This window comes from Hoplias malabaricus, chromosome 18, assembly GCF_029633855.1.
Source record: "Hoplias malabaricus isolate fHopMal1 chromosome 18, fHopMal1.hap1, whole genome shotgun sequence".
Taxonomy (NCBI): Eukaryota; Metazoa; Chordata; class Actinopteri; order Characiformes; family Erythrinidae; genus Hoplias; species Hoplias malabaricus.
Window position 1 is genome coordinate 30,891,303 of NC_089817.1, and position 72,089 is coordinate 30,963,391.

At 41.1% G+C, this 72,089-nt stretch overlaps 2 pseudogenes; one reads left to right on the forward strand and one right to left on the reverse strand.

Annotated features, from left to right (window-relative positions):
* The first annotated feature begins 24,958 nt into the window (after positions 1 to 24,958).
* LOC136674419 (general transcription factor II-I repeat domain-containing protein 2-like) lies at positions 24,959 to 25,851 on the forward strand (annotated as a pseudogene).
* Positions 25,852 to 26,234: 383 nt separating this feature from the next.
* LOC136674420 (uncharacterized) lies at positions 26,235 to 28,503 on the reverse strand (annotated as a pseudogene).
* Positions 28,504 to 72,089: the final 43,586 nt, after the last annotated feature.

A 72,089-nucleotide genomic window follows, 5' to 3' on the forward strand; every position in this document is an offset into this window, starting at 1 on the left:
ACGTTAAGAAGTTGGCTGGTAATTATTTTACATGTACTGATGCATATAGGGGTACATTTCAGTATCTTTAATTAGGCAATGCAATTGTACCTTATTCTATTATAATTGTAGATTTTAAAACTGTGATAATTTCAAACAACATATTTAATCTCTAGGACTTATTATTTTATACATTTCTGTAAAAGAAATACTACACATTTTCCCCCCTCCTTTTGGAGAAGAGAATGTAATAGGGAACACAATGTTCATTGAAGGTACATTATAATATTTTTACATCCACCCTAACTTTTTTCCTGAGAGTGTACTATGTGGCAAAAGCTCAGTAAGAGATACTTGGCAAATATATTATAATCCACAACATTACAAATCAATAAGCCAGATATCAAGTGACCTGTGTCTGAACACAGAGCCTGTTCCTAAGCAACAAATTTTCATTATTTGTGATGAAGAATTAACCACCTCATGACTTAGACACCCCAGACACTTCTGGCCCTACCCCCTGCACAGGAGGCATGTCTCCTAGATTTAGGAATTCCTCAAAGTGCTCCTTCCAACACTTGACAATACGATTAATTGAGTTGAGTGTTTCACCATGCTTACTGAACACAGCTTGGATAGTGCACCCCTCCCCCTCCTAAGCTGTAGTATTTTTCAGAACCTTTTTGAGAACCTCTTTGCCCAGAAGTCATTCCCATGGCTTTTCTAAACTCCTAACACATAACATGCCAGACAAAATGTCTAGACTTGATGGCAGACCAAGAGGCTCAGTGTCTTTCCAGATTTTGCAGTTTACTATTAGTCTCATTGTTCCTAATCCCCAGATACGTGCCACTCATCCAGACCATCACAGGCTTCAGACCATCTTCACCAACTCTTCCATCTGGCAATGCATCTCTCCCGGATGAGCATAATTAGTTTTATGCTCGTTTTAACCACAGCACTGAACAATACACCGCATGGGGTGGGCCTTCCCTCACAATAGTAACCCCTGGCACTCTCCATGGAGGATGTGGGTTCAGTGCTGTGTGGGGTAGATGCATGGAAAGCCATTGGCCCAGATGTCAGAGCAATGCCTGCAGCAGTCCAATGTGTTTACAAAGCCCGTCTCTGTAAATCAGTCAGTAAATAAATAAATAAATATATAACTGTTTTGGTCCTGTACACTAGACTCTCTCTCTCTCTCTCTCTCTCTCTCTCTCTCTCTCACACACACACACACACACACACACACACACTCACACACTCACTCTCCTCATGGCATGGCAAAGCATCTGGTGTTTTTATGAATTTATGACAAAAGAAATTATTCCAAACATTGAAAAACATGAACTGAGATATATTGTGCTTTTCCTGCTCCATAGGTGGGCAATATTGACTTGTTTTTGCTTTTTCCAATCATTTAAAGTGTAAAGGACTTTTTTCGGAAGACTACTATCTGCATTACCAAAAGTACTACAAAACTAAAAATCTGAGTTACAAATGAACTCTTTCACTTGGGGTTGATTGTCATCCCTTAACTGAAGGGAGTATGCCATCTGTTTCTGGGAGATAATGTTGGCCTAATTTGGAGATGCTGATCCACAACGCTGAATGCTGGAGGATTCCATGTGATGTGAAGCCTGACAAACAACATCTACAAATAACAGAGATGAAACCTCCTGATCCCCTTTATGGAAGCCCACCTGTCCCAGGCTATGACTCCCCAATCTGTCCATGAAAATCAAGAATGGGAATGGAGACAAGGCACAGCCCTGATGGAGTCGGATTCTGAAACTGAACAAGCTTGACTTACTGCCAAGTATGTTGAATTCCCCAAATTTCAGAAGCACCTCCCACAGAATATTTAGGACAATGTGATCATTTTTAATATATTTCATGTTAGAATCACTCTATCCCGTTAATTACTTTGAATACGTTGAACTGTAATGCAGTTTACAGTTTGGGTGGGCCATCAAGTGTCACAGTCTGAGTCTCGGAGTGAAACATGTCTTTTGTTGCTTATCGTTCTATAACAACAAGCTTCCCTGCTGAAGTACTATGTCATGTCACCCCAGAAAATATACTCTGACTTTGACTGTACCCTGAACATTTACTAGTGCTGGAGTAGAAGAAGGTCTGGGAAAGGTCTGGGAAAAATGTTGTGGGTGGTTGCATTCATGTATACAGCTCCTTCAGGTAAACATCGGAACATTGCCTATGTGTGAAAGGGGCATTTGTGAGTGAATGTGTGAGTGTGTGTTTTGCCCTGTAAAGGACTGGTGTCCCCCCAGGGTGTGTTCCCGCCTTGTGCCCAGTGATTCTTGGTGGGCTCTGGACCCACCGCGACCATGGATTGGATGAACAGTTGCAGACAATGAAGGAATGAATGATTCATATAAAGAAGTTAATCCATAAAAATGTGAAGGTACACTGTAAGTGTCAGGTAAATTCCCCTTTAAAATGGCACAATGTACACCATAAAACGAGAGAAGAAGAACTGTAAGTGCCGGGAAAGTACACATTAAAAGGCGGCTGATAAATATTTTAGATGTACTGATGCATATTAGGTATATGCTTGCGTAAATGAGTGTTAGGTATTTACGCTGGGTAAATATATTTCTGCAGGGAAGTTCACCATAAAACCCATTAAGATACACTGTAAGTGCCAGGTAAATACATGACAAGAGGCGGGCTGTATTATAGTGTTTTTTATACTGATTATACTGATATTATTATATTATTTATATTGATTATACTGATATTATAATGATTTGTGTAGCATTACAAATATGTAGCAATTTCTGACCCAACCAACATTTTTCTAGCATAGACCACACCCAGAAAGGGTGGGGGGAGGGGGTCGAACTCAGAAGGTTTGGGCTGGAGTTCGATGTGGCTCGGAGGCGTGCACATAAAGCCATGCCCCCCAGGGCTTAAAGTGGTCAGAATGAAAAAGGTGGGAGATGGGGTGGTGGTCGGTGTGATGTTGTTCGACATGGGGATGGAGTGAGAGTGAAGGGGTATAAATAGAGCTGTGGAGAGGTAGCTGGGGCATGGTCTAGCCCCCAAAACTACGTCACGAGGTGACTTCACTTTATTAGGGTAGACCACATGCAGAGAAGCGGTTTGGGCTGGAGTTCGAGGTGGCTCAGAGGCATGTGCGTAAAGCCGTGCCCCCAAAATTAAATGGTTGCCAATTGTTCGTGGGCTGCAATGTATCTGTGGTAGGCTTGCGAGGACCAGCAATTCCTTGATGGGAGATTGAGGAAGCCGCACCAATCCTAAAGGAGTGAGCAGAGAAGTAAGCGGGAAACCACTGAGATAAAGGATGTGACAGAAGTTCGGTTGTGAAAAATGGTTTGTGTCGAGATGAGGCTTGCACGTGACGGTTCTGAAGATGGCGAAGGAGTGGTTCAAATGGACTGAGTAGGGAAGACGGTTTGAACAGATATACAGGGGTGGTTCTGCCAAACTGGTCGGTTTTGCTGTGTTTTATAGTGAAGATCAATGTAGTGGTGTCGAAGATATGAAGATCTATGAGACTGGGTTGGCATGAAGGATTGTAGGATGAAGAAGATGCCATGAATTCGGAGTAGCGGAGGAAGCCAAAGAAGGCTAGGAGAAACGTGGCTTAGAGTGTTGAAGAGATAATGGGGAAATATTGTCCTGAGCGTAGCGTGGATAGGCAACATGCTAAGATATATGAAGTAAGAGGCTGGCGTCGAGGGTGAAATCTGGGTTTGTTCCTTTTAATGCCTCGGAGGAGCAGGGTGACCTGATGGTGGTGGGAATAAGGATGTGGAGAACCGTGGATGAGTTTGTGGAAAAAATTGATGGGCAGACTTTGATGGTTGATGACCGGATAGGGAAGAGTATGTTGGCAAAAGTGATGAACGAGGTTGTGGATTGGAAGTCAATGCAAATGGAACGTTATGAAGTTGGTGGAAACATCTGAATGTTAGCCTGGCAGTCCAGTACGTAGAGAGGGTGTTGGGTGCTACAGCCTGGAGGATGAGGTCTTGTGAGATGATTGAAAGTTGGTGGAGCCGGGATGAAGTGGGAAGATGATTTCTGAAAATGGAGGCATCTGCGTGGGATGAAGGTCCGATTGAGGTGCCAATGCTCTGAATCTCTGAAATTGAAAACGAGAGAGTGAGTCAGCTATTGATGGGGTACAACTCACGCAACGCAATTAAGAAGGAGGAGAGTTCTGAGGGGCACTGAGATGTGAACCAGTGACCATCGTAGTAGCCGCCAAAACCTAAAGAAGGAGCAGCATCCGTAAATATGGAGGGGTCTTCGGGATTGGAAAGAGTATCATTGTAGAAGAATGAGATGCCATTCCAGTGGCAGAGGAGAAGGAGCCATAAGTTCAGCTCGGATTTACAAGCAGAGTCTAGGTTAATGACCTGGAACAGAGAGGAGATGGATGAGGTGAGATTAAGGAGGTGTGAAACGAAAGCACGACCTTGGGGGATAATTCACATGGCGAAGTTGAGGTGACCCAATAGAAAGAGGAGCTGATGCTTATTGCAACTACCTTGGGTAAGCTTGGGACTGGATGATCCGGTCTTGTTTTTCCTGTGGGAGGGATGCTTTGAATAGGACGGAATCCAGGACGATGCCAAGGAACTCGAGTGAAGTAGTGGGACCAAGGGTTTTCTCTGCTGAGAGGGGAACACCTAGGCGGCAGAAGGCAGAGTTGAGTTGGGTAATGCAGTATGCTGGCGGGGAGGAATGGATGTCGAGCAACAGGAAGTCATCGAGGAGGTGGATGACGTAGGGCAGGAGATAGACGTTCAGCAATATCCAAGATAGGGCCTCGGCAAAGGAGTCAAAAATCTTGGGGCTGCTCTTACAACCAAAGTACAGTCGGACTGCAAAATGATATGAGGCTCGCCAGTGCACGCCAAAAAGGTGCCAGAAATCGGGATGGAGTGGGAGGATTTGATCTTAATGATGGAAATCATTAGAACGTCTTAGAGTTATTTAGAGTATAGAAGGCGTTGTCCGCGACTAACACGAGAACTGGAAGTAGTAACGCGTGGTGCGATGGTGGCTGTGGAAGAAGTGGGGGCAATGGTGGTAGCAGAAGTGGGAATTTGTGTGAGAAGTGAACATGATGCAGAAGGATGGGATGGGTTGCCACACACATTGCACAAAAGGCTGATGCGGCCGGCAAAGACACGGCAGTAGAGTTCTAGATCCAAAGCGCCCCAGTAGCAAGTGATGTTCCATTGCCGCAGGTGGGCAGTGGCCCGGGCAGAGAATTGCCGATGGTACTCATAAAAGGCAGAACCCCCAAAGTGAACGGCGAGATCGAGGATGATGGATAGGTAATCGTAAAGTTCCTGCTGAATTGGAAAGGCAGAGCAGAGAATGTTGCGGTAAATGGAGAAAGTCAGCGCAAATTCTGGAACCGTCAGGATCTTTGAAGGTTGCGGTTCGGCAGCCTGGAGTATAAAGTAAAGATCCCCTATGTCGATTGTGCGAGGGGCCACAGGGGCGGAAGAAATGTGTAGTAAGGCTAAAAGGTCAATGTCTGCACCTTGCAGACTGGGGACAAGGGGGGCACGAGCGGTGGATTGAACAGCCGAGCGTTGGGAGGAGGCAGAGCCGAGGGAGCTGAAGCCAAGGAAAAGTACTTGTCCTGAGGCCGATGCACAGGGGCCTGGGATGGGTCAGTAGCAGCACCTGTAGGCAGAGAGAGCGAGAGAAGGTGAGGGGCCTGAGAAGGTGCAGCCAGAAATGGAAATGGTTAGGATGACGAAATAGGGTCGGAGTGGGATGAATGGGGAGCAGGGGATGGATGAATAGGGACGGGGTGGGATGAAGGATGGAAGAGGAGGGAAGAGGAAGAAAAGAGACAGAGGCAGGTAAAGTAGAAGGAGGGAGAGAGAGAGGATTAGAAATGTGCGTGGCAGAGAGGGGAGGAGAAATTCGAGAAAACACGGAAACCTGGGAAGGGGCAGTTCTGGGTATGAGAGGTGGGCCTGGGCCTGAGCTGGAGCTGAAGCCGGGAGAGTCGGGCAGTGGCGGCTGCCATCCGGCCCGAAGTGGAAGTAGCAGCGGGCAGGCTTGGACCTGAGGCGTAGATTGAAGGGCCCGATAGTATGATGGCGTCTGCAGGGTCCGAGGCTGGGATAGTTGAATCAGGAGGTAAAGTGGAAGCTACGGGGGATGGCCAGCGAGCGGGCGGCATCTGTGGCGAGGAGGCAGAACTGGCGTGTTGTGATCGAGAGCGGTGGGCTGGGCTGCGGTGGGTCTGAGGCCGGTGGAGGAAGCCTGGAGCAGTGAAAATAGTGTTTTCTTGTTGGCTGGTTGGGAAAACGAAATGTCACGATCCTGTAAGGCCTTCTGGAGGCTGGCCACTTTCCAATCCACGGCAGCATGAGCAGTGGGAGGAAAAACGCAGGGCCTGCCATGAGCGGCGGAATTGGCAGGAGGAGTAGTCTGGTGACTGGAGCGAAGAGAGCGGCGAGAAGGAGGAGGAGATGCTGGGGAGGAGTGGCAGGAATGCCTAGAGCTGGAGTGCGGAGCTCGGAGGCGGCGGGATCAGGAGCCTGAGGTGGTCGAAGCAGGAGTGGCTAGAACCTCGACCAACGAGCGAAGCCTAGGGGTAGGTGAACTGGTAGATGAGGGACCGGGGTTTGCGGATATGGGGAGAACACACCGAACTCCTCACAGACAGTCACCCAGAGCAGGACTTGAACCCACAACCTCCAGGTTCTTGTATAGAAAATAGCTTGGCAGGACCCCTACAGTTGCAGAAACATATAATATGCCAGACATAACCTACACTCATGCTTAAATTATATGGTTTGAGCGCTGCAAACATCCAATTCTATACATCAGCAGGGAATTGTACACAGTAGTGCAATAGTATGCCACAACTGAGATAATCCCTGGCTTTGAAATCAAAATAATACACTTCTCTCTGATGCCTCAACCCCAATGTCTATATCAACTCCACCAACAAGGAGTGTCAACCAAGCTACTCCAGAGTTGCTGTGGACCAAGTACATGAGGAAGAGGGAGGTGAGGGAGGCGGGGCAGACAAAATGTGCAATAAAAGAATAGGATTAAAACAAATCATACCAACAAGTGAGAGAGGGGAGCTTCAGTGTGTGTCAAGAAACTAACCACCGTCTTCCTGTCTTTTCTGACCCACATTCACAGACATGACTGGACATATCAATAGGACATGACCCTCACCCTCACTGTTATGACAGGTTGTATTCCTCTGGGTATGCTCTACTCTAGATTTGAGCATTTCTGTACAGATTTGATAGCATTCACCAGCATAACTACTGAGGTCTATTCTTGATGTGGGATTATTGGTTCTGGAGATTAAACCGTATTCCATATCATCCTACAGGTATTGAATAAAACTACATTACTCCAAGGAACATAGATCTACTGTTCTGTATCTCAAAGTCAGAATGCATTATACAGGCATATACGTTTTTATTGTCACTGGCTATGGTCACCTTGGGGTCATGTAAAACTGCTTTAGAGCAATTTAATTATTTAATTACTTGTTTTCCTCTAGAGATTAAACAAGCTGTGTGTGCCAAACTGGAATGTTGAAAAGTAGCACCTTAAACTCATTACAATGGTCATAGAATAAAGGGTACAAACACTTTTGGTTTAATTCTTCATGATAAATGGTGAAAGTATATTGCTTAGGGACAGGCCCTGTGTATAGACACAGGTCTCTTGATATCTGGCTTATTGACTTGTATTGTTTTTGTAATTTTCTAATAGTTGTGTACATTTTGAGAAAATAAAGCAAATGTCAAGTGATACACACAACAATTTTATGAAAATAGATAAGATCCTGATCAAATGAGACACCAGAGACAGAAGCAGTTTGGCTTTCTGGCATTTAATTAACACTCACCATCACCATCTGTAAAACACATCCATCCCATATTATTCTCTTTCTCCTTGCCAAGTGGTCTTCACTGAGTTTTTTTGCCAGGTACACTCTCAGACAAAAAGGTATGGCGGATGTACATTATTGGTCAGTAAACGTACAAACAGTATAATGAACCTTTAAAAGGCATAGCAGTGTTGTTCCCTAAAGGTACATTACATTCTCTTTTCCAGCAGGAGAGGAGGATATTTGTAATATGTCATTATAGGACTGTGTAAAAAAAAATAAATAAATAAAATAAAATAATTATAATAATATAATATAATATAATATAATATAAAATATAATAATAATAATAATAATAATAATAATAAAAGTCCAGGAGATGTAATCGGCTATATGAATTCAACAGAATTTTAACATCTATAATTATATTAGAATTAGTTTTATTATATCCCATAATCAAAACTACTGAAATGTACCACTGAAGGGTACCAGCAATTTAACAGTTAACAGTGTACTCAGGGAGGGAACAACATGAGGAGATTTATTTGGCCATAGTCTATAATGCTCAGGAACTGTTTCTGAGTTGTGCCTGGTGGGTTGATCCTCTGGCTTCCATTAACTCAGGACACAGTTGAATTATTACAACTGATCACATAAAATTTCTTAGCTTTTATAAGTATAGTTTATTACAATATTATTTATACTATTATTATAGTTACATTTTTATGTTTACATTACAATGCTAGGTCACTAGGTCCTTTTTAACAGGGTTTAGGGATTTTTTTTGCAAACAATTATATAGAAAATATGTTATAGAGCAATACAATATGAAGTGGCCTCTGCTCTGTCAGATGAACTGAGGTTAATGTTCAGGAAACAAATTCAGCCTTGAAGATGATGATTTAAATATTCTACATGTTACAATATACTTTGCAGATGTTCTGAACCATGAATAGAAAATTGCATACAGCAGTGGGTTAACAAAGGAGTTCATATCTATTAGCCAGGTAAAAACATTCCACACAGTCAAAGGTATGTGAACTGACAAAGAGCTTAAATAAAATGGTATCCAGCAAGCAAGGTAAACAAAAACCACTGTGCCTAATTTCTTGGCTGCTTTAAGTTCAGAACCTCTTGATGTTTTAGCTCCATGGTTGTTTGAGGCACCATTTTTAACAGCTCTGATAGCTTTGGCTTGATGTTTTGCCACTTTAAAAATAACTGAATACAATGTTAATATAAAAGTGCAAGGGGCTAGAAATGCAACTACAAGGTCAATGATGATCCAGTAATAATATACATATAGAACACAATGTCCATAACATTTGGAGAAGATATTAGGCTGTATAAAAAAGGAATTCAAGTTTAAATACATGATAACATAAAACATACAAAAAGACCAGCCAAGAATTATGGCCAGCAAGGTTTTATGAAACGTGACTTTACTGGAATACTGCAGAGGGTTAGTGATAGCAATGTACCTATCAACTGCTATGAGTATCACACTGTACAGAGAGCCATACTTTGAGACAAAATTGATTATTTGAGAAATGTAGCATGTTAATGTTCCAAGATACCAACAGGTGTCCATTAGTCCACTTAGATCCACAGGCATATTGACCAGTCCTATCAGAAAATCAGCCACAGCCAGAGAGAGGATAGTTAGGTTGGTTGGAGTGTGGAGCTGCTTGAAGTGAGAGATGGAGATGATCACCAGCAGGTTCAGAACCACAGTGCACACAGATATACATGAGAGAAAGATGCACAGAATAAAATATCCAGGGCCATCTACAGTCTCTTTTATACAAGACTCATTATTGTTAGGAATGCAATATTGAATTGTGTTTTTTTGCCTGTAATATTGTTTGTCCATCTGAAATAGAGACAGAGCTGATAAACATGAAATTATTCAGAATGTTAACTTCCTCATTTTATACATGAGCATAAATCCTCCCACTAGTGGATAGTGTAACTCTAACATCATCATGACGTACAGTGTTGGGTCAGCTGAGACTAGTTCAGAGTGGTAGAATTGTTAAGAATATGTCTAATGTAATTCCATAGTTACATAGTTACATATTTTACACAGTGAGCAAAACATTAGGGGAGGCAAGCATTTATCCTGTATATTAGGGACTGCCATGGGGACATGGCACTTATAGAAAAACATAGCTTTATGGTCCTTCTACAATGCACTCTAATGCAATGAGAAATGAATATACACAAAACCTGAGAATTTGTGACACTGGGCCATAGATAAATAAAAATATTGACCTCATATGCTAAAATACTGAAAATGTATTTGACCCTTTATTCAAGTAAATATAGTATAAATATAAAATAATTATGACAAAACATGGGTTAAAAAACAAAAAGCAAGCACACAATATGAATGTGGACACACACTGGACTAAACTGAACAGAACTAAACAATAAGAAACACCTATATACTGTTGTAGACGAGCGCAAATAAATAAATAAATATAGCTTCAGTACTTTTACAATTCAGTACTTTTCCATGGATTTAGCATATACATATTAATATAAGACCCATATAATGATTCAGTGTCATTACACAGTTCATGATTAAATTCACAGAATGCTTTTCTCATTGATAAATGTGACAGCGTCTTTTCCAGATAAACAGGCTCCCTATAACTGCAGATACATAGCAATACTTCATTCAATACTTCTGCTTAGCCTTCATCTTCTCCAGTCCTACAGTTTATAGGCCATGCACACACAACCTGTGCACATGCCCTAGACTTCTGAACACCAAGACAACCACTTCACATAAACAACCTCTCACATTAATAATTTCCATCAGCGGCTGATATTTTACAACTTTAGAAATGTATCACAGCTCCACATATCCATCATAAGAACATCCAACTTCCACAATCATCATACTCCTTCTTTCATTGATCAAAACAATATCAAGAGCATTTGGACAGTTGCTAAAATCCAACAATGACTCAAAGACCAAAAAAAAAAAAAAACTTTCTTTACCATTTTATTCACATGAATTACAATTTGTGAACAATACACAAATGCAAACTCTTTATTTAATAAATTTACAATTTGATCATGTGCGCGCACGCACGCACACACACACACACACACACACACACACACACACACACACACACACACACGACTAGAAACAAAGAATACCTGGTTACTTAATAAAACGGCAGGAAACAAAGTAGGCACAGATGGGAACAATAATGAGAGGACGGGGCTAAGGTGGAGACAAGGAAGAGATTAGAACAAAACAAAACAAGGGCAGACAAAGGAACTGAGAAACAAAGAGCAGGTAAACATGGAAAAAGGTGATATTCATAAGTAAAATAATAATTTGTGTAAAACCCCATTTTTCAAAATATGATGTTTTAAAAATAACTATTTTTGGCATGGACAATTTTGTCTTATAACACCCTCCATGTATCCCTCCATCAGTAACATTAACAGCATTAGGTTATTTTATGTAGGGTCTAGGTAATGAAGCCTGTACTGGTCTACTCTGGAAAATATGGTGAGGACAAGCCCCATAGAAGTGACCAGTCACAAATCCTATTATCATCTTCATGACCTCAGTGCTGAAAGGTGGGGACTGAAGCTGGAGATGTGTGACAATAAATCTACCTGCAGCACCACTGTGCTTTTCTTTTTTATTTATTTTCTTTGGCAGCAAATTCTGCAATAATCTCCAAATCCCAGTAGCTGGGCTATTCTATGGGACACTGGTTGGTCAAACCACAGCAAACGAAGAGGAGGCCATCAGGGATGCTCTTTGATCATCCAACTAGACCCAGGTACATGCCTTTATGGGGTGGTGGAGTATTTCATGCATTTTGTACTCCTTTGCAGTGGCTACATTATCTGACTTGACCAAAAAATATCTGACAGAAAAATCATGTGGTTAGTCACAGCGGAGTCTAAAAGAAGCCCTCAGCACTGCCACCAGCCTCAGAAACACTTATTCTACACTGTCAGAAAAACTGTCACTCTGATGGTATTCTCAAAAATACACATTCAGTGCCTTTAATTAGGGAACATGATTGTATCTTATTCTATGTTAATTGTAGATTTTAAAACTGTGTGGTTTCATACACCCCTTTTAATGTACTGGGCTTATGCATTTTTTTATTTACATTATGTTCTTATTCTATTGTATGCAGTTTATATAATATCACAAATATTCACCTGTCCTTCTGGAGAAGAGAATGTAAGGTACGTTTAGGGAACAAAACTGGACTTTAACACCACTGTTGTACTTTTAAATATATGTTTACACTGTTTGTACCTTAAGTGACCATGATGTACCTCTACCATACACTTTTTTTTCTGAGTGTAGCAAACTTTTATCATATACAGAGCAGCCTCAGACATTCAGCTTGTAGCAGCGCTGTCACAGGAGTTTGAGAATTAGAAACATAATTCTTCAGCAGGGAATTGTAGCCTGTAGAGCAGTGCTATGCCACTGTTCAAAGATAAAGCCTGGCTTTAAAGTGGCCAATCAAACTACAATATAACACATTTCTCTCTTTAGTGCCTTGATTGGCCTAAACATTGGGGTACTGTGATATGATGAAAGTTTTTGCTTAGGGACAGGCCCAGTGTATAGAATGGTCTCTTGATATCTGGCTTATTGATTTGTAATATTGTTTATTTAATGTACAGTTACATCCCACCATATATTTTGTATGATGGCATCTAGGGGTATCAAGGGATCAAGGGATGGGTATAACAAGGAGTGTGTGATGCATTATGGAAGTAAGGGAAACACACAAAGTGCTCTTTACAACTTTTTTGTAAAGCAACAAGACAGGGTACAATAAAGCAGCAATCGTAGTGTGATAAGGTGTAAAAATATGCAACATGTAAAGGCAAACGTAGTTATTGAAGTAAATTGTAAAGTAGAAGACAAACAATCCATTTTTTTCATCCATCCAATTGCTTGTTCCCCCTCTTTGTGTTCCACTTGGTGGGCTTTATATCCAAGAATTCCCCCCTTTTTCAGGTGAACAGCTCATCCTATTGGAAGATCAGGACAGCAACTCCCGCATTGGCTGAACAGACAACAAGCTAAAGAGAGAGAGAGAGAGAGAGAGAGAGAGAGAGAGAGAGAGAGAGAGAGAGAGAGAGAGATAGAGAGAGGAAAAAAAAAAAAAAAAAACAGTGCCTCTCTGGCATGTAACCCAACTTTATACACTACAGTAGAAATGACATAAATGGTTCAAATACATTTATTTCCAAGAAATTGTTAAGGGTGCCAATAATACGCAAGGTTTTGATTTGACTGGAATACTGCAGAGGGTCAGTGATAGCAATGTACCTATCAACTACGGGTATCACACAGAACAGAGAGCCATACTATGAGAGCAAAGAGATTACACCAGAAATGTAGCATGTTAATGTTCCTAGATACCAACATGTGTCCATCAGGGCGCTTATATCCACAGGCATGTTAACTAGTCCCATGAGAAGATCAGCCACAGACAGAGAGAGGTCGGTTGGTTGGAGTGTGGAGCTGCTTGAAGTGAGAGATGGAGAGGATCACCAGAAGGTTCAGAATCACTGTGCACACAGATACACACGAGAGAACGAAGCACAGAAGAAAAGATCCAGGGCCATCTACAGCCTGTTTTACACAAGATTCATTATTGTCAGGGAAGTGTAACAGGCCCCTAGTGAGTGGGCTGCCAACAGATTATATCCTGAAAAGAAACAGGAAAATCGTGAGACGGACGACAGTAGTGTGTTTCCTTCTCCAGCTTCTGCCGAGTCTTTATTTTTACACATTCATGTGTTTCAAATCCTTTACAACACATCCAGTCTTTATTACCAAAACCAAAATAACACGGAATAGAATTTATTATGAACTCAAATAACATAACCAAAATGTACACAGTCAAAACAAAATGTAAACAAATACTATCTGCAAATCAATTAAATATATGCTTTTTGCAATGCATACATGGTTACAAAAAAATAAGTGCAATATTATTTTCACATAGGCTTACAGGACAAGCATTCCTGGGTTGTACCATAGAAAAGGCACATCAGTGTGGTGGTACACTTCAATGGACTCAACAGCGCAAAGAGAAAAACATTCACTCTCATCATTAACAATCATTTAAACCAGAACGATCACAAAACAACTTTCCTCAATTTTCATATTGGTAGAGGAGCCGTGCTACTCAATCATTACAAAAGGGAGACCTTAAGTTCAGAAAAAACAAACGAGTGTTCTGTTTGAATGAGCTACTACTCTGGAGTTACCGTTACTTGGTATGCCAAATATATGGATCACATAAGTGATGTTATTACTTGCTAACATGAAAAGAAACAGGAAAATCGTGAGACGGACGACAGTAGTATGTTTCCTTCTCCAGCTTCTGCCGAGTCTGAAGACGGTAGCTGAAGCCACACTAAGCCGTCTCACTAGGGAGTAGGTGCCCCCTTGTGGCGTAACTCAGGAGAGTACTCCATTTATCTTATAACGGAAATCAGAAGACTGGGATCCTAACTTGACAAAATTACAAACAAAGTTCAAACAATACAACCAAAATTAACCACATAATGTGACCACACATTACGGTGTGTCACAAAAGCAGTATTGAACTGTGATGTGTTCCCTGTAGTGTTGGTCGTCCATCTGAAATAGAGATAGAACTGGAGAACCTGAAATGATTCAGAAGGTTCTCTATTTTATACATGAGCATGAATTCTCCCACTAGTAGAAAGTGTAATTCTAACATCATCATGACGTACAGTGTTGGGTCAGCTGAGACTAGTTCAGAGTGGTAGAACTCTTAAAGAGTTTAAAGTTTATGAAATTCTACACAGTGAGCAAAATATTATCACCCACTCCAGTTTTTTAAACCAAATATTTTGTACACTTTATTATGTGACCACTGTAATGAGGATGGGTTGGAATAGGGTTTGTCCTCCCGAACTAATTAGTAATAGCACAACAGGAATAGACCTCTGTAGTTATGTTGTTGAATGCCACTAAATCTGTTCAGAAATGCTCAAGTCTAGAGCCGAGTCTACCCAAAATGTATGACCTGTGACAGCAGTGGGGGTGTGGGGCATGTCCTATTGATACGTCCAGTCATGTATGTGATTGGGGATCAGAAAAGAAAGAAAGACAATGGGTAGTAAATATCTTGACACACCTTAGAGTTCTACTCTCTCACTGGTTGACAAGTTTCAGGCCTCTTCCATGATGTCTTATGGCCGGCCTCATCATGAGGGGCTGGCCTTGCCTGTTTTGGCTGCCTCACCTCCTCTACGTGTCTCCTTAGTCCTCAGCAGTGCTTCTGAGATGAGCATAACCTGGATGGGCGAGGATATTAGTGAGCAGTAATGAGTTTGGAGCATTTCTCTACCAACTATTCTCCCTGATTATGTATACAGTTGGATGTAACTCCTGTGGCAGCACTGCTACTAGCTCAATATCTGAGGCTACTATCTGCATGATAAAAGCTTGCTACACTCTCAGAAAAATCATAAAGTAGAGATACATAATGGGTCTCTGCTCAACATTGATGTATCCTCAAATGTGTAGTGAGGACAGCTGAGAGGTTCATCAGAGCCTCTACCACCTGCATTGTGCAAAGCAACCAGCATTGTGGATGACCACGCCCACATTTCTCTCCTGAAACTTTGACCTTTAACTCATTTTGAACACTTATCTTGCAAATGTTTTGCACATTGTATAAATTACACATTACCTCCTGTAGTTTATTACTGTTCTGGGGTTGCTACCATGAAGAATATTACAGATAAACTAGACTGCACATTTTGTCTGCATTGTGTTGTCATGCATGTCTGTACGTACTTGTAGTGTGTTGCACTTGAGTTTCTGTCTGGACTCATGTTTTGTGTTGCAACATGCTGCTGGAGGAATGTTGTTTTATCTCTCTGTGTACTCTGTATATAGTTGAAATGACAATTAGGCCTCCTGAACTTGAACATGATCACTATAAGTATAAAAGAGTGTAAATGAAGTACCTCACCATCCCAGATAAAGGCATATACCTGGGCCTGCACTATTTTTCTTGTGGTTTGATCACCACATTTCCAATAGAATAGCTCAGCTACTGGGATTTGGAAAGGGCCAGATGGACAGATTACATGTGCAGATTGTAGATGCAGATTGCTTCTTTTGTTCCTGTGCCAGCATCTCCCACTGCTTCTTCTGTTCCTGTGCCTGAGCCTCACACCTGTCTGGGTCCTCTGCCTTTTTCCACCTGTTCCTGGCACAGTGTTTGTATCAGTCCCTTTAAATATCATAGCCCCCCTTACTATACCCAGTCCTGTCCAGTCATCTGTCCAGTCCCCCTTTCAATCCCAGTATATTTCTAATATCCTGTCACCTGTATAGGTTCCTGTCAGCCATGTGTTCAGTCTCCTGTCCAGTCCCCTGTTCAGTCTCAGTATCTGTACAGTGTCTGCTCCCTTGTTTCATCTACCATAGGTCTCCTTTGTCAGTCACCTGTCCAGTCCCCATTCGAGTAGAGTGTTTTGTCTCCCGCCCAGTCCCCTTTTCCTGCCTCTATCCTGCCCTGAGTTCAATCTCCTGCTTTCGCTCCTGTCTTGTCCTGAGTCCAGTTACCTTTTCAGTCCCCTCCTCTCCGGTGATGGGATGGGGAGGCAGTGGGTGTCTAGCTATACAAGCCTCAGGAGTATCTTATATAGGAGGAGGCTTCTGTCACACTTTTGCCCTGTTTTCCTGCTATGTTTTTGTGTCTGTTGTGTTTCCCTGCCATGTTACTCTCCTCCCTTGTCTTATTATTATTCCTATTTGTGGCTCCTTTGTAAACTACACCCTTGTTACATAACCAGGTGTTCCTTGTCTGTGAATATGTTTTGTGTGTGTGTGTCTGTACCACTTTGTTTTCAGGGTTCCTTTGTCTAGTCTTGTGTGTAGATGTGTGATCTATGCTTGTCTTGAATTTATGGACAACAAGCAGCTGAAAAAATGGCAACACACACTCTTTGAGTGTTAACATTAATAATGAATTTTACAAGATGGTAAGGTTAGTCTGGTTTGAGTCCAATGGAGCTCTGCCATTCAGGTGCCAGCAGGTTCTATGAAACTCATTACTGTATCAATCCTTGAGGGATTTTTGGAGCACATACCTTTCACTGACGGGCAACAGCCTAGTGATAATCCTTCATCCTTCTTTTAAGTTGGTAAGGGTGTTCTACAGGTGCTTGTTCAGTAATTGAGATATTGGCACCTCCCCGCTCCCAATATTGTCAAAACAGGAATTACTAGAGCAGAATGTGATGCGTCCTAGTTCTAGCTCATATAATTCCCAGATGGTAGTGGTGCAGAAAAAAGTGGACAATTGTTGGTATTTTGGAAAAATAATATGTTACTTTTCTGTTCAAAAATATTTTTAAGTGTGGACTTTTTTAATCTTGCTAACTGCTTTGTGAACTCAGTGATGTATGCAATATTCTATTCATGGTTCAGAGCATCTGCAAACTATATTGGAATATATAGAATATTTAAATTGTCATCTTCAAGACTGAATTAGTTTCCTGAAAATTAACGTCAAACTAATTTCATTTGACAGAGCAGAGGCTGCTTCATATTGTACTGCTGTAACATATTTATAAAAAATTGTGCACAAAACCCAAGAATATTAATATCTTGAATGAATTTGACTGTGGGATCATTTTGTCCCTTTGGACACAGCATTGGACATAATACAAAGTGTGGAGAATTTGAGCATTTGGCTTAATTTCTAGGAAATGTTTTTCATGTTTACTCAAATATCTCAGTTTTACTTTTTTTAAAATTACTGACTATTAATATCTTGAATATGAATACATTTTAATATTTAATTCCCCTATAAACATAGCATGTCACCTAAAAATGTGTGGGACAACTGCATGTGTGGCTTATTTCCTTGGACATTCATTGTTTATATTCAAAGTGTCTGAAATATATTTGAAAAGCTCACTGAAGACACAATGTAAGAGGCTATTTATTTCCTGAATATGAATACATTTTACTGTGGAATTTCTTTGTAATGTGACAGACAGTGAGGAGTTTGATGTGTTCTCCCTCTGTCTGCCTGGGCTTCCTCCTGTTTCCTCGCCCAGTTGAAAAACACACATAGTGATACTCTGGAATGGTCATTGGCACATGCAGCTCACAGGTGAACATTTTCTGCCTCAGGTTTGCTCTTGCAGCACATGCAGGAGAAACTCTGGGACATTTCTTGTCACATTCTCACATGCACTCACTTTACTCAGAATATTTACTTTGGCTCAAGAATAATAAACTCTGGGTAAAGAAGAATGTTGTGGGTGGATGCGTTCACATACAACATTCATCCGTGTAAACACTGGAACATTTATTTCGCGTGGGCTCCGGTCCCACCACAATCCTGAATTTGATGAGTAGTTGCAGATAATGAATGAATGAATGATTCATATAAAGAAGTTAATCTGTAGGTAATGGGAAGGTATACTGTAAGTAACAGGTCCATTTCCCTTAAATGTACACCATAAAATGAAAAAAAAATAAAAAGGTAAGTGCGGGTAAATTGCACGTTAAAAAGTGGGCTGGTAATTATTTTACATGTACTGATGCATATAGGTATATACTTGGGTAAATAGTAACTTGGTATTTATGCTGGGTATGCTGGGAGGCACAATTCAGAAACAATTCCTGAGCACTGCAGACTAAGGCCAAATAAATCTCCTAATACAATTTACTCCCAGAGTACACTATCAGTTAAACTATACCCTTAGGCAAACCTGGGCATTGTACGGCCCCCGGGCCGCATACGGCCCTTTGATTGACTCTGACCGGCCCGTGTAACGTTAATTGGAAATTACAAAATAAACATATTTTCTTATTTTACCTGATGCATGGACTGAAGCTGCATTGCTTTTATTTTGAAGTTGTTTTTTATTTACGTACATGATGACACAAAACGTATATTGAGGCATGGGCGTGATTTGATCGTTGTCACTAGCAAGTCACAAGACGACTTTAGCCCTCAGAAATGTCTGCTCATGCTAAAAAAAGAAAGGTAGATGCCGAATGCAGGGTTTTCAACAAAAATTGGACTGCTAAGTATTTATTTACTGAAGTGAGAGGTAAAGCCGTGTGTTTAGTTTGCGGGGAGCAGATCGCTGTGTTTAAGGACTACAATTTGAGTCGGCATTACGAGACGAAACACGGGGAGAAATACAAGAACGTGACTGATGCTGAAAGGGCGCGGACATCGGAAGCTTTGCTAGCTAAACTGCAAAAGCAGCAAGGCTTTTTTACCAAGCTTCTTTTTTTATTTTTATTTGCATGTTTAGCGTGTTTTTATGATGCCATTTTAGTGATTAATTGCCTTTCCCATTGTTTTGTGAAATTCGCTTGAATAAATTACATTTTTTGGAAGGCAACCTCATGTTTTCATTGCTTAATTATAACATATACTCTTACCAGCTTGTCAAAACAATGCTATTTACTGCTTTTTACAAAGAAGTACAGTTAATATTATGCAGAATTGAGATCAGCCTTTTGGCCGGCCCTCCACAATATTTTCTGTTTCTCATGTGGCCCCATGGAAAAAATAATTGCCCTTAGGGGTACATTTCAGTATCTTTAATTAGGCAATGTAATTGTACCTTATTCTATTATAATTGTAGATTTTAAAACTGTGATAATTTCAAGCGACATATTTAATCTCTAGGATTTATTATTTTATACATTTCTGTAAAAGAAATACTACACATTTTTCCCCTCCTTTTGGAGAAGAGAATGTAATAGGGAACACAAGGTTCATTGAAGGTACATTATAATATTTTTACATCCACCCTAACTTTTTTTCTGAGAGTGTACTATGTGGCACAAGCTCAGTAAGAGATACTTGGCAAATATATTATAATCCACAACATTACAAATCAATAAGCCAGATATCAAGTGACCTGTGTCTGAACACAGAGCCTGTTCCTAAGCAACAAACTTTCATTATTTGTGATGAAGAATTAACCACCTCATGACTCAGACACCCCAGACACTTCCGGCCCTACCCCCTGCACAGGAGGCATGTCTCCTAGATTTAGGAATTCCTCAAAGTGCTCCTTCCAACACTTGACAATACGATTAATTGAGTTGAGTGTTTCACCATGCTTACTGAACACAGTTTGGATAGTGCACCCCTCCCCCTCCTAAGCTGTAGTATTTTTCAGAACCTTTTTGAGAACCTCTTTGCCCAGAAGTCATTCCCATGGCTTTTCTAAACTCCTAACACATAACATGCCAGACAAAATGTCTAGACCTGATGGCAGACCAAGAGGCTCAGTGTCTTTCCAGATTTCGCAGTTTACTATTAGTCTCATTGTTCCTAATCCCCAGATACGTGCCACTCATCCAGACCATCACAGGCTTCAGACCATCTTCACCAACTCTTCCATCTGGCAATGCATCTCTCCCGAATGAGCCTAATCAGTTTTATGCTCGTTTTAACCACAGCACTGAACAATACACCGCATGGGGTGGGCCTTCCCTCACAATAGTAACCCCTGGCACTCTCCATGGAGGATGTGGGTTCAGTCCTGAGTGGGGTAAATGCATGGAAAGCCATTGGCCCAGATGTCAGAGCAATGCCTGCAGCAGTCCAATGTGTTTACAAAGCCCGTCTCTGTAAATCAGTCAGTAAATAAATAAATAAATAAATAACTGTTTTGGTCCTGTACACTAGACTCTAGACACTTATGACAAAAGAACAACAATCTGCATTACCAAAAGTACAACAAAACTAAAAATCTGAGTTACAAATTAACTCTTTCACTTGGGGTTGATTGTCATCCCTTAACTGAAGGGAGTATGCCATCTGTTTCTGGGAGATAATGTTGGCCTAATTTGGAGATGCTGATCCACAACGCTGAATGCTGGAGGATTCCATGTGATGTGAAGCCTGACGAACAACATCTACAAATAACAGAGATGAAACCTCCTGATCCCCTTTATGGAAGCCCACCTGTCCCAGGCTATGACTCCCCAATCTGTCCATGAAAATCAAGAATGGGAATGGAGACAAGGCACAGCCCTGATCGAGTCCAATTCTGAAACTGAACAAGCTTGACTTACTGCCAAGTATGTTGAATTCCCCAAATTACAGAAGCACCTCCCACAGAATATTTAGGACAATGTGATCATTTTTAATATATTTCATGTTAGAATCACTATATCCCGTTAATTACTTTGAATACGTTGAACTGTAATGCAGTTTACAGTTTGGGTGGGCCATCAAGTGTCACAGTCTGAGTCTCAGAGTGAAACATGTCTTTTGTTACTTATCGTTCTATAACAACAAGCTTCCCTGCTGATGTACTATGTCATGTCACCCCAGAAAATATACTCTGACTCTGACTGTACCCTGAACATTTACTAGTGCTGGAGTAGAAGAAAGTCTGGGAAAGGTCTGGGAAAAATGTTATGGGTGGTTGCATTCATGTATACAGCTCCTTCAGGTAAACATCGGAACATTGCCTATGTGTGAAAGGGGCATTTGTGAGTGAATGTGTGAGTGTGTGTTTTGCCCTGTAAAGGACTGGTGTCCCCCCAGGGTGTGTTCCCGCCTTGTGCCCAGTGATTCTGGGTGGGCTCTGGACCAACCGCAACCATGGATTGGATGAACAGTTGCAGACAATGAAGGAATGAATGATTCATATAAAGAAGTTAATCCATAAAAATGTGAAGGTACACTTTAAGTGTCAGGTAAATTCCCCTTTAAAATGGCACAATGTACACCATAAAATGAGAGAAGAAGAACTGTAAGTGCCGGGAAAGTACACATTAAAAGGCGGCTGATAAATATTTTAGATGAAGTGATGCATAGGTATATGCTTGCATAAATGAGTGTTAGGTATTTACGCTGGGTAAATATATTTCTGCAGGGAAGTTCACCATAAAACCCATTAAGATACACTGTAAGTGCCAGGTAAATACATGACAAGAGGCGGGCTGTATTATAGTGTTTTTTATACTGATTATACTGATATTATTATATTATTTATATTGATTATACTGATATTATAATGATTTGTGTAGCATTACAAATATGTAGCAATTTCTGACCAAACCAACATTTTTCTAGCATGGACCACACCCAGAGAGGGGGTGGGGGGCTTGAACTCAGAAAGTTTGGGCTGGAGTTCGATGTGGCTTGGAGGCGTGCACATAAAGCCATGCCCCCCCAGGGCTTAAAGTGGTCAGAATGAAAAAGGTGGGAGATGGGGTGGAGGTGGGTGTGATGTTGTTCGACACTGGGATGGAGTGAGAGTGAAGGGGTATAAATAGAGCTGTGGAGAGGTAGCTGGGGCATGGTCTAGCCCGCAAAACTACGTCACAAGGTGACTTCACTTAGGATAGACCACATGCAGAGAAGCGGTTTGGGCTGGAGTTCGATGTGGCTCAGAGGCATGTGCATAAAGCCTTGCCCCCAAAATTAGATGGTTGCCAATTGTTCGTGGGCTGCAATGTATCTGTGGTAGGCTTGTGAGGACCAGCAATTCCTTGATGGGAGATTGAGGAAGCCGCACCAATCCTAAAGGAGTGAGCAGAGAAGTAAGTGGGATTGAAACCACTGAGATAAAGGATGTGACAGAGACGGAGATGGAACCAATGACGAGTGGCAACGGATCCAAGTTCGGTTGTGAAAAATGTTTTTTGTTGAGATGAGGCTTGCACGTGACGGTTCTGAAGATGGCGAAGGAATGGTTCTAATGGACTGAGTAGTGAAGACAGTTTGAACAGATATACAGGGATGGTTCTGCCAAACTGGTCGGTTTTGCTGTGTTTTATAGTGAAGATCAATGTAGTGGTGTCGAAGATTTGAAGATCTATGAGACTGGGTTGGCATGAAGGATTGTAGGATGAAGAAGATGCTGTGAATTCGGAGTAGCGGAGGAAGCCAAAGAAGGCTAGGATAAACGTGGCTTAGAGTGTTGAAGAGATAATGGGGAAATATTGTCCTGAGCGTAGCGTGGATAGGCAACATGCTAAGATATATGAAGTAAGAGGCTGGTGTCGAGGGTGAAATCTGGGTTTGTTCCTTTTAATTCCTCGGAGGAATTAATCAGGGTGACCTGATTGTGGTGGGAATAAGGATGTGGAGAACCGTGGATGAGTTTGTGGAAAAAATTGATGAGCAGACTTTGATGGTTGATGACCGGATAGGGAAGAGTATGTTGGCAAAAGTGATGAACGAGGTTGTGGATTGGAAGTCAAAGCATGGAAACGGAATGTTATGAAGTTGGTGGAAACATCTGAATGTTAGCCTGGCAGTCCAGTACGTAGAGAGGGTGTTGGGTGCTACAGCCTGGAGGATGAGGTCTTGTGAGATGATTGAAAGTTGGTGGAGCCGGGAGGAAGTGGGAAGATGATTTCTGAAAATGGAGGCATCTGCGTAGGATGAAGGTCCGATTGAGGTGTCAATGCTCTGAATCTCTGAAATTGAAAACGAGAGAGTGAGTCAGATATTGGATTGGAATGGCCAGGGATGTGAGTAGCCCTTAAAACAGGGGTCTCAAGCTCGCGGCCTGCGGGCCAACTGCGGCCCTCAGGACGATAGTTTGTGGCCCCGCCTTAATATGAAAGTTTAATGTTAGCGCGGCCCGCGAGTTTGATATGATTGGCACTTTTCAATGTTGTGTGCGGAGCTGAACGAACCTACCAATCACGGTGGGATATACTCAGGGTGCGATTTGCTGGTGGGGATGGTGGGGACTTTCCCACCCTCTGGTTTACACGTCCCACCCTCTGCTGAATTATTTTTATCCTCCGCTGTGAAACAACCAGGAAACTTTTTATTTCTCTGATTAATAACAGCTTTATCGAGGCCGGCACTCTCTCTTTGTTGTTACTCTATGTCTCTCTACCAAAGCGCTCTCTCTCTCAAATAAAACTTTCGGCCCGAATTCAATTTTCCCTCTATTGATGTAAACAACGTGAAGTGAGGAGAGAGAGACGGGCGGCGGCTCCTTCCCGACCCAGGGCTTCTCTCTCCCTCCGATCTGCCGGAATAGAGAAGCACCGTCTCGGTGTTCCGAGTTCCTCAACATAGGCTCTATATCATGAATTAAAATTGTATTTTATTTAAAAACTATATTTTTTATTTTTTAAGTTCATGTTCTAACTTAAACTGTGGTGTTTTTCACAAATTTAAAATTTAAAAAAAAAAAAATTAAGTTCACGTTCAAAATAGGTAGGAGTAGGATTGTGAGGTTTATCTACACAAGAATTCACCGTTTTCATGTTTTCACACTATTGTGTGGTAATTTTTCTGAATAAAATGTTTCTCAAAATTATCCCCCCCCCCCCTCTGTTTTTTTTTCACAAATCGCACCCTGGGTATATTGCTCTCGGGGGCGGGACATCGGCCGGGTTTATTGCGAATATAAGCATATTTGTGTGCATTTTCTATTTGTCATTATATGCACGCGGCGCATGCGCAATTCCCGCGGCTGCTCCCGCTTCACGCGCTTCGGCGTCCAGTCTGAACCTGCTCAACGGGACAGAAAAAGAAGCGGAAAAGACTCATCGGCTAAACACTGAAACTGAAACTTCAATGCGACAGCAACACCAAGTGGAATTATATATATTATACAGCCCCAAACGTCTTTTTCAAAGCCTGCAGTGAAGAGAAAGATTTGTGATGAGCACAGACAATTTCGGGAAAAGTGGGAAGTGCAATATTTCTTTGTTGAGCACAGGGGCATCCCGACGTGTCTTATTTGCACAGAGAAAGTTGCAGTGCACAAAGAGTACAATTTGAAACGTCATTACACAACTAGACATGCTGAGGAGTATGCAAAATACCAGGGAGATGAGAGAGCCAACCGGGTTGCTAATCTTAAAACATGTCTACTGAGGCAACAAGATTTCTTTAAGAAAGCAACCAAAGAGAATGATGCAGCAGTCGAAGCTAGCTACGTGGTTAGTACGATGAATTCATAGAAGGTGAATTTGTCAAAAAGTGCATATTATTACAGGCTGCAAGTATTGTCTGTCCAGAAAAGAAAGGTCAGTTTAGCAACATCAGCCTTTCTGCCAACACCATGGCAGAGTGCATTTCTGACCTGTCAAGTGACGTTTATGATCAACTGTGTGAGAAAGCAAAACGTTTCAGTGTATACTCAGTTGCTCTTGATGAGTCCACAGACATCACTGACACTGCCCAGCTCGCAATCTATGTCCGTGGTGTTGATGACAATTTTGAAGTCACAGAGGAGTTGCTCACAGTAATTCCAAGTGATCCCAAATGGCTCATGGGCTTAGCTTTTCTTGTTGATATTACACATGAGCTTAATGTACTGAACAAGAAGTTACAAGGCCAGGGGCAACTGGTCAGTGCTGCCTATGACAACGTGAGAGCATTCTCTGCGAAACTTATGTTATGGAAAGCCCAGCTTTCTCAAACAAACCTTTGCCATTTCCCAGCATGCAAGGCACTCATGGATGCAGGCACACCATTCAGTGGTGAGAAGTATGTGGATGCCATTTTGATGCTACAGGAGGAATTTGATCATAGATTTGCAGACTTCAAGACGCACAGAGCCGCATTTCAAATTTTTGTGGACCCCTTCTCCTTTGATGTGCAAGATGCCCCCCCTGTGCTTCAAATGGAGCTCATTGACCTGCAGTGCAACTCTGAACTCAGAGCCAAGTTCAGGGAGGTGAGTGGAAAAGCAGATAAGCTCGGGCAATTTTTGAGAGAATTGCCTCCCAGCTTCCCTGAGCTTTCAAGCGGACCATGTGTCTTTTTGGGAGCACATACTTGTGCGAAAAGCTCTTCTTTACCTTGAACTTCAATAAGTCCAAGTAAAGGTCCAGACTTACTGACGAGCATCTTCAAGCCCTACTGAGGGTCTCAACTGCCTCCTCCCTTAAGCCAAATGTGGCTCGGCTATGCAAGAGGAAGCGCTGCCAGATCTCTAGCAGTAAGAAGTAGGCAGAAGAAGCCATGTTCATAACTGTTTATGTTCAATGTTCCATTCATGTTCAGAAAGTTAAAGGTTAAAGAACTGTTAATACAGACATTTGAATCTGAATAATAATAATTACATTTCTCTAGTCAGCAACTATATGTGGTTTCTTCAGTGTTCTATATCTGCTGTATTATTATTATTATTATTATTATTATCATTATTATTATGTTCATTTTATTTATTTATTATTTATTACTGATTGATTTTATCTTTTTTCTTATGAATTGTTAATTTATTTAATTTTTCATCTTATTTTGTGTTAAAAAAATAAAAATAAAGACATTTTGATAACATTGGAATGTTTTTGTAAGAGCTTTTCTTGTGGAAAACCTGATGCGGCCCAGCCTCACCCTGACTCTACCTTCAGTGGCTCCCGGGTAAATTGAGTTTGAGACCCCTGCCTTAAAATTAATAGGAGAAAGAACATGGGTGGCAGTGACTTTGAACGCCCTTTGTTAATTATGTTTACCAATGATGCGTTGTCTGAATGAATGATAATGGCACAACAGGTCCATTTGTGCCCCCAAAGAATGGCAGCGGCCATGATGGGGTACAACTCACGCAACGCAATTAAGAAGGAGGAGAGTTCCGAGGGCCACTGAGATGTGAACCAGTGACCATCGTAGTAGCCGCCAAAACCTAAAGAAAGAGTGGCATCCGTAAATATGGAGGGGTCTTCGGGATTGGAAAGAGTATCATTGTAGAAGAATGAGATGCCATTCCAGTGGCAGAGGAGAAGGAGCCAGAAGTTCAGGTCGGATTTACAAGAAGAGCCTAGGTTAATGACCTGGAACAGAGAGGAGACGGATGAGGTGAGATTAAGGAGGTGTGAAACGAAAGCACTACCTTGGGCGATAATTCACATGGTGAAGTTGAGGTGACCCAATAGAAAGAGGAGCTGATGCTTATTGCAACTAGCTTGGGTAAGCTTGGGACTGGATGATCCGGTCTTGTTTTTCCTGTTGGAGGAATGCTTTGAATAGGATGGAATCCAGGACGATGCCAAGGAAGTCGAGTGAAGTAGTGGGACCAAGGGTTTTCTCTGCTGAGAGGGGAACACCTAGGCGGCGGAAGGCAGAGTTGAGTTGGGTAATGCAGTGTGCTGGCGGGGAGGAAGGGATGTCGAGCAACAGGAAGTCATCGAGGAGGTGGATGACATAGGGCAGGAGATAGACGTTCAGCAATATCCAAGATAAGGCCTCGGCAAAGAAGTCAAAAATCTTGGGGCTGCTCTTACAACCAAAGTACAGCCGGACTGCAAAATGATATGAGGCTCGCCAGTGCACGCCAAAAAGGTGCCAGAAATCGGGATGGAGTGGGAGGATTTTGAAGGCGGAGACAATGTCAGCCTTGGCCAACCAGGCCCCATGTCCTATTATCTTAATGATGGAAATAACGTCTTTGAGTTATTTAGAGTATAGAAGGCATTGTCCGCGACTAACACGAGAACTGGAAGTAGCAACGCGTGGTGCGATGGTGGCTGTGGAAGAAGTGGGGGCAATGGTGGTAGCAGAAGTGGGAATTTGTGTGAGAAGTGAACATGATGCAGAAGGATGGGATGGGTTGCCACACACATTGCACAAAAGGCCGATGTGGCCGGCAAAGACACGGCAGTAGAGTTCTAGATCCAAAGCGCCCCAGTAGCAAGTGATGTTCCATTGCTGCAGGTGGGCAGTGGCTCAGGCAGAGAATTGCCAATGGTACTCATAAAAGGCAGAACCCCCGAAGTGAACGGCGAGATCGAGGATGATGGATAGGTAATCGTAAAGTTCCTGCTGGATTGGAAAGGCAGAGCAGAGAATGTTGCGGTAAATGGAGAAAGCCAGCGCAAATTCTGGAACCGTCAGGATCTTTGATGGTTGCGGTTCGGCAGCCTTGAGTATAAAGTAAATCCCCTATGTTGATTGTGCGAGGGGCCACAGGGGGCTGAAGAAGGGTGTAGTAAGGCTAAAAGGTCAATGTCTGCACCTTGCAAGATCCTTTCTCTGAGACTGGGAGGCACGAGCGGTGGATTGAACAGCCGAGCGCTGGGAGGAGGCAGAGCTGAGGGAGCTGAAGCCAAGGAAAAGGACTTGTCATGAGGCCGATGCACAGGGGCCTGGGACGGGTCAGCAGCAGCACCTGTAGGCAGAGAGAGCGAGAGAAGGTGAGGGGCCTGAGAAGGTGCAGCCAGAAATGGAAATGTTTGGGATGACGAAATAGGGTCGGAGTGGGATGAATGGGGAGCAGGGGATGGATGAATAGGGACGGGGTGGGATGAAGGATGGAAGAGGAGGGAAGATGAAGAAAAGAGACAGAGGCAGGTAAAGTAGAAGGAGGGAGAGAGAGAGGATTAGAAGTGTGCGTGGCAGGGAGGGGAGGAGAAATTCGAGAAAACACGGAAACCTGGGAAGGGGCAGTTCTGGGTACGAGAGGCAGGCCTGGGCCTGAGCTGGAGCTGGAGCTGAAGCCGGGAGGGTCAGGCAGTGGCGGCTGCCATCCGGCCCGAAGTGGAAGTAGCAGCGGGCAGGCTTGGACCTGAGGTGTAGATTGAAGGGCCCGATAGTATGACGGCGTCTGCAGGGTCCGAGGCTAGGATCGCTGAATCGGGAGGTAAAGTGGAAGCTACGGGGCATGGCCAGCGAGCGGGCGGCATCTGTGGCGAGGAGGCAGAACCGGCGTGTTGTGATCGAGAGCGGTGGGCTGGGTTACGGTGGGCCTGGGGCCGGTGGAGGAAGCCTGGAGCAGTGAAAATAGTGTTTTCTTGTTGGCTGGTTGGGAAAACGAAATGTCACGATCCCGTAAGGCCTTCTGGAGGCTGGCCACTGTCCAATCCACGGCAGCATGACCACCGTCTTCCTGTCTTTTCTGACCCACATTCACAGACATGACTGGACATATCAATAGGACATGACCCTCACCCCCACTGTTATGACAGGTTGTATTCCTCTGGGTATGCTCTACTCTAGATTTGAGCATTTCTGTACAGATTTGATAGCACTCACTAGCATAACTACTGAGGTCTATTCTTGATGTGGGATTATTGGTTCTGGAGATTAAACCTTATTCCATCTCATCCTACAGGTATTGAATAAAACTACATTACTCCAAGGAACATAGATCTACTGTTCTGTAGCTCAAAGTCAGAATGCATTATACAGGCATATACATTTTTATTGTCACTGGCTATGGTCACCTTGGTACGACGGAGTTTTAGGGCCACAGCGGTAAAAAAAAACAAGATTCCGAGATTAAAGTCAGAATTCTGAGAAAAAAAGTCGGAATAATTCTGAGAAAAAAAGTCGGAATAATTCTGAGAAAAAAAGTCAGAATAATTCTGAGAAAAAATCTCAGAATAATTCGCTGCGTATAATGGAGCAGACACAGTGTAAAAGAGTAGAACTCCGGCGCCCACGAGGCTCCATCGTGTTACGGCTCGGACTCGTACAAAAAACTAAAGACTTTATGCATCTCAGTCAGGGGCTGCGTCATGTCGTGTGAATGCGTTTAATAAATAATTCATGCATAAGGCTTTAGTTTTTTGTACGAGTCCGACCCGTAACGCAATGGAGCTTCGTGGGCGCCGGAGTTCTACTCGTTCTGTATCCATCATTTTCGTGATCATTAATTGTATCTTGAAACATGCCATGACTTTTTTTCTCAGAATTATTCCGACTTTTTTTCTCAGAATTATTCAGACTTTTTTTCTCAGAATTCTGACTTTAATCTCGGAATCTTGTTTTTTTTTTTTTTTTACCGCTGTGGCCCTAAAACTCCGTCGTACCTTGGGGTCATGTAAAACTGCTTTAGAGCAATTTTAGAGCAATTTAATTATTTAATTACTTGTTTTCCTCTAGAGATTAAACAAGCTGTGTGTGCCAAACTGGAATGTTGAAAAGTAGCACCTTAAACTCATTACAATGGTCATAGAGTAAAGGGTACAAACACTTTTGGTTTAATTCTTCATGATAAATGGTGAAAGTATATTGCTTAGGGACAGGCCCTGTGTATAGACACAGGTCTCTTGATATCTGGCTTATTGACTTGTATTGTTTTTGTAATTTTCTAATAGTTGTGTACATTTTGAGAAAATAAAGCAAATGACAATTGATACACACAACAATTTTATGAAAATAGATAAGATCCTGATCAAATGAGACACCAGAGACAGAAGCAGTTTGGCTTTCTGGCATTTAATTAACACTCACCATCACCACCTGTAAAATACATCCATCCCATATTATTCTCTTTCTCCTTGCCAAGTGGTCTTCACTGAGTTTTTTTGCCAGGTACACTCTCAGACAAAAAGGTATGGCGGATGTACATTATTGGTCAGTAAACGTACAAACAGTATAATGAACCTTTAAAAGGCATAGCAGTGTTGTTCCCTAAAGGTACATTACATTCTTTTTTCCAGCAGGAGAGGAGGATATTTGTAATATGTCATTATAGGACTGTGTAAAAAAAATAAAAAATAAAATAAAATAACATAATTATAATAATATAACATAATATACTATAAAATAATATATAATAATAATAATAATATATAATAATAATAATAATAATAATAATAATGATAATAATAATAGTAATAATAATAAAAGTCCAGGAGATGTAATCGGCTATATGAATTCAACAGAATTTTAACATCTATAATTATAATAGAATTAGTTTTATTATATCCCATAATCAAAACTACTGAAATGTACCACTGAAGGGTACCAGCAATTTAACGGTTAACAGTGTACTCAGGGAGGGAACAACATGAGATGTATTTGGCCTTAGTCTATAATGCTCAGGAACTGTTTCTGAGTTGTGCCTCGTGGGTTGATCCTCTGGCTTCCATTAACTCAGGACACAGTTGAATTATTACAACTGATCACATAAAATTGCTTAGCTTTTATAAGTATAGTTTATTACAATTTTATTTATACTATTAATATATTTACATTTTTATGTTTACATTACAATGCTAGGTCACTAGGTCCTTTTTAACAGGGTTTAGGGATTTTTTTGCAAATAATTATACAGAAAATATGTTATAGAGCAATACAATATGAAGTGGCCTCTGCTCTGTCAGATGAATTGAGGTTAATGTACAGGAAACAAATTCAGTCTTGAAGATGATAATTTAAATATTCTACCTGTTACAATATACTTTGCAGATGTTCTGAACCATGAATAGAAAATTGCATACATTAGTGGGTTAACAAAGGAGTTCATATCTATTAGCCAGGTAAAAACATTCCACACAGTCAAAGGTATGTGAACTGACAAAGAGCTTAAATAAAATGGTATCCAGCAAGCAAGGTAAACAAAAACCACTGTGCCTAATTTCTTGGCTGCTTTAAGTTCAGAACCTCTTGATGTTTTAGCTCCATGGTTGTTTGAGGCACCATTTTTAACAGCTCCGACAGCTTTGGCTTGATGTTTTGCCACATTAAAAATAACTGAATACAATGTTAATATAAAAGTGCAAGGGGCTAGAAATGCAACTACAAGGTCAATGATGATCCAGTAATAATATACATATAGAACACAATGTCCATAACATTTGGAGAAGATATTAGGCTGTATAAAAAAGGAATTCAAGTTTAAATACATGATAACATAAAACATACAAAAAGACCAGCCAAGAATTATGGCCAGCAAGGTTTTATGAAACGTGATTTTACTGGAATACTGCAGAGGGTAAGTGATAGCAATGAACCTATCAACTGCTATGAGTATCACACTGTACAGAGAGCCATACTTTGAGACAAAATTGATTATTGTAGAAATGTAGCATGTTAATGTTCCAAGATACCAACAGGTGTCCATCAGTCCACTTAGATCCACAGGCATATTGACCAGTCCTATCAGAAAATCAGCCACAGCCAGAGAGAGGATAGTCAGGTTGGTTGGAGTGTGGAGCTGCTTGAAGTGAGAGATGGAGATGATCACCAGCAGGTTCAGAACCACAGTGCACACAGATATACATGAGAGAATGAAGCACAGAAGAAAATATCCAGGGCCATCTACAGTCTCTTTTATACAAGACTCATTATTGTTAGGAATGCAATATTGAATTGTGTTTTTTTGCCTGTAATATTGTTTGTCCATCTGAAATAGAGACAGAGCTGATAAACATGAAATTATTCAGAATGTTAACTTCCTCATTTTATACATGAGCATAAATCCTCCCACTAGTGGATAGTGTAACTCTAACATCATCATGACGTACAGTGTTGGGTCAGCTGAGACTAGTTCAGAGTGGTAGAATTGTTAAGAATATGTCTAATGTAATTCCATAGTTACATAGTTACATATTTTACACAGTGAGCAAAACATTAGGGGAGGCACGCATTTTTCCTGTATATTAGGGACTGCCATGGGGACATGGCACTTATAGAAAAACATAGCTTTATGGTCCTTCTACAATGCACTCTAATGCAATGAGAAATGAAAATACACAAAACCTGAGAATTTGTGACACTGGGCCATAGATAAATAAAAATATTGACATATGCTAAAATACTGAAAATGTATTTGACCCTTTATTCAAGTAAATATAGTATAAAAAAAGATAATTATGACGAAACATGTGGGTTAAAAAACAAAAAGCAAGCACACAATATGAATGTGGACACACACTGGACTAAACTGAACAGAACTAAACAATAAGAAACACCTATATACTGTTGTAGACGAGCGCAAAAATAAATAAATAAATAAATGAATAAATAAATAAATAAATATAGCTTCAGTACTTTCACATTTCAGTACTTTTCCATGGATTTAACATATACATATTAATATAAGACCCATATAATGATTCAGTGTCATTACACAGTTCATGATTAAATTCACAGAATGCTTTTCTCATTGATAAATGTGACAGCGTCTTTTCCAGATAAACAGGCTCCCTATAACTGCAGATACATAGCAATACTTCATTCAATACTTGTGCTTAGCCTTCATCTTCTCCAGTCCTACAGTTTATAGGCCATGCACACACAACCTGTGCACATGCCCTAGACTTCTGAACACCAAGACAACCACTTCACATAAACAACCTCTCACATTAATAATTTCCATCAGCGGCTGATATTTTACAACTTTAGAAATGTATCACAGCTCCACATATCCATCATAAGAACATCCAACTTCCACAATCATCATACTCCTTCTTTCATTGATCAAAACAATATCAGGAGCATTTGGACAGTTGCTAAAATCCATCAATGACACAAAGACTTTCTTTACCATTTTATTCACATGAATTACAATTTGTGAACAATACACAAATGCAAACTCTTTACTTAATAAATTTACAATTTGATCATGCGCGCACACACACGACTAGAAACAAGCTCTTTGATCATCCAACTAGACCCAGGTACATGCCTTTATGGGGTGGTGGAGTATTTCATGCATTTTGTACTCCTTTGCTAAAAGAAGCCCTCAGCACTGCCACCAGCCTCAGAAACACTTATTCTACACTGTCAGAAAAACTGTCACTCTGATGGTATTCTCAAAAATACACATTCAGTGCCTTTAATTAGGGAACATGATTGTATCTTATTCTATGTTAATCGTAGATTTTAAAACTGTGTGGTTTCATACACCCCTTTTAATGTACTGGGCTTATGCATTTTTTAATTTACATTATGTTCTTATTCTATTGTATGCAGTTTACATAATATCACAAATATTCACCTGTCCTTCTGGAGAAGAGAATGTAAGGTACGTTTAGGGAACAAAACTGGACTTTAACACCACTGTTGTACTTTTAAATATATGTTTACACTGTTTGTACCTTAAGTGACCATGATGTACCTCTACCATACACTTTTTTTTCTGAGTGTAGCAAACTTTTATCATATACAGAGCAGCCTCAGACATTCAGCTTGTAGCAGCGCTGTCACAGGAGTTTGAGAATTAGAAACATAATTCTTCAGCAGGGAATTGTAGCCTGTAGAGCAGTGCTATGCCACTGTTCAAAGATAAAGCCTGGCTTTAAAGTGGCCAATCAAACTACAATATAACACATTTCTCTCTTTAGTGCCTTGATTGGCCTAAACATTGGGGTACTGTGATATGATGAAAGTTTTTGCTTAGGGACAGGCCCAGTGTATAGAATGGTCTCTTGATATCTGGCTTATTGATTTGTAATATTGTTTATTTAATGTACAGTTACATCCCACCATATATTTTGTATGATGGCATCTAGGGGTATCAAGGGATGGGTATAACAAGGAGTGTGTGATGCATTATGGAAGTAAGGGAAACACACAAAGTGCTCTTTACAACTTTTTTGTAAAGCAACAAGACAGGGTACAATAAAGCAGCAATCGTAGTGTGATAAGGTGTAAAAATATGCAACATGTAAAGGCAAACGTAGTTATAGAAGTAAATTGTAAAGTAGAAGACAAACAATCCATTTTTTTCATCCATCCAATTGCTTGTTCCCCCTCTTTGTGTTCCACTTGGTGGGCTTTATATCCAAGAATTCCCCCCTTTTTCAGGTGAACAGCTCATCCTATTGGAAGATCAGGACAGCAACTCCCGCATTGGCTGAACAGACAACAAGCTAGAGAGAGAGAGAGAGAGAGAGAGAGAGAGAGAGAGAGAGAGAGAGAGAGAGAGAGATAGAGAGAGGAAAAAAAAAAAAAAAAACAGTGCCTCTCTGGCATGTAACCCAACTTTATACACTACAGTAGAAATGACATAAATGGTTCAAATACATTTATTTCCAAGAAATTGTTAAGGGTGCCAATAATACGCAAGGTTTTGATTTGACTGGAATACTGCAGAGGGTCAGTGATAGCAATGTACCTATCAACTACGGGTATCACACAGAACAGAGAGCCATACTATGAGAGCAAAGAGATTACACCAGAAATGTAGCATGTTAATGTTCCTAGATACCAACATGTGTCCATCAGGGCGCTTATATCCACAGGCATGTTAACTAGTCCCATGAGAAGATCAGCCACAGACAGAGAGAGGTCGGTTGGTTGGAGTGTGGAGCTGCTTGAAGTGAGAGATGGAGAGGATCACCAGAAGGTTCAGAATCACTGTGCACACAGATACACACGAGAGAACGAAGCACAGAAGAAAAGATCCAGGGCCATCTACAGCCTGTTTTACACAAGATTCATTATTGTCAGGAAAGTGTAACAGGCCCCTAGTGAGTGGGCTGCCAACAGATTATATCCTGAAAAGAAACAGGAAAATCGTGAGACGGACGACAGTAGTATGTTTCCTTCTCCAGCTTCTGCCGAGTCTGAAGACGGTAGCTGAAGCCACACTAAGCCGTCTCACTAGGGAGTAGGTGCCCCCTTGTGGCGTAACTCAGGAGAGTACTCCATTTATCTTATAACGGAATTCAGAAGACTGGGATCCTAACTTGACAAAATTACAAACAAAGTTCACACAATACAACCAAAATTAACCACATAATGTGACCACACATTACGGTGTGTCACAAAAGCAGTATTGAACTGTGATGTGTTCCCTGTAGTGTTGGTCGTCCATCTGAAATAGAGACAGAACTGGAGAACCTGAAATGATTCAGAAGGTTCTCTATTTTATACATGAGCATGAATTCTCCCACTAGTGGAAAGTGTAACTCTAACATCATCATGACGTACAGTGTTGGGTCAGCTAAGAATAATTAATTAATTAATTCATTGATTATCTGTAAACGCTTATCTAGTTCAGGGTCGGGGTGGGTCCAGAGCCTACTTGGAATTATTGGTCGCAAGGCTGGGAATACACCCTGGGGTGGGCGTCAGACCTTTATAAGGCTGAGACTAATTCAGAGTGGTAGAATTGTTAAGAAGCTGTCCAAAGATAAAGTCATATTTACACATTACACAATAAGCAAAACACTAGGCAAGGCCAACAGTTATTTTACATTAGAGACTTCCATTAGGTCATAGTGAAATAACTGCCTTTTTTACTGCCCTCCATAACTATTGGTACCCCTGGTTAAGAAGTGTTCTTTGGCTTCTAATATTATTATTATTTTTTTAAATATGACAACAATGCAAAAAAATCCAAGCTTTAATTGAAGTGCTTTCATTTGGTGGGAAAAAAATCACACATTAAGAAATAAATCTTTTGACTGAAATCATGTGTGCCACAATTATTGGCACCCCTGGTGTTAGTACTTTGTGCAACCTCATTTAAATCTTGTTCTATAACTCTTCACAAGATAGGGAGAATACAGAATGAGGGATATTCGACTGTTCCTCTTTGCACAACCTCTCTAAATTGTCCAGAGTCCTTGGTCTTCTCTTTTGCACCCTCCTCTTTAGCTCACCCCACAGGTTTTCTATTGCGATGAGGTCTGGGGACTGAGATGGCCATGAGAGGAGCTTGATTTTGTGCCTTGTGAACCATTTTTGAGTAGATTTGGCCACAGGTTTAGGGTCATTATCTTTCTGAAAGACCCAGTGACGACTCATCTTCAGCTTTCGGGCAGAGGCCACCAGATTCCGATTCAAAATGTCCTGATATTTCCAAGAGTTCATGATCCCATGTATTCTTACAAGGTTCCCAGGTCCTTTGGAGGAGAAACAGGCCCACAGCATCACCGATCCTCCCCCATGCTTAACAGTGGGCATGAGGTGTTTATCTGCATACTTATCCTTGGTGTTATGCCAGACCCACTTAGAGTGTTTGTTGCCAAAAAGCTCTAGCTTGGTCTCATCTGACCAAAGCACATGGTCCCAGACCAAAGCACTCTTTCCCATGTTTAAGAGTGAGTAAGAGAAATAGCCTCTGTGTAACGCCATATTTATACCCCAGGGAAAGGTTCCTATTAACTTTGATTCACTTTATACACTACAGTAGAAATGACATAAATGGTTCAAATACATTTATTTTCAAGAAATTTTTAAGGGTGCCAATAATTGTGGAGCATGTCATTTTCTGGGAAATAATTATTTCTTAGTCAGGAATTTTTCTTTTTCTTTTTTTTTTCACTTGAGTTGAAGGTTGCATTTTTCTAAATGTTTTCAGAGTGAGATTATGCTTGGCCTGTTTTATACAAGACTCATTATTGTCAGGAAAGCAGTATTGAACTGTGATGTCGTTCCTGTAGTGTTGGTCGTCCATCTGAAATAGAGACAGAGCTGAAGAATCTGAAATGATTCAGAAGGTTAGCTTCTCTGTTTTATACATGAGCATGAATCCTCCCACTAGTGGATAGTGTAACTCTAACATCATCATGACGTACAGTGTTGGGTCAGCTGAGACTAATTCATTCATTCATTATCTGTAACCACTTACCCAGTTCAGGGTCGTGGTGGGTCCAAAGCCTACCTGGAATCATTGGGCGCAAGGCGGGAATACACCCTGGAGGGGGCGCCAGTCCTTCACAGAGTAACACAGACACACACACACACATTCACACCTACGGACACTTTTGAGTCACCAATCCACCTACCAACGTGTGTTTTTGGACTGTGGGAGGAAACCCATGTGGAAACGGGGAGAACACACCAACTCCTCATTGACAGTCACCCGAAGTGGGAATCGAACCCACAACCTCCAGGTCCCTGGAGCTGTGTGACTGTGACACACCCTGCTGCGCCACCATGCCGCCCCAAAAGCAAACAATCACAAAAAAAAAAGAAACTAAACACAAACTAAACTGAACAGAACTTAACAAGAAAGAACAATGAACTGTTGTAGACATGTGCAAATACAAGATAAACATAGATCACACATCTACACACAAATCTAGACAAAGGAACACTGAAACAAAATGGTACACACACACATACACATCCACAGACAAGGATCACCTGGTTACATAACAAGGGTGCAATATACAAAGGAGGCACAGGTGTGAACAATAATAAGACAAGGGAGGAGAGTAGAACCAAAAACAGGGTAGAATAGAACCAGAAATGAAAGTAGAACAAGACAAGACACAAGGAAGAAGAGCAGAGGACTTAAAGCCAGAGCAGGAAAACAGTGCAAAAGCATAACAGAAGCCCCCTCCTATATAAGCAACTCCAGGTATGAGTAGACCTAGACAAAAGGGACTGGACAAATGACAGGACTGGGTATAGGAAGGGGCATCATCATATCAACAGGGACTGATATTAACAAAGTGAAATGAACAGAAACAGGCAGAAATAGGCAGGGGGACACAGACAGAAACAGGGATGAGCAAAGGTACAAAACATATGTGAGTGCCCATGACTGGTATATATTGATGGCATAGTTTGAGAAACCAGCCTGGGCACAGTTCTGGATGTCAAAGCCAATGTTGGGCTTGACACAGGAACACAATAAGCGGTGGGAGCCACAGTCACTGGAGCAGAAGTGACAGTAGTCACCAGCACAAGACCAAAAGGAGTGGGAGCTGCCAGCACAGGAACAGAAGAATCAGCAGGGGCTGCCAGAAGCAAAATAAAATAAGTGAGGGACGCACCAGCAGGAGATCAGAAGAAGTGGTGGGAGGTGTGAGCGTAAGAACAGAAGAAGCAGCAGGAACAATCTGCATCTGCAATCTGCGCATGCAATCTGTCCATCTGGCCCTTTTCAAATCAAAATAGCTAAGCTATTCTACCTGATATGGGGTGATCAAACCCCAAATGATAAAAAGGGTAGGCCATCATGGACTTTTTTTGACCACCAAACTTGACCCAGGTATATGCTTTTATGGGGGTTGGTGGGGTACTTCATTAACACTGTTTTGTATCTATAGTGACCATGTTCATGTTCAGGAGGCTTTATTGTCATTTCAATAATGCACAGAGTACACAGAGAGACAAAACAACACTCATTTAGCAACATATTAGGACACAAAACATGAGTGCAGACAGAAACACAAGTGCAACACACTACAAGTACACACAGTCATACAGTACAACACAATGCAGACAAAATGTGCAGTCTATGTTATCTGTAACATTCTTCATGGTAGCAGCCATGGAACAGTTAAAGAGTACAGGAGGTAATTTGTAAATTATACAATGTGCAAAAAATGTGCAAGATATATGTTCAAAATGAATCGAGCGTCATAGTGGCAGGAGAGAAGACCCAGTAATAATAGACCCACAATAATAGAGTGGAGAGAGACTCAGACGATCCTCACAGCTGTCCTCATTTCAGACTAGATGACATGTCAGTGTTAAGCGGAGAGTGATTATTTTGCGCTTTCCTGAAGTCAACTAGTTCCTAGAAAAGCCATAATGTACCTGTACTGTACATACCTCTAGTGTAGCACACTATTTCATGCAAAGAGTAGCCTCAGATATTGAGCTTACAGCAGTGCTGTCACAGAAGTTTGAGAGTTAGATACATCCAACTGTATACATCAGCAGGGAATTATAGCCGGTAGGAGATGCTCCAAAATCATTACTGCTCTCTAATATCCTCAAACGCCCACGATATGCTCATCTCAGAAGCACTGCTGTGGACCAAGGAGGCATGTGGAGGAAGCAAGGCAGCCAAAACAGGCAAGGCCAGCCCCTCGTGATGAGGCTAGCCATGAGACATCAAGGAAAAAGCTTAAAAACATTCTGTCAAACAGTGAGAGAGGGGAACTCCAGGGTGTGTCAAGAGACTAAACATTGTCTTTTCTGATCCCCAATCACAGGCATGACTGGACATATGAAAAGGACATTCCCCCCACCCCCACTGCTTTCACAGGTTGTACTCTTCTGGGCTCTAATCTAAACTTCACTATTTCTGTACAGATTTGGTGGCATTCACCAACATAACTACTGAGGTCTGGCAGGGCGTGCTCTAGCCTTGTGCCCTGTGATTCTGAGTAGGCTTCAGGGCCGCTGCAACCCTAAGCTTGATAAGTGGTTACAAACAATGAATGAATGAATGAATGAATGAAGTACTGAGGTGTATTAATGATGTGGGGTTATTAGTTCCAGAGAGCAAACCCTATTCCAGCTCATCCTGTATGTATTGGATGAAAGTAAATTATCCCAGGGAAAATAGCTTTACTGCTCTGCATCCCAAAGTCAGGAGGCCTTATAACTTGAGAGGCATTTTTTGGCACTGGACATTGTGAATGTTGAAAAGTGTTGAAAGATGTTGGAAAGTGGCACCTTTAACCTCTTTTAAAATGGTCATAAAGTAAAATATACAAATTAAAACTGGTTTAATTCTTCATAATAGATTGTGAATGTTTACTGCTAAACAAGCCCTATGTATGTACTGGTCTCTTATGTAAAGATATCTTGCTTATTTATTTGTAATGTTGTGGATTTTCACATGTTTGAGTACATTTGAAGCAAATAAGACAAATGAGATGTGACACACAATATAATTCTATAAAAAAGGGCCAAATACTGATCAAGTGAGACATATTAGTATATATGTTACTATGTTTGCAGTCCCCAGAAGGAAGGAACCAGAGACAGTAGCTGTTTGGTTTTCTGGCATTTTATTAACACTCATCATCATCATTTTAAACACTAAACACCTCAGTCCCATATTATTCTCTCTCTACTCAGCTCTTCCTCAGACATTATATTTGCCAAGTGGTTTTCATTGAGCGTGTGCCAGTTGATACTCAGGGAGGAGACCACATGAGCAGATTTGTGTGGAATTAGTCTATAATGCTCAGACCTCTTAGGTCAAAGTTCTGGCTTCTTACATTTCTCTCCGATTTGGTGGGGAGGCTTAATCATCCCTCCATTTAGTCTCTTTTAACTTGGGCCTAAGTGAAAGATTATCAGGTTCTTTTTAACATGGTTTAGAGATTTGTGCACACATTTATATAAAAATTATATTAGAGCATTACAATATGAAGTGCTCTCTGCTCTGTCAGATGAAATCAGTGTGAGGTTAATTTTCAGCAAACAAATTAATCCTTGAAGATGATGATTCAAATATTCTACATGTTACAATATACTTTGCAGATATTCTGAACCACGAATAGAAAATGGCATATATCAGTGGGTTCATAAAGGAGTTCATATCTATTAACCAGGTAAAAACATTCCACACAGTCAAGGGTATGTGATTTGACACAGGGGTTAAATAAAACGGTATCCAGCAAGCAAGGTAAACAAAAACCACTGTGCCTAATTTCTTGGCTGCTTTGATTTCTGACGCCCTTGATGTTTTAGCTCCATGGTTGTTTGAGGCACCATTTTTCAAAGCTCTGATAGTTTTAGCTTGATTTATTGCCACTTTAAAAATAACCGAATACAGGACTAATATAAAAGAGGTAGGGGCAAGAAATGCAACTACAGTGTCAATGATGGCCCAATAGATATTTTCATTCACAACACATTGTCCATAACATTGGGAGTAGACATTATTTGCTGTAAAAGTGTCATTAAAATATAAAAACATAACACCATAACAGAGCCAAAAAGACCATCCAAGAATTATGGCCAGAAAGGTTTTTTGAAGTGTGATTTTACTGGAATACTGCAGAGGGTTAGTGATAGCAATGTACCTATCAACTGCTATGAGTATCACACTGTACAGAGAGCCATACTTTGAGAGAAAACCAGTTATTGCAGAAATGTAGCATGTTAATGTTCCATAATACCAACATGTGTCCATCAAAGCACTTAGATCCACAGGCATATTAACCAGTCCCACAAGAAAATCAGCCACAGCCAGAGAGAGGATGGTCAGGTTGGTTGGAGTGTGGAGCTGCTTGAAGTGAGAGATGGAGATGATCACCAGCAGGTTCAGAAACACAGTGCACACAGTTATACATGAGAGAATGAAGCACAGTAAAAAATATCCAGGACCATCTATGACCTCTTTTATACAAGACTCATTATTGTCAGGGAAGCAATATTGAACTGTGTTGTTTTCCCTGTAGTGTTGGTTGTCCATCTGAAATAGAGACAGGGCTGAAGAATCTGAAATGATTCAGAAGGTTAACTACTCTGTTTTATACATGAACATGAATCCTCCCACTAGTGGATAGTGTAACCCTTGCATCATCATGGCATACCTTCCCAAGGCCTTTTTCTGGCACTGGACGTGGTGACCTTGGGGTCAAATAAAATTGCTCCAGAGCAATCATTTCATTTCGTGTTTCCTCTGGAGATTAAACAAGTTGTGTGTGAATATTTGTTGCTTAGGGACAGGCCAAGTTTATAGACACAGGTCTCTTGATATCTGGCAAATTTACTTGTATTGTTGTGGAATTTCACATGTGTGTACATTTTGAGCAAAAAAAGAGAAACATTATGAGATACACACAACAATTCTATGAAACTAGATCAAATACTTATCATATGAGACAAAAATATCAATGTTACTCTGATTGTCATCCCCAGAAGGAGGGAACCAGAGACATGGCCAATTTGGCTTTCTAGTTTATTAACACTCACATCACCATCTTAAACATCAAACACCCCAGTTCCTTATTATTCTCTCTCTCTCCTCAGCTCTTCCTCAGACATTGATATCTTTGCCAAGTGGTTTTCACTGAGCTTGTGCCAGTAGGAACACTCTCAGAAAATAGATACTGTGAACATATATTATTGGTTGCTTAAGGTACAAACAGTGTAATGTACCTATAAAGGCACAGCAGTGGTGTTCCATTTATTCTGCACACACTGTACAAGCACTGTGCACCACACCTATGTTCTGTCGTCTATATACAGTATTGTTTCATAAGAGAAGCGAGAGACAGCGACAGATGAGACCCCCCCCCCCCCCCAACCACACACACACACAGGTCAACCGTTAACTGAACAATGGTTCCTGCCTATGAAATTAACCTAATACTACATCACCCTTTCTAAGATGAAGTGTTGCATTTTTTTTTTCTCTAGGATTACTCTAGTAAACAGACTTTTCTTTTTCTTATCCCATTAACATGTATTGATGCTATTGTGAACCAAACATTTAAACCAAAAAAAAGCAACTTATTCAACTTTTTTTTTCAAAGAAGCTTGGGGTAGACTGCCCATCCCTTCTGCTGAGTGTGGGGATTATTCTGCATCAGGCCCACTCAGCTTTTGATCCATCTTCCTATAAGTGCAAACAAAGTCCTTCAAGTAACCAGGGGCCTTTTTCTCTCTGACTGGGTATCGGCGCTCTGGTGTTTGAATCAGCTGCTGTCCGTCTCTGCCATTTGGTGAGATGGGTGCCCCTGATGTCACTGATGTGGTGCTTTCATCAGAAGATGTGTCAGGTAGGCTGGTTGTGTTTTCAGGTGCCCCAGGTGTTGGAGAGAGATGGAACCTGTTTCTCCGTAGGACGCCTCCTGGTGTCTCCACTAGGAAAGATCTGGGTGTGGCAGCAGTAGACACCACTGTGCCCCGCTCTGCAGTGTCTTTTATCCACACATGTCTACACACATTGGCTTGAGTTGAGATGGGATGACAGGAACAGGTGTTCTTATCTTCCTTCCCATGAGTAGCTCAGTAGGACTGTACCCGTTGGCCAGTGGGGCAGCACGGTAGGCCATGAGAGCAAGATATGGATCTGCTGACTTTTTCAGTAGATTTTTGATTGTTCTTACTGCTCTCTCCGTCTCCCCATTGCTCTGTGGAAAGCGAGGACTAGATGTTACATGGGCAAAGCCCCAGTCCTTTGCGAATTGTCGAAAGCACTCAGAAGAAAACTGTGATTTTCTCTGGGAATCCGTGATGACTGAAGATTCATTTGAAGTGCTGGATTGTTGTTTCTGAAGTTGTTGATGACATCTTTGCGACTTCAAAGAATCTGGAAAAATTGTCTACAACAATTAAATAGTGCTGGTTGTCATATTGGAACATGTCTACTCCTACTGTGTACCACGGTCTCATTGGAAACAATGTAGGCAGCATTGGTTCTTTTAAATTTTTTCTCTCACGTGCATACGTGTCACAGGTCTCTATCAGCTGTTGCAATTCTTTACTAAGGCCAGGCCACCACACTGATTGTTTGGCTCTCTCTCTGCATTTTGTTAGGCCTAAATGTCCCTCATGCAGCTTGTTTAATATCTCCACACGAAGTGATACTGGAATGACTATATATTCTCCTATGAGCAGCACTCCTTTTTGCACCATGAATTCACCTGAGAAAGGCAGATAGGGATGAATCTCCCTTTCCACAGAGAACCTATCAGGCCATCCATCTGCACAGTATTTCTTAAGCTGGCAAAATGTAGGGTCACTGTCTTGGTGCGTTCTGATTTCCTGCAGCCTATGCTCTCTAGCTGGAAGACTTGCCATGACCACGTCAACATACAGGTCTATTTCTCATCTTCAGTGTAGCTTACAGGGGCCCTAGAAAGTACATCTGCAGTTGCAATATTCTTGCCAGCCACATGTGATATTGTATATGAGAACCTCAGCAGTCTCATTCGGAGCCGTTGGAGTCATGTTGGTAGAGTATCCAGCATTTTTTAGCCCAACAGTGGGACCAATGGTTTGTGGTCTGTCTCTATGTGGAAGTTTTTCCCTAGAAGAAATTCTGCAAACTTCTCACAGGCCCATGTGGACGCCAACGCCTCCTTCTCTATCTGGGCATACCTTTGCTCAGTGGTGGTGAGAGCCCGAGATGCATAAGTTACTGGTTTCCATGCTGTGTCTGGTTGTTTTTGGAGGAGAACAGCACCTAGACCATATGATGACGCGTCTGCAGAGACTAGCGTTTCAGCATTGGTGTCATATAATGCCAGCCCAGGCGGCGTTGTTAGCTCGTCTTTGATACTATCAAAGGTCTCCTGCTCTTGAGACCCCCATGTCCACATGTTTGACTTCTTCAACAGGTTTCTAAGTGGATGGGTCGTCCCTAGCAGTCCCAGGAACTTGATTTGGCTCTTTGAGAACTCACATTGAGCGTGACCCCAGCCTCCTGAAGTTGGGACAGTGTTGCACGTAGCCTCTCATCATGCTGCTGTTGTGTGGCTCCCCAGATAAGCACGTCATCCATCTGGCATAGAACACCCTCCAAACATTCAAGGAGTTGTGTCATACACTTCTGAAAGTACTTAGGGGCAGAGGAAATTCTGAAACATAAGCGGTTATAGCAATACTATCCAAATGGGGTTATGAACGTGGTAAGTAGAGAAGACTCTTTGGAAAGTGGAATCTGCCAGAACCCTGAATTTGCATCCAGCTTTAAAAACACTCTGGCTCCATCCAGCTGTCCAAGTGTGTGTTCTACTGAGGGAAGTGGGTGTCTCTCCCTCAAGACAGATTTGTTCAGTTCTATGAGATCTGTGCAAATTCTCACCTTGCCCGTTCGCTTAGGTACATCCACCATAGGTGCACACCATTCAGTTGGCTGTTCCACTTTAGAGATGACTCCTTGTTGCTCCATGAGATTTAGTTCTTCTTTAACTCTAGGCCTGAGAGGGAGTGAAATGCGTCTAGGGGTGGACAGAGAGAAGGGTCTAGCACCAGGCTTCAGTACAGTATTGAACTCCCCCTGCATCTTTCCTAGACCACTAAACAGCTTTGGGAATCCTAATTGTACTGCTTCCTCATTATCTAGATTGACTTCCTCCAACCTAGCAACTAACTGCAGTGATGTGACCGCTGGACGGCCTAATAATGGTGCAACCAGTTCCTTTACAACATAGACATCTTGTTTTATGCTCTTTTGTCCTTTCTGCAGTGTGGCTGTAAATTTTCCCTTTATTGATAATGCTGTGCCTCCTCTACCCTTGAGGACTTTTGATGACTTTACCAGTCTCTTGAGCTGGTCAGGACTGCACAATCTCTCTGGTACTGCTGTTACGTCTGCACCTGTGTCTATTTTGCACACAACATTGCAGTGATCCATTTTTATTTCTGTCATCCATGGACCTTCATCTGTATCAGCCATAAGAGAGCCAAGGAATGCAACCTCATCCTCTATCTCTTCAGTCAGTAAAGCAATATTCACCCGACTGGACTTTCTGTCTCGACAAGCTCTGGCATAATGTCCCTTCTTTTTGCAATGATTACACACTGCTTCTCTAGCTGGACATTGTTGTAGGCTGTGTCCTTTTATATCACCACATATTTTACCCTGTGAAGGTTTGGTATACTTTTTCTGTGCCACCCTCATAGTTGACTGGCTTGACCAGTCTGTGTTTAATATCCCCTCGCTGCTTGAGGTGCATGCTATCGAGCTGCGTATTCAGTGTGTCACCTTTGAAATTTTTCTTAAGCATTTCTTGTTGCTTTTTCACTTGCTCGCTCTGTCGAGCTCTTGTAACGGCTTTAGCGAGTGTTAAATCTGCATCCATTTGTAGTTGTTCTGACAGCTTTGTGTCTCTTAGCCCAACTACTAGCCTGTCATGTAGCACTCCGTATCCACAATGCTCGGCCAGATAGTGCAATGCAGTAATAAAACAATCAACTGACTCACCTTGCTCCTGTTGCCTCTGGTTAAACTTGGCCCTTTCAAAAATAACATTCCTACATATTATAAAGTGAGCATCCAAGCTGTTTTTGACCTTGCTGAAATCACTCAGTTTCCAAACACCAAACGTGTGGTAACCCTGTTTTTTTTTTTTCCTTTCAGTGGTATTTAAACCCAAACCATTGGAGAACTTACTCCAATCCCACTTCTGACACCATGTTCTGTTGTCTATATACAGCAGAGGCGATTACTCTAAGGGAAGCAGAGGCGACTACTGCAAGGGAAGCTCAGTTTCCCCTAAAATGTCAAAAAATAAGTGATCAAATATATACTGTTGTGTGTACATGTCATTGAATAAATATGCACTACAACGCGCTCAACTTTTGTTCAGAATCAGCTTCTTATCACTGGTAAAGACGCGGCTTTCCTCTCAATCATTTCTGCAGCTTCACAGTGCTTTAAACGCTCAGCGTCCACAGAGTTCAATAGCAAAGCAGCGAAGTGCAGCGAAATGAGACGAGTCATTGGATAAATGCTGGGCTTTGTCCCGCCCATCGGACGCTCAGCGTCTCTGGGGGTCTATGGGGCAGTGGGCTACTCACAGGCAGACACACTTCACAAGTTTAAGCAGCCTAGCTCTGCTGGCCATTGAGAGGACACTAGTCAAGTCCCTGGAAAGGAGGGTAGAATTTACGTATAAATAAACCGACACATTTTATGATGTAGGCCGAACTTGAGCTTCCCCTCCTTGAAAGACCAGCATCCGCCACTGATATACAGTATTGTTTCATAAGAGGAGCGAGAGACAGACACAGATGACACTACACACCAAGCCTTCTCTAGCGAACTGTACCTTTTATCCCCCCCTCACCCCTACAGGTCAACTGTTAACTGAACAATGGTTCCTGCCTATGTAATTAACCTAATACTACAACCTAAGTCATGTGTTTCATCGCCTGCTGCAAGTGCGAGCCTGAGGCAGAAAATATTTGCCTTTGAACTGCATGTGTGAACGACCGTTCTGAGACATCTCCTGACCCGATACTTAGGAGTTTTTCTAGAAATTCTCCAGAGTGCATGTGTGAAAGGGGCAATACTCACATCTATGGACACTTTTTTTTTGAGTAGCCAATCCACCTACCAACGTGTGTTTTTGGACCATGGGAGGAAACCGGAGCACCCGGAGGAAACCCACGCAGACACAGGGAGAACACATCAAACTCCTCACTGTCAGTCACCCGGAGCCAGACTAGAACCCACAACCCCAGGACCCTGGAGCTGTGCTGCTGTGTCACTGTGCCGCCTTTATATAAATCAGTATATATATATAACATACTTACCGGTTCGTACTGGTACTTTAACAACAGGGGCTTTGAGTGTAATTTCCCAATTTCCCATTTTATTTACCAAAATTTATGGTGTAAATTCTATGTGTATGACAGTCATTGTTTTATGTGTTTATTCAACGGGATTCAACAAGGATTTATGATGTTTCTAATAAATTAATGTCTCGTCCTTCATTGTATGGTTCTGAATAATATGATGAGCATTGGCTCTGCTCTTGGCATGTCCTCCCAGGTCTCTAGGTTCAGTTCTACAGCAGCTAATGATAGGATGAGTATACAATTTACCTCTCAAGTGCACAACTATGGAAGGCTTAGATTTTCATCAAAGGACAAAATTGAACGAAGGGATACAGTACCCATCAAAAGTTTGGACACACCCACTCAGAGAGGAGTTTCTTAGTTTTGGGCTATTTTCCACATATTGTGAATGTACCAGTCAAAAATTTGGACATCTTCACATTCAATGGTTGTTTATTTGTTCTTTATTATTTTCTAAGTTGTAAATGAATGTGGAAGACATTAAAACTATGAAGGAACCCATATGGAATTTAGTAAACAAAACAGTGTTAAACAAACCAGAAAATGTTTTACACTTTAGATTCTTCAAAGTAGCCACCTTTTGCTTTGATGATAGCTTTGCGCTCTCTTGGCGTTCTCTCAGTCACCGCCATGAGGTCATCTCATGGAATGGTTTTCAGTGAACAGCTGTGACCTCTTCAAGAGTTCATTTGTAGAACTGCTTGCACAAAAAACTTTTAAACAGGCCTTATCTCCTTGTGACACACCTCTTATAATGGAGTTTCCAAAGAGAGCACAAGAGAAAATATATAAGAAAATTTCATTCATTCTACATTAAAGTATATATGTTAATACTGAAATATGAGAAAACAAATATGTCTAATAATGCAACACACCTGCACAAAGTGCAGAAAAATCAGTTAACCCAAATATATTGTGGTGTCAATTTATTCATTCATTCATTCATTCATTCATTATCTGTAACCGCTTATCCAATTCAGGGTTGCAGTGGGTCCAGAGCCTACCTGGAATCATTGGGCGCAAGGCGGGAATACACCCTGGAGGGGGCGCCAGTCCTTCACAGGGCAACACAGACACACACACACATTCACTCACACCTACGGACACTTTGGAGTCGCCAATCCACCTACTAACGTGTGTTTTTGGACTGTGGGAGGAAACTGGAGCACCCGGAGGAAACCCACGCGGACACGGGGAGAACACACCAACTCCTCACAGACGTCACCCGGAGCGGGAATCGAACCCACAACCTCCAGGTCCCTGGAGCACATACACATTATTTTGGTTTAAATATTCATGAGAAATGCTGAAAGTTTGAACCTATCAACCTCTATGAGTATCACGCTATACAAAGAGCCATAATTTCCCACAAAGAAAAGGAAATTCCACGCTGAGCTGTGTGATAGTGACAATACCTGCAGCACCATCATGCCCATGCCACCATAATATATATATATATATATATATATATATATATATATATATATATATATATATATATACTGTCCTTACTGTCTTGTTCTCCTGCTCTGTATTTGTTTCCTTAGTTCTGCCATGTGCTCCTTTAGCACATGGCTCTGTTATTGTTTTGGTTCCTGTCTCCTCCCTTAGCTCTGTTCTAGCCCCACCTGGGTAGGCTCTACTATAGATTTGAGCATTTCTGTACAGATTTGATGGCATTCACCAGCATAACTACTGAGGTCTATTCCTGATGTGGGATTATTAGTTCTGGAGGTTAAACCGTATTCCATCTCATCCTACAGATATTGGACAAGGAACACAGATTCACTGATCTGCTGCCCAAAGTCAGAAGGCATTATATAGGCTTTTTTTTTGGGGGGGGGCATTGGGCATGGTGATCTTGGTGTCATGTAAAACGGCTTCAGAGCAATTATTTCATTTCCTCTGGAGATTAAACAAGTTGTGTGTGTCAAACTGGAATGTTGAAAAGTGGCACCTTGAACTCATTACAATGTTCCATTCTGGCACTTTATTAACACTTGTGATCACCATCTTAAACACCAGACACCTCAGTATTTTATTCTTCTCACTCTCTCCAGATCCTCATACTTTTATATATTTGCCAAGTATTTTTCATTGAGCTTGTCCCAGTTGGTATTCAGGGAGGGAACCACATGAGGAAATTTATGTGGCCTTAATTCAAAATGCTATGGACTTGTTTCTGAGCTGTGCCTCCTGAGTTTAAGCTCTGGCTTCTTTCATTTCTCTTGAACTTGCTGGGGAAGTGGCGTTGTGCAAGGTCAGCACAGAGGTTTAATCATCCTTCAATTTAGTCTCTGTTAACTCAGCCCACAGTTAAATTATTAAAACTGATCACATTAAATGGTTTAGCTTTTAGAAATATAACTTATTAAAATATAATTTTTACTATTTATATAGTTTCATGTTTATATTTGTGCATATCTCAATGATTACCAGGTCCTTTTTAACAGGATTTAGAGTTTGTGCACAAATGTATATAACAATTATTTTACAACAGTAAAAAAGGAAGTGGCTTCTGCTCTGTCAGATTAAATCGGTTTGAGGTTAATGTTCAGGAAACAAATTCAGTCTTGAAGATGATGATTTAAATATTCTACATGTTACAATATACTTTGAAGATGCCCTGAACCATGAATAGAAAATGGAATACATCAGTGGGTTCAAAAAAGAGTTAATATCTATTAGTGTGATTAAAACAGCCCAGACATTCAAAGAGGTTTGAACTGATACAGAGCATAAATAAAGTGGTAGCCAGCAAGCAAGATAAACAAAAACCACTGTGCCTAATTTCTTGGCTGCTTTGATTTCAGAAGCCCTTGACATTTTAGCTCCATGGTTGTTTGAGGCACCATTTTTCACAGCTCTGATAGCTTTGGCTTGATGTATTGCCACTTTAAAAATAACTGAATACAAGATTAATATAAAACAGAAAGGGGCTAGAAATGCAATTACAAGGTCAATGATGGCCCAAGAATATTTTACGTACAGAACACACTCTCCATAACAGTTGGTGAATTTATCATGCTCTAAATAATTGTCATTAAAATATAAATACATTATGACATAACACAGAAAAACAGACCACCCAAGAATTATGGACAGCAAGGTTTTATGAAGTGTGATTAGACTGGAATACTGCAGAGGGCCAGTTATAGCAATGTACCTATCAACTGCTATGAGTATCACACTGTACAGAGAGCCATACTTTGAGAGACAACCAATTATTTGAGAAATGTAGCATACTATTTTTCCAAAATACCAACAGGAGTCCATCAGTCCACTTAGATCCACAGGCATATTAACCAGTCCCACGAGAAGGTCAGCCACAGCCAGAGAGAGGATGAGCAGGTTGGTTGGAGTGTGGAGCTGCTTGAAGTGAGAGATGGAGATGATCACCAGCAGGTTCAGAAACACAGTGCACACAGATAAACATGCAAGAATAAAGCAAAGAAGAAAATATCCAGGGCCATCTATGGCCTGTCTTATACAAGACGCATTATTGTCAGGAAAGCAATATTGAATTGTGGTGTTTTCCCTGTAGTGTTGGTCGTCCATCTGAAATAGAGACAAAGCTGAAGAATCTGAAATGATTCAGAGAGTTAAATTCCCTGATGTTTTATACATGAGCATGAGTCCTCCCACTAGTGGATAGTGTAACCCTTGCGTCATCATGATGTACAGTGTTGGGTCAGCTGAGACTAGCCCAGAGGGGCAGAGATGTTAAGAAACCGTCTAACATAGTTCCATAGCTCCATAGTTTACACAGTGAACAAAGCATTAGTTCAGATGGGTGCACTCATGAGGAAATCCCAGAAGTCCCCTCACATCTTCTGCTCTGATGCTTGAGGCTAACAGAACCAACCCTCAATGCCCCCCCACACAATTTTTCCTGCCCTCCTCCAGTGAGGGGGAGGCTCCAGAATACTGCTTGACTCCTATGGCCTCAAGTTGTGGAGGTTGCTGCTTCCTCCTTCACATCACCAATGGGTGTGCCAGGACAAGTATGGAAAGCAATCCAGTGTATAGCACACCTTGCTACATCCATAAGTGGTGACAGACTGGTCTTCTGTCACGGCTAAAGGGAGGATATAGACGGACATACATACCAGGAATTAGTGATGGTACCCTTGAATCTGAAGCTTCAAAGTTTGTGTTCAATGTGGCTGTTTGTGGCTGATTTTCTCCCAGGAGGTCAACAGGCATATGTGCCATTGGTCTCCACAGGTCAGGTGAATCAGATATGCAACAGGCCACAATTTTCTCCCAGTTAGGTGCTACCAGTAGAGTAGATGCTACATTTTGCATACGTGCATTCATGCAGCCTATAATCAATTGTCCATCTTTCTCAGCCAGAACCAGCTCCAGGACATCAACCAGTCAGACTTCAAACTGGCACACTCAACCGAAACTGCCCTTGTAGTAATTACTGAGAAGCTCCAGGCAGCAAGATCAACCAAACTGTCATTGGTTCTGATTTTTCTGGACCATTTGTCAAGAAGCCTTGGTGTGATTCTGGACGGCCAGCTATCATTCGCAACCCATATCGTGAAACTGACTCAGCCATGCAGATTTCTACTGTACAACATCCGAGCCTTTCTTTCTCAGGAGGCTGTCCAGGTGCTAGCCAAGTCTCTAGTCATTTCAAAGCTTGACTACTGCAACTCACTCCTGGCTGGTCTTTCTCTGTGGGCCATCAGTGGATCCGGAATGCAGATGCACGGCTTTTCTTCAATCTTTTGATTTTCACCCACATAATTCCATTCGAGTTGACCTGCAATTCCTAATGACATATGGAGGACTAGCATCAAGACTCTTCTCAGTCCTAGGGCAGAGATGGTGGGACAATCTTCCACTGGCTGTCCGAACAGTGGACTCTCTCTTATTATGAAATATTACAAATTTTCCCCTCTCTTTCTGGAGAAGAGAATATAATGTAACTTTAGTGAACACAACTGGACTTTAACAGAACTGCTGTGCCTTTAAAGGTACATTAGATTGTTTGTACTTTCAGTGACCAATAATATACATCCACTATACATTATTTTCTGAGAGTATATCAATTGGCACAAGCTCACTGAAGACCACTTTGCAAAGATAAGGTTTGTTAAAAAGCTAAGGGAGAGAGAGAGCAATATGGGACTGAGATGGGTTGATTAAGAATGTGATGTTGGGTGATAATACAATCCCAGAAAGCCAAATTGCTCCTGTCTCTGGTCCCCACATTCTGGGGATGTAAATAAGAGTAACAGATACTAATATGCTTCATGTGATCAGTGTTTGGCTCATTTGCCTAGAATTGTTTTATGTATCTCATGACATTTGTCTCACTTACTCAGACTGTACACAATATATAAATCTCCACAGCATCAATAGGCCAGATATCAAGATACCTGTGCCTATACACAGGGCCTGTCGCTCAAGCAACAAACAAAAAATAATCAAAAGTCCTGGAGATGAAATGGGGTGCATGAAATCCCACAATTATAAAATCTACAATTAAAATAGAATAAGAAATAATAACTTTACTTTTTTAAAAGTAACTTTACTGAATATGTACACTCAAGAGTACCACCAGAGTAACAGTGTTTTCTGACAGTGTAGAATAGTGATGCTGCTGGCAGTGGTGAGGGCCTTCTTAAATATTATAATAGCGTAAGGGGTTTAAACAAGGTACTGCAGAATTTGCTAGTATTTTCCAATATCTTGGTACACCCAGGATATACTCATTTCAGAACCACTGTTGTGGAACCAACAGATATATGAAGGAGGGAGGTGAGGCAGCCAAAAAAGTATTGCCATAATGAGGCTGGCCATGAGAGATCAAGGAAGACAAGTAAACCAGTGAGAGAGGGGTGCTCCAGGGTGTGTCAAGAAACTAACCCTTCCCGTCTCTTCTGACCCCCAATCACAGGTGTGAATGTATGATCAATGTATCAATAGGACATGCCCCTCACTACTATCACAGGTTGTAGTCTTCTGTGTAGGCTCTACTGTAGACTTGAGCAATTCTGTAAAGATTTGGTGACATGCATCAGCATAACTTCTGGTCTATTCCTGATGTGGGATTAGTTCTGGAGAGCAAACCCTATTCCAACTCATCCTACAGGTATTGGATGAAGCTACATTACTCCAGGGAACCCAGATTTACTGCTCTACATCCCAAAGTCAGGAGGCATTATACCTTCACAGGCAATTTTTGGCACTTGACATGGTGACCTTGGGGTCATGTTAAACTGCGTCAGAGCAATTAATTTATTTTCATTTAATTTCATGTGGAGATTAAACACGCTGTGTGTGTCCAACTGGAATGCTTTAAAGTGGCACCTTAAACTTAGCAGTGAACAATGGTCATAATGTATGAATAATGGCCATAGTGTAAATGGCACAAGCACATTTAGATTAATACAGGACCTCTGAAGGGACATGTGTAAAAAAAAGAAAGAAAGCAATAAAAGATCTTATATATAGCAGATCATAGCTAATCTACCAGAGCACAGCAAAACAGAGGAGGACAACATCTGAAACAGAGGAAAGAAAAGAAGTGATAAGAAGAGGAAAATCAAACCTGCTGGAAAACATAAGAAAGAAAACAGCTACAGGGACATTTCAGGAAAATTACTAAAAGAACACTGGGATCCAAACAGGAAAGACACAGGGACTGGATTCACTAAAGCCGCACGTCTAATCACCGCACGTCTGATCACATTTACACCCTACACGCCCTGATTGATAAATATATTGTCCAAAATAAATCCAAAATATTCGCATGTTTTATTGACTTTAAAAAGGCATTTGATTCCATTTGGCACCAAGGACTATTTTATAAACTTTTACAAAGTGGTGTAGGGGGTAAAGCCTATGATCTGATTAAATCAATGTATACATCAAACAAATGCGGTATAAAAATTGGCCACAAACAAACAAACTCCTTCTCTAAGGAGCGCGGAGTGAGACAGGGCTGCTGCTTAAGCCCAACACTATTTAAAATTTATATAAACGAATTGGCCACGATTCTGGAGCGTTCTGCAGCGCCCGGTCTCACTCTGCACGACTCAGAGATTAAACTCCTGCTCTACGCAGACGACCTGGTTCTGCTGTCCCCCACAGAACAGGGTCTACAGCAGAACCTGGACCTGCTGGAGCAGTACTGTCAGAACTGGGCCCTGACAGTCAACCTGAAAAAGACAAACACGGTGATATTTCAGAAGAGATCCAGATCTCAGGGAAACACACACATGTTTAGACTGGGTACACACACGATACAACACTCCAATAATTATAATTATTTAGGAATTAAACTCACTTCATCTGGAAGTTTTAACTTGGCGGTGAATGAACTGAGAGGAAAAGCACGCAGAGCTTTCTACGCCATAAAACAACACATTCCTGTAGAAATCCCAATTAGAATTTGGCTTAAAATATTTGAATCTGTAATTGAACCCATCGCTCTTTATGGCAGTGAAGTGTGGGGTCCGCTCACAAACCAAGACTTCAGCAAATGGGACAAACACCCGATTGAGACCCTGCATGCAGAGTTCTGTAAAAGTATTCTAAAGGTGCACAGGAGCACCACGAACAACGCATGCAGGGCAGAATTAGGCCAATATCCATTGATTCTAAAAATACAACAAAGGGCGATCAAATTCTGGACACATTTACAGCACAGCGACCCCCACTCGTACCTTTACAAAGCTCTGCAGCACCAAGAGGTCAACAACCACCACAGTCCCCTCACTCAACTGGTCCTGAGCTACAGTTCTACACTAACACACACTAACACACTCCTAACACACACTAACACCCCACACGCTCAGGACCAGTACACACCAATCAGAACAAACCAAATTAAAACGCATCTACAGCAGAACTACATCCACTACTGGGAGACGCAGTGCAGATCCCAGAGTAAACTGCAGTGTTATTCGGCCCTGACCCGTCAGTACAGAGTGGCAGATTACCTGACCACGCTGACTGACCCCAAACTGAGATCCACCCTCACCAAATACAGACTCAGTGCCCACGGCCTGGCCATAGAGACGGGCAGACACAGGAAGACCTGGCTGCCCAGAGAGCGGAGAGTGTGTCAGCACTGCCCTCTGAACAGACCCGAGACAGAGCTGCACTTCCTCACTGAGTGCACTAAATACCACCAGATCAGAGCAGAGTTCTTCACCAAAATCTCCCTCAGAATCCCAGCCTTTACACACCTCCCCGACTCTGAGAAACTGCCCCTCCTTCTCGGGGAGAATAAAGAGTGCTGCACCCTGGCAGCGCAGTACGTCCACGCCTGCAATGCTCTGAGGGACAGTGAGTGACCCCCACCCTGACCCCACACTGTTTATTCAGTACTGTTCATTACTGTGTGTATTAATGTGTATGTTTTTATTAGTATCTGGTTCTTACCTGTTACGTTTACAGTGTCTTTACTTTAAATGTTCTTATGTTCCAGTGACATTGAACATAGCTTTGGCAAAACAAGTGTCAATATTTGTCATGCCAATAAAGCACATTTGAATTGAATTGAGCGAGAGAGAGAGAGAGAGAGAGAGAGAGAGAGAGAGAGAGAGAGAGCTCTCTCATATATATATATATATATATTAAAAGACCTGAATTGGTCATCAGAACTTGTGGAAGACCATTTTGTATGGAGAGAGATTAGTCTCAAAATACTTTACAAATGCATAAATGTTAACCCACAAATTAAACACAAGTCACAAATGTTTCACTACTCATGTCAGGAATCACAGGGCGGACTGACGGAGGCGGGCGCACTTGCTAAAACACAGTATTTATTGAAACAATAGATGACAAAACAGAGATAGACAGACTCGAATGATTAGACAGAATACCGGTTGCCGTCTTCACGGGCACAGGAGTGGAGCCGTCCACAGAGGCAGGGGCTTGTGCTGCTCGCCAGGCACGTGCTGGAGTTACTGCGGGTTTAGGGAGACTGATGGGCGCACTCTTGAGGGCCTTTTTCAACCGTAGTTCCCCCGGATATGCGCCCCTGTTAGCCTCACCTGCCATGTCCAGCGGTTTGAGGCTAACAGCCCCACCCCTCAACGCCCCCCCAAAAATTTCCCCAGACCTGAGGGGGTAATCCTCGGGAGCAGAACGGGAAAATCTCTTGTTTAAGAGTTCAAAAAAATGTCTCTACGGTAAGATAATTAAGATAATAAATAAGATAATTAATTCGTTTTTCTGACCAACGTAATGCCTCTCTTCTAAGGAGACATTTAACAAACATGACCTGGATAAATTCAGGAGGAGTAGGACAGGTCAAATATTCAAAATAATTTTTACACTGCAATATAAATCTCTTACAGTTGCGAACTCCTTCAAATTCCGCAGGTACTCCCAGGTAAGATTGCAAAATAGCAGGTTGATCACCCACCCTTATGGCTAGTAATTCCTCTGCTATTTTAATGGCTTTATCTGGTGACATGGCCGTGTTAGCTGCGTCCTTTAGTGGGTCGGCCATTCTGTCAGGAATCACGGGGCGGACTGACGGAGGCGGGCACACTTGCTAAAAAACAGTATTTATTGAAACAATAGATGACAAAACAGAGAGACAGACTCGAATGATTAGACAGCATACCAGGACAGAAGGAGACCTAGACAGAGACTTGAACAGAGAGAACTGAACAAGGAGAGCTAGACTGAGAAGTGAACAGATGCAAGGAGAGCTAGACTGAGAAGTGAACAGATGCAAGGAGAGCTAGACTGAGAAGTGAACAGATGCAAGGAGAGCTAGACTGAGAAGTGAACAGATGCAAGGAGAGCTAGACTGAGAAGTGAACAGATGCAAGGAGAGCTAGACTGAGAAGTGAACAGATGCAAGGAGAGCTAGACTGAGAAGTGAACAGATGCAAGGAGAGCTAGACTGAGAAGTGAACAGATGCAAGGAGAGCTAGACTGAGAAGTGAACAGATGCAAGGAGAGCTAGACTGAGAAGTGAACAGATGCAAGGAGAGCTAGACTGAGAAGTGAACAGATGCAAAGAGAGCTAGACTGAGAAGTGAACAGATGCAAAGAGAGCTAGACTGAGAAGTGAACAGATGCAAGGAGAGCTAGACTGAGAAGTGAACAGATGCAAGGAGAGCTAGACTGAGAAGTGAACAGATGCAAGGAGAGCTAGACTGAGAAGTGAACAGATGCAAGGAGAGCTAGACTGAGAAGTGAACAGATGCAAAGAGAGCTAGACTGAGAAGTGAACAGATGCAAGGAGAGCTAGACTGAGAAGTGAACAGATGCAAGGAGAGCTAGACTGAGAAGTGAACAGATGCAAGGAGAGCTAGACTGAGAAGTGAACAGATGCAAGGAGAGCTAGACTGAGAAGTGAACAGATGCAAGGAGAGCTAGACTGAGAAGTGAACAGATGCAAGGAGAGCTAGACTGAGAAGTGAACAGATGCAAGGAGAGCTAGACTGAGAAGTGAACAGATGCAAGGAGAGCTAGACTGAGAAGTGAACAGATGCAAGGAGAGCTAGACTGAGAAGTGAACAGATGCAAGGAGAGCTAGACTGAGAAGTGAACAGATGCAAAGAGAGCTAGACTGAGAAGTGAACAGATGCAAAGAGAGCTAGACTGAGAAGTGAACAGATGCAAAGAGAGCTAGACTGAGAAGTGAACAGATGCAAAGAGAGCTAGACTGAGAAGTGAACAGATGCAAAGAGAGCTAGACTGAGAAGTGAACAGATGCAAAGAGAGCTAGACTGAGAAGTGAACAGATGCAAAGAGAGCTAGACTGAGAAGTGAACAGATGCAAAGAGAGCTAGACTGAGAAGTGAACAGATGCAAAGAGAGCTAGACTGAGAAGTGAACAGATGCAAAGAGAGCTAGACTGAGAAGTGAACAGATACAAAGAGAGCTAGACTGAGAAGTGAACAGATACAAAGAGAGCTAGACTGAGAACTGAACAGATACAAAGAGAGCTAGACTGAGAACTGAACAGATACAAAGAGCTAGAGTGAATCAATATACAAACAAACTTGAGAAAAGGGAAGCAAAAGGAACAAGGCAAAGGAACGAGCGACAGACAAGACAGACAGACTGGAAAGTACGAACAAAGGTGGAAACGCAGAGAGAAACAGACTGGATAACAACACGACTTAGGATTGGAACGAATGACCGACAAGAGAAAGTGAGACAAGGGGACTTAAATATATAACAGACAAGACACACCTGAAACAGATAATGAGGAGGACGGACAAGGAGGCAGAACAAAGGTGGGACAAGGGCGGAGACATGGACAATAACAAACAGAGCCATGTGCTGAGAGAGGCGGGGAAAACAGACATGACAGGACGAGGCGTGAATACATCCCAATTTGTGTCTCACAGTCTGTAATTTGTAAAAATACAGTTACATTCATAAATAAATGTTTTTGGTTTTCATTGATATAATTTTATATGAAAATTAACACATTTTTTTTTTAAATTTACATTGCAAATATTTGTAAAATCAAAGTCTCTAATTTAACATTTATTTGTAAATTATTGAATCTGTGTTTGTGGGTTAAGGCACTCACGTGTTTTCCGTGACGTGCATTTGATCATTTCCTCTTGCGGGTTTTTGGATTTTGACACGTTCCTTTTGTATTTCACCCATTCCAAATATAAATGCAGCCTGATCCACAAATGTGGCCAGTAGGCGAACGACCTGTCGCTAGGCACTGTTGTTTTAGGATGTGAGGGGCCAACTTAACATTTACACAACATTTAATGTAGAAGTTCGAACAAAATGCCGCCCAAGCCACTGAATTCACCTTTATATCACAGTTAGGAACGGGTGATCACTGTGGAACGTTTTTGAAGGTGCCCTATACTTAACGACGTTAAAGTCCAGCGGAACTTCCCTAATTTCACTGCTGTCTAGGGTTGTCATATAAAATACGTTAAATCATCCTGTAATTGGACACTAAATGCCATGCTGCATATTGGACTGATACGGGATGCGATGTGTTTCATATTTTTGAGACTAGATTGTTAAGATGGGTGATTTGTTTCAGACAGATGCTCTCCCTCAGCCGGAGGGAGCGGAAGATACCCCACGGGTCCTAAAGAGAATATGCGCTTCTCATTGGTCATAATTTTTATTTAGTCAATCAGCAGCCAGAGTTAGCTGTTTATCATTTACTGTGGTTACCAATGGAGTCTCAGTACCGCCTACAGGAGGTTATTTTGCTGCGGCCCTGAGAGGAACAGGTCAGTCCACCTAGCAGCGGCTTGTTCGCCTACTGGCCACATTTGTGGATCAGGCTGCATTTGTATTTGGATTGGGTGAAATGCGAAAGGAAAGTCTCAAAATCCAAAAACCTGCGATAGGAAACGAACAAATGCACGTCACGGAAAACACGTGAGTGGCTCGATTCAGAAATGCAGATTCAATAATTTACAAATAAATGTTAAATGGGATGTGTTTATTTGTGATTAGTGAAACATATTTGTGACTCGTGTTTAATTAATGGATTAACATTTACGCCTTTGTAAAGTATAAGACTAATCTCTCTCCATAACTGATCTGTTCTGCAGGTTCCACAGAGTATTCCATTCAAAAAACGAATAATTTGACAGTGACATTATAAATGTAAATCATTTAAATATGCACGCACACTATACAAAGAAACTGCATTGTGGATAATTTTTTGTATAATTTTACTTTTCATATATTAACATTTTATAAAACATTTATAAAATTATATTTCCCATTATACGTTTCTCTGCACAAGAACACAATGCTTATATTGGATTCACCAACAACAAGGACACATGGTGCTGGGCTGCTCTTTGTGCAAAGAAAAAGAAGTTGTCTTGAGTTCTGCATTATTGTTCAACTTTTATCTAATATAACATAAGAGTAAGTTATCTTAATCAAATAAAAATGCATTAAGCATGCATATGATGTAATGCATCAAGTACCTAATAAAAAGTGGTGCGCAGTATATTAACATATTAATTAATTGATTAAATTCGGACTTATTGATTTCTGGTGAGCTCTGGACTCCAGACTCTGAAGATGAAGCAGTTACAAAAAATGCATTAAGGAACCGAATGAGTTGTTTTAGTGTGTACATATTCAAATATATATTTAGCTTATTTTCAACCAACAGGACTGCATCTTTCTTAAATAAGCTGGCTTAGCAGGCCCAAATGTCATTGATTATCCATTTATCCCTCACCACTTGGCCTTTTTTTTAGAGTTCTTCTGCATATTGTGCTTGGACTGCAAAGCCAAGAAGTGTCTCACAGACTTCAAATACAAAAGACTACATATGCAATTTATGTCATTACAGACTTGAATAACTGTTGATGTTTTGCTCATTGTTAACATCCAAACATTTTCTGTGGAAAACTTTGTGATATTGTGATAATACCACAATGAAAAATTCTACAAAATATATCAGCCAACAGAATTGAGGCAATGCTATATTTTCCAGACTAAATAGATAGCTATATAGCAGCTGTTAACCAACTAACCAACTAAATAAGTTGCAGTAAAGAGCTGAAGTAACGTTACCTAACTTTTCTGGCTGGTATTAGTTTTTAGGTTACTGCTTAATATTTTTAGTTTCACTTTTTATCTTACACTTTAATAAGGGATGCTTCATTTACATTATCTTTCATATTTTACTTAAGGGGGGCGGCACGGTGGCACAGCAGGTAGTGTCGCAGTCACACAGCTCCAGGAGCCTGGATGTTGTTGGTTCGATTCCCGCTCCAGGTGACTGTCTGAGGAGTTGGTGTGTTCTCCTCGTGTCCGCGTGGGTTTCCTCCCACAGTCCAAAAACACACGTTGGTAGGTTGATTGGTGACTCAAAAGTGTCTGTAGGTGTAAGTGAGTGTGTGAGTGAATGTGTGTGTGTGTATGTGTTGCCCTGTGGAGGACTGGCACCCCCTCCAGAGTGTGTTCCCGCTTTGCGCCTAATGATTCCAGGTAGGCTCTGGACCCACCGTGACCCTGAATTGGATAAGCGGTTACTGCACGGACTGAATAACTTAAGCTCAGTCACAATAAAAAAAAAAAAAAAAAAAAAAAACATTTGGGAAACTGTTTTGTTTAGGATTTGTTTGTGGTTTTCAGCTGAATACCAAAAATGCAGTTGTATACTCACTAAAGTGGATCCACAGCACCAAAGAACACAAACAGGCATGTTCATGCACTACACAACTGCAGAGTTAAAAAAAAGGATTTAACCTTTTTATGTACAAAATATAACATGGTTAAAATATTTTATATTTACCTCAGATGTGCCACCAAAATACATGAATTGTGTGGAGGGACGAATGACATTTGGATGAGTTCACATATGCTACAAGTGCTGTGCTAAAAAAAAAAAATATTTAAAAAATGCTCGTTAACATTACTAAGAAGGGCTGTTTTTAAGGGTTCTTCAGAATATGGCTCATTCATTCATTCATCTTACGTAACTGCTTGTCTAGTTCTGGGTCGTGGTGAGTCTGGAGCCTACTCAGAATCACTGGGCAAAGCAGGAAAACACCCTGGAAAGGGCCCCGGTCCTGCACAGGGTGCCACACACACACACATTTGCATATAAGGACACTTTTTGAGTAACCAATTCACCTACCAATGTGTGTTTTGGACCATTGGAGGTCCAATGGAGCACCCAGAGGAAACCAATTTGGACATATGACTAATTTCAATTAATTTATATAACATTATAAAACAATCATATTTATCATAGATGTGCCACTGTTCTGAAAGAGGCTGGAAAATGAAGAGAGTGTGTGCAGTGGAGGAAATGACTGTTGTACGTGTTCACGTACAGCGAATGGGCATAATCCTCTACGTTATTCCACTAGAATAAAACTGAGAAAATGTCTGGTCTTTCAGTTTAATTTATATTGTGATTTACTTGTATTTTAATGACCATTTCCTTCAATCTGGGCTAAGATGCTATACAAGCTGAAGAAGGCCCTCGCCACTGCCAACATCCCCGGAAACACTTATTCTACACTGTCAGTACATATACAGTAACATTACTTAGGGAACATGACTGTAAATTATTCTATTATAACTAGATTTTATAATTGTGTGATGTCATACATGCCATTTCATCTCTATGACTTTTGTATTTTTTATTTAAAACTTTTCTATATGGACAGACTACAAATATTCACCTCTCCTTCTGGAGAAGAGAATGTAAGAATGTACGTTTAGGGAACACTAAAATGGATGTTAACACGACTGTGGTGCATTCACACTGTGTGGACATTTAGTAACAATATATAATAATAATATCAGTTCTTGCCCCACTGCTATTCATAATCTACTTGCTCCCACTTGGTGACATTTTCCATCAGTATGGTCTTCAGTGTCACTGTTATGCAGATGCAGCTCAAATTGACATCAGCAAGAATAAGCAACCTGATTGATATTAAAAGCTGGATTGCTCTGAATTTCCTGCAACTAAATAGCAAAACTGAACTGATTCTCATAGCATCATAACTTCCTCTTTCACTGTCAAGTCACTTGGATAACCCACTCTATCTATCCCATCACAACCTCCACAGACCCACATTAATAACATCACCAAAATAGCCTTTTTACAAATTAAAACTTTGTAAGACTGCATCCTCCTCTCCCTGAACTGAAATTCTAATTCACATTTTTATCACATCTTGGCCTGCTACTTTGCTCAAAAAGCTTAAATATGTGCAGTATTCAGCAGCAAGAGTTCTGACACACACCAGATCATGGGAGCACATAACCCCAGGTTAAAAAAACCTTCACTAACTTTCAGTTAATTACCGAATACAATATAAAGTCCTACTCCTAGATTTTAAATCTTTACATGCTCTGGTTCCTGACTATCTCTCTGCTCCATTGTCCAGACACAGTACTTCACACTCACTTCGGTCGGCTGATGCTCATTGTTCTCTGTTCCTCCTGCCAAACTATGCATGTATGGGGACAGAGATTTTAAAGTTGCAGGCCCAAAGTTATGGAACTCTATCCCCCTGCATTTTCATCTCTGACTGTCACTCTCCACATTTAAGAAGCATTTAAAAGCTTTTTTTTCTAATGTAGAGTTTAACTCTCTCACTGCCTTGTTTTTATTATAATTGTAGTAGTCCTCTTTATTCTTACTGTACTCTTATCCTGCTTTAATCTGTAATTTTTTTTTCTTTCTGTCTTATATTCCTCACTGCTTTATTTAATATTCTTTTACCCCATTGTGCCCAGCTGTTGTGGAAAAATGTCTTTAAGTATCCCGAAAGGCACTTATAAATAATACTTATTATTATTAATTTATTATTACATTCTCTTCTATAGAAAGACAGGGGGATATTTGTATTATTTCATTATAGAACTGTTTTAAAAAATGACATAATAAAAGTCCTGGAGATGAAATGGGGCGTATGAAATCAACACAATTTTAAAATCTACAATTATTAAAGAATAATTAAGGCCTTAGTCTATAATGCTCAGGACCTGTTTCTGAGCTGTGCCTCCTGGGTCAAAGCTCTGACCTCTTCTATTTCTCTCAGTCTTGCTGGGGAAGTGGATCATGGTCAGCACTGAGATTTAATCATCCTTCTGTTCAGTCTCTATTAACTCAACCCACAGTTTAATTATTACAACTTATCACATGAAATTGCTTAGCTTTTACAAGTATAGCCTAGTAAAATATGATTTAAACTATTTATAAAACTATTTTTTTTTCATATTTACACTGTGATGCATCAGTGAATGATCACCAGGTTCTTGTGATTCTTGGTTCAGTGATTTGTGCACACATTTACATAAAAATACAGTAGAGCAGTACAATATGAAGTGGCCTCTGCTCTGTCAGATGAAATCAGTCTGATGTTAATGGTCAGGAAATATATTCAGTCTTGAAGATGATGATATAAATACTCTACATGTTACAATGTACTTTGCAGATGTTCTGAACCATGAATAGAAAATAGCATACAGCAGTAGGTTCATAAAGCATTTCTTATCTATTAGCCAGATGAAAACATTCCACACAGTCAGAGGTACGTACACTGACAAAAGGGTTAAATAATTTGGCATCCAGCAAAAAAAGGTAAACAAAAACCACTGTGCCTATATTTTGGCAGCTTTTATTTCAGAAGACTTTGATGTTTTAACTCTATGGTTGTTTGAGGCACCATTTTTCACGATACCAACAGGATACTTTCCAAGATACCAACAGGAATCCATCATGGTGTGTAAATGCCCAGGAATATTAACCAGTCCCACAAGAAGATCAGCCACAGCCAGAGAGAGGATGATCAGGTTGGTTGGAGTGTGGAACTGCATGAAGTGAGAAATAGGGATGTTCTCCAGCAGATTCAGAACCACAGTACACACAGATATACATGAGAGAATTAAGCGCAGAAGAACTTATACAAGATAGATATTATTGTCGGGAAAGCAATATTGAATTGTAATGTTTTCCCTGTAGTGTTGGTCGTCCATCTGAAATAGAAATAGAATAGAGTTGAATAATCTGAAAGGATTTAGAAGTTATCTTCTCTGTTTTATACATGATCATGAATCCTCCCACTAGTGGATAGTGTAACCCTTGCATCATCATGACGTACAGTATTTGTTCAGTTGAGACTAGTTCAGATTGGTTGAAATGTTAAGAAACTGTCTAAAGATAATGCCATTTTATACACATTTTCATATCACAATTTTGCCAGCATTTATACTGTACATTATAGAGACTATCATGGGGTTGTGGTGATATTTCTGGATTTGTATGCCTTGGTTCATACTCAGTGAGTCCAGAGGCTTGACACACACTCACACATTCACTCACACAATAAAATACCTACGGACAATTTTGAATCACCAATTCGCCTAATAATGTTCCTTTTTGAGTCCGTGGAGGAACACCTGGAGGAAACCCACATGGACACAGGAAGAACACAGCAAACTACTCACAGACAGTCACTCGGACTGGGGCTCGAACCCACAACACCAGACCCCTGAAGCTGCGTGACAGCAACACTACCTGCTGCGCAACCATGCCTTTATGCAATTAATTTAACTATGTTCAACTGAAAATACTTGATATTAAACTGAGAAATGTTCAACAATATATGCTATTTTAAAAATAACACTTTTTAGCAAGAACTTGTCTTAGCAAGAATTTTGTCTCCACCAATAGCATTTACAGCTTTAGGTCATCCAGAGAAGGGGCTGTGCCTGAAGCAGCCTGTTCTGGAAAATAGGTTGAGGACTGAAAAAAAACCTGTATATAAGTCCTCCAGTCACAAATCCTATGGTCATCTTCATGATGTCAGTTTTGAACATGTGGACACCGGAATCTACAATTTCAGTACCATGGAGCTGTGTGACAGTGAAAACACCTCAACAAAGACATTTCCTTCAAAAGACTTAAACTTATGAACAATTATGAACTTGAAACTGGTACTTACATTTGTCCTTTTAGAAGTGGCAGTGCATGGATCACTCAACTCTTATAGTCTTGAGTGGACTAGAGAAATTGCTGGTGAAGGGGATCCAGTGAACCTGTGAAAAGTGAAAATCCAATGTTACAGAGCACTGTAAAAAATTCTTTACTCAAATCAGACATATGTTGTGAAATGTCAACATGGAGCAATTACATCATCATCATCATTATCATTTTTTTCTCTTAATGCATTTCAGGGTTGCGGTGGCAACAGGGAGAGCTCCTTGCATGACATCCAAGAGATAATAATCCCTCCAGTGTGTGCTGGATCTATGCTTTGGCCTCCTTCCTATGGAAGGTCACCTAAACCATGATTTACAACACATTCCCTTTTTCCATCACTCATGAACAAGACCCCGAGATAATTGATATCCTTCACTTGGGGTAGGTAGTCCCTACCTGAAGGAAGCATGCCATTTGTTTCCAGGAGATAACCATGGCCTCAGAGTTTTAGGTGCTGATCCAGATACCGACCACTTCACACTTAGCTGCAAACTGCTCCAGTGAATGCTGGAGGCCTCCTGTCTCAGGCTATGCCTCATCACCCTGTCCATGAAAATCAGGAACAGGAGTGGAGAAAAGACACATCCCTAAAGGTGCAGGGTACAATTTTTTTCTTTAATGGTCATAAGGGTACTTCTTGGAACATGTTTGCCTGGTTCTTCAGTAGGAGACCCTACTGAGAGCTTACAGCTCCCAACGTTAGAGCACACAAGCCCTTTCGCCACAACAAGGCCCAGATCCAGGAAGAGGTGCAATTTTATTTTTCTGCATTTCCCAATTTAACTGAAGAAAATATTTGGTCATATGTGGTATTCGTTTATGATTTTGCGCTATTTATGTAACATTAAAATAGTTTCTTTGCATGTCTTTGAAGGGTTTCATTCATGTGTTTGTTTCTGGAATTATATCAATTATCAGTATCAATTTTACAACTCCTTGAATAGAAATGAACAAGGTTAAAACCTTAGCGTTGCAACAACACATAACATGCCAGACATAAACTATTGTATACTCATGGTAAAATGAAAGAATTTGAGCATTAGAATCATTCAGTTCTATACATCAGCAGGGATTTGTAGCCAGTAGAGCAATGGTATGCCACAACTGAGAGATAAACCCTGGCTTTGAAGTGGGCCCTCAAAACTACAAAATAATACACTTCTTTCTCACTTTAGTGACAACACCTGGACAGGCTACATCTTCACCAATGAGTATTAATCAAGCTACGACAGAGGTCGCTACTGCCCTCTTATATACTGAAACACCCAGGATATGCTCATTTCAGAACCAATATTTTGGACAAAGAGACATGTGGAGGAGAGAGGAGGGGCACCCAAAACGGGCATTAAGAAAGAGGATTAAAACATTTCATGCCAACCAGTGAGAAAGGGGAGCTCCAGGGTATGGCAAGAAACTTAACACAGTCTTCCTGTCTTTTCCAACCCCCCAATCACAGGCATGACTGTATGTATCAATAGGACATACCCCCAACCCCCACTGCTATCACAGGTTGTACTCTTCAGGGTAGGCTCTACTCTAGACTTGAGCATCTCTGTACAGATCTGGTGCCATTCACTAACATAAGTACTGAGGTCTATTCCTGACATGGGATTATGATATAATAACTACAGTTATTGCATGCAGATACATTACACCAGGGAACACAGTTTCATTGTTCTGCTTCCAAAATCAGGAGGCATTGTAGCGTCATGTAGGGTCATGTAAAACGGCTTCAGAGAAATTCATTTAATTACTTTCCAATATTTAATAAAATAAATGAAGTTGTGTGTCAATCTGCAATGTTGAAAATTGGTACCTTAAAGCTGGCAATTGATGCAGTGGTAGCTGTTTCCTACACATACTATCATTTACCATCAACTTATCATTTTGTATATGACAGATATATTTTAGTGTGTGTGTAAATGTTAATTGTCGTAGTTGTGTAGTTAGAATGGCTGCTGCTTTACTGTCAGGTAACTATATGGCTGGATTTATCTCATTCGTAATCTTCATTGTGGTTTGTGCGAGTGTTGGTGGTATTTATCTCTACTGTACATTATGTAAGCTTTATGTGTATCGGCTTTAAACCGGACAAGAGCTGAGGTGGTGTAGCTCGCTGGCTTATGTGTATTTATTTATAGACAGGGCCATCACTGGAGATTAATGATTAGGGAGCTAAGATTTAACCAGGGGCATCTGGGGTAATTGCCTAAGATAAGGTAATAAGCTAAGATAACTTTAGTTCTATCTAAAGCAGAGCTGTAGTACCCATTGTTTTAGCTCTGACCTGCTACTCTTAGTGGCACTGCAAAACAAACAGCTGTAGGAGGGACTCCATTGGCTGCACACTGAATGTTGGAATGATAACTCTGGCTGCTGATTGGCTAAATAAAGGTGACAACCAAAGAAAAGCATATTCTCTGCTTAGGATCCATGGAAAATCTGCACCTCACTCCAGCTGAGAGAAAGAGTTGCGTGTTTCTGTCTCAAACATAAAAGTGTGACTTCACAAATATGTAAAAAAATGCGGCCCGTATCGGTTAAAAAATGAACACATCTTTTAGTGTTAAAATACGGGACAATTCCGTATTTTACAGGAAGGTTGGCAACACTGTGTGTGTATTTTGTCAAGAAAGCAATACAGATAGATAACCAATGACTATATGGAGACAGAGAACCGTTTTTGAACATTTTAAAGAAAATAAAGGACATTTAACGTCTAACAACGTCCATGTTTACAGGTACACATCTCTGTGTATAGATTCACGTGTAAATTGGGGGAGTGGCTTTGGAAAGAGAGTTGAAAGGATGGGGCGGGTCTTTTTAATAGGATTTCTTTCCAACCCCACTTTCAATGGTGAAAGTTGTTGCTTAGGGACAGGCCTTCTATATAGACAGGTCTCTGGATATCTGGCTTATTGATTTATAATATTGTGAATTTTCACATGTTTGTGTACATTTTGAGCAAACAAGAAAAAATATGAGATACACAAAATGATTCTACAAAAAATGGACCAAATCCTCGTCATATGAGATATACTAGTATCTTTGTTACTCTGATTGCCATACTCAGAAGGAGAGAACCAGAGGCATGAGCAGTTTGGCTTTCTGGCATTTTATTATCACTCACCATTGGCATCTTAAACACTAAACACCTCAGTCCCATATTATTCTCTTTGTATAGAGGTATTAGAGTGGCTAAATTTGGCTACATTTAATGTAATATCAGTTGCAGACACCCATCAGTCAGCCAACAGGCTCAGGGAGCATTATTCTAAACTGTCAGAAAAACTGTCATTGTGGTGGTACCCTTGAGGGTACATATTCACTTCTAGGATGATTCCCTCAGATCTCCTCAATACGCACTAAAGGACATGTTGATGTTGAGTGGAGAATGGTTATTTTGTGTTCTCTTAAATTCAACAACCAGTTCCTGGGTTTTGTTCACATTCAGGTGACAACCCATAATGTACCTCTACTGTACCTTTTTTTCTGAGATTGTAGCAAACTTGTGGGAACTGTAGCCAGTAGAAAGATGGTGTGCCACCATTGAAAGAGATAAACCCTGGCTTTGAAATGGGCCCTTAAAACTACAAAATAGCACATAGATTTATTGCCAAGAAGCATTGTTACAACAAAGAAATAATCTACCAAACACAAATTTCCTTACTTTTTGTGCTAAGTTTATATATATGTATGTATTTCCAGTGACCTTGGTACTGAATTTTATGGTGCATCAGGTAATGTTGCCATCACACTACTCCAGTGTCCTGGGATTGTGGGCTTGAGCCCTGAAATATGGAAGGCTGTTGGGGGTCAAAATGTGTTGAAACATGCACGTTAACACAAAATATAGTCGCAATAATATGACCAAAAATGACACGTTTACACACTTTTTAGGATTTTTGCCAAATGGGAGGCCTCAAATCCAGGCATACTTACATATTCATAATGGGAGTAACTTTACACATTGTAGCTGACAATGAAACATGAATCCTCTGTGTATGTAGCCCGTATGTTTCATCTTAATTATTCATAATTTAGTGAGCTAAATGCTCATGTCTACGTCATGTCTACGTCATGTCTACGTCAAACCCTACATGAGCAGTGTGAAGACAGTGACACTAGTGAGCTTCCATCTCCATGGTGTTACACTTTTGCCCTGTTTCTTGTTCTCCTGCTCTGTATTTGTTTCCTAGGTTCCTTGGTGCTCCTAACAGAGCACATGGTTCTGTTATAGTTTTGATTCCTGACTCCTCCTTTAGCTAACATACAACACCAGACAAAGGAACACTGATACTTAGTGGGGTATATATACAGGAACACAGATAAGAAACACCTGGGAAAGATAACGAGAGGGCAGGACACAAAGGAGGCACAGGTGGGAGCACTAATGACAAGGCAGGGCAAAGGTGGGGCTAGGGCAGAGCTAAGGGAGGAGACAGGAACCAAAACAAAACCGAGCAATATGCTAAAGAAGCACATGACAAACAACTAAACACAGAAACAGAGCAGGAACACACAAAAAAGGGAAAAAGCATGATACGATTTGCATGTAACAAATAATTTGGCTAAATCTAAAGTAAACAAAGTTGCAGATAACCATATTAATGCTTTGGTCAGGACTAGCCACCAATCTGCCCATTTCAAAATCCCAGTAGCTAGGGTACTTTATAGCACAATAGTTGATCAAACCATAGGGAAAGGAGTCCATCAGGGACTCTCTTTGACATTGAACTAGGCCCAGGCACATGTCTTTAAGGGGGTTGGTGGGGTAATTCACTTAATTCAAGTACTCGTTGCAGTGCCTCCATTTTCTGACTTGACAAAAATACCAGGTGGTCAGTCACAGGGGAGTTTGCATTCTGCCAGCTGAAGGAAGCTCTCAGCACTGACAACAGCCTCAGAGACACTTATTCTACAGTCTAGGAAAAACTGTCACTGTGGTGGTACTCTTGAGTGTACATCTTCAATACATTTATTTAGGGAACATAATTATACCTTATTCTAATTGTAGTTGTAATATTAATTGTGGATTTTAAATTATGTAATTTCATGTGCCCCATTTCATGTACATGACTCATGTTTGTTTTATTTACTATTATTGTGTTCTTGTTCTGTTTTATGTTATATTAGATTACAAATATTACATTGTCCTTCTAGAGAAAAAAATGTAATGGACCTCTAGCGATTACAACTGGACTTGAAAACCACTACTGTACCTGTCACGCCCTCGTCTCGTCATGTCTGTTTTCCCCGGCCATGTGCTCTTTTAGCACCTGGCTATGTTTGTTGTTGTTCTAGTCCCACCTTTGTTCCACCTCCTCGTCTGTGTCATTTGTTACCCTGCCCCCTTGTTATCTGTCTCAGGTGTGACTCGTCTGTGTATTGTATTTAAGTCCCCTTCCTGCACTTCCTGTTTGTTGGTCATTCGTCATATCATGTCGAGTCATATCAAGTTGGTTATATTTTCAAGTCTGTCTGTCTCTGCAAGTCGTTCTCATTCGTTCTCTTACTCATTCCTATTCCTAGACTTGTTTCGCTTCTATTGTCGCTCTGTCTTTTTTAGTTTAATAAGACAAATATAATTTTTATTTTCACTCACCCCAGCCACTCAGACTTTTATGTATTTCCCCAAAGTGTTTTTATTATTATTATTATGTATTTTTATTTATTTATTATTATTATTGAGCTTCTTCCATTTGGTATTTATATGGCCTTAGTATATAATATAAAGACTTGGCTATGAGCTGTGCCTCCTGGTTCGAGGCTCTGGCTTCTCTCATTTCTTTCAGCCATTGCTGAGGAAGTGGAGCATAGTCAGCACTGAGGCTTAACCATTCATTCATTCATTATCTGTAACTGCTTATCCAATTCAGGGTCGCGGTGGGTCCAGAGCCTACCTGGAATCAATGGACACAAGGTGGGACTACACCCTGGAGGGGGCGCCAATCCTTCACAGTGCAACACAGACACACACACATTCACACCTACGGACACTTTTGAGTCACCAATCCACCTACCCGGAGGAAACACACGCAGACACAGGGAGAACACACCAACACCTCACAGACAGTCACCAGGAGCGGCAATCGAA